The sequence below is a fragment of the Thermobia domestica genome, chromosome 17, assembly GCF_964235325.1.
Source record: "Thermobia domestica chromosome 17, izTheDome1.hap1.1, whole genome shotgun sequence".
In the NCBI taxonomy this organism is placed as follows: domain Eukaryota; kingdom Metazoa; phylum Arthropoda; class Insecta; order Zygentoma; family Lepismatidae; genus Thermobia; species Thermobia domestica.
Window position 1 is genome coordinate 110,583,408 of NC_137470.1, and position 69,466 is coordinate 110,652,873.

Consider the following 69,466-nt stretch of genomic DNA (forward strand, 5'->3'; position numbering starts at 1 on the left):
CTTGGGTTGACGAATTATGTGAGAAAGTTTTGTAAAAACTATGCTGAAATTGCTGTTGTGTTTTCGCCGTTGTTGAAGAAAGGTCACAAGTTTGTGTGGAAAGAAGAACACCAGGAAGGTTTTGTGAAGCTGAAACAGGCGCTGCTTGAGGCACCACTTTTGGTACCATTTCGTGAAGAGTTGGAGACACGGGTGTACATAGATGTTTCGATGAACTCTATTGCAGCGGTATTAATGCAAAAACAGAAAAGTTTAGAGTGGACCCCGGTAGCATATTACAGCAGAGTTTTGAGGCAACAGGAAAAGAAGAAACACATCGTTGAATTGGAAATCCTTGCGGTAGTGGACTCGTTTCGAGAATTTAACTAATACTTATTTAATAAAGAGTTCGAACTTTGGACGGACTGCCGTTGTTTGAAGTATTTGCAAACCACACCAAAATTATCTCCAAAATTGTTGCGTTTAAGTCTTGAACTAGCCCAATATAATTACACGCCAATCTATTGTCCGGGTGAAAAGAACCCAAGTGATGAATTGTCGCGTAATAAGACAAACCAACTGAGGATGGCATAGAAGTAGACGCATTGCAGATTCAGCAGGACGATCTTCAAGTGAACTTGACGTTTGACGATAACATAAATTTGGGAGAACTACAGCGGGAAGATGCATTTTTCGGCCCGATTATGAAAGCGATTGAAGATCCGGATGGAACTGACGTGAAAGCTGAAAAACAATCTAGATGGTATACGATAAACGATGGTAAACTTTATCGAACCCAGAAGATGGCATGTGGTATGAAGTTATTATTGTGTATCCCGTTTTCGCTTAGGGAACAAGTATTCAAGAATATTCAATGTTCCGTATACGGCGGAGGTCACTTTTACTATGGCAAATGTTATAAGAGAGCATTAAGATCTGTTTATTTCCCCAATATGAAAAAGTTTTTTATGAAAAAGAAAAGGAATGCATTAGCTGTTAGGTTCAGAAGAGGAAGTCGGGAAGGACTGAGTTTCGTGCGCAGACCTATCCTAATTATGCACCATTTCAATTTGTAACCCTTGACGAAATTCGGCCATTTAAAAGATCGAAAAATTATCGGAATAAGTATGTTTTGGTATTTGTAGGCAATGCAACACGATACGTAATAGCATAAGCTGTTCCGGCAATCACTGCAGAAATTATTGCACAAGTCATATTTGAAGAGATGATTACAAACATGGAATTCCGGAAGTTCTTAATGTCGACAGATTGTCCAGCCACCGGAGTAAAATAATGGAGGAGATGGCTGAGAGATTCGGAATGAATCTTCATTTTGCTAATACTGATGAATATTATTCCGTGAGGGCAGCGGAAAGACCAATTGGAACCATCCGACAAATGATGAAGCATTACATTAATAAAGAGTATACGAATTGGGATGAGGTCCTACCCAGTATAATTTTTACCATGAATACTCAGATACATGATGGAACAGGGTAATCACCGTATTATCTGTTGACTGGAAAGGAACTTTGGACATTTTTGGAACAAGATTTGGATATACCGTGTGAAAATGTGCATAATGAGACTAGGATACAAGCCGTTAGAGAAGCAAGAAAGTTGGCATATCGGAATTTACAAAGGAAGTTTAAACCACAGAAAAAACAGATCGAGAAAAAGTATGACCACCCAAGTTTTGAGATCGGTGACCAAATTCTGATCAGAAATGCCACGAGCTGGGATTCCTAGCTGTTTTGGTGAAAGATACAATACAAGAGGCACTATACTAGAGAAAGTTAATAATAACTCATATAGAGTTAAATATGAAACATCGAAAGGTGAGGAAAAGTAGATATTAGGCGAATTAAACCATTTATAAGTTCAAAGGAAGAAAAGGAAAATGAAGAAGAGGAAGACTATGATTCGGATAGGGATGATTAGAAATGGAAGTAGGATATGGAGAAGAATGGAATTTCGAATTTTTTAAACTAGGAAATATTAGTAGAAAATAAAAATAATCTGTGCACAATACGTGTTTATAGGTGACCAGTCAGTAAGGCTGCTGGTACTCAACCAAAGCCTTATCAAGATCTGAGGAATTGCAGATATTTTAACATTCTGAACCGATAAACATGTATTGGTCACAGAAATTAGTGAATTTTTTTAATTAGAGTATATGAATAATTAGAGAATTTTATATTTTAAAGAGTTTAGCAAAGACTAGTCCTCAGGAGTAGCTAGGTAAAGAAATAAATAAACAGTAAAATAAACTCTAAAAATAAATTAATAAATTGAATAAATAAATAAATAAATTGAATAAATAAATAAATTGATAATATAAATAAACAGGAATCAAAATAGTAATTCGATAATTTTAATTAATTTCAGAGTTTATTTGGAAGTCGAATGAGTGAAAATAATACGATGTCCAGAATTATTTGGTACGGGATTTTATTTATGTTGGTGAAAGCAGAAGATGTAGACCAACATCAACAGATAACGTTGCCGGAAATTGGATTAGCTTTGGTGCAGGATGTGTTTGCTGTGCACGCATCTAATGTAGTGTATACGACCATACGTATGCATTTGAATTTTCGTCAAGCTGTACCACTACACGAAGTTTGTTCTGAGACATGAAATTTTAAACGAATATGCTGTAAAATAAAAAGAATTTCGGTCTAATATTATAAATTCCATCCCTTGTAATTTTTTTTAATCAAAATGGTAGTGTTATGTCTAAACAAGGAAACAGGAATAAGCGTTCTATTTTTTGTTTTCTTTTTGGACTTTCATCGTTAGGACTTTCAACTATAATTTTCTACATACACAGCAATTGGCATCTTCGATTAAAAAATTAACGGAACATGAGAAAGTGTTAACGACTGAAGTCACAAATTTAAAAGAATCATTTAACTCTGAAATAACAGTACTTCATGGAATTATAATAAAAATTGAACAAGTGTTACAAGGTGTTAAATATAAATTACAGGAAATGTATTGTTACCTACATCAGGCTCAACGAAAGATTTTAGCTAATTTATTTTCACACTTGGTGCAGGAAAGAGTAAACAAAATTATGAGCGATATACTAAGTAATAAATTGTCGTATCATATTTTAACGAATGAAGATGTAAAGATATTTGTAAACATGCACGATATTTTGAAACACTCTATATATAGATCAGATGTAGGGATGTTTTATAGAATGTCGACTATCTATTTAATGCGGTATAACTATGAGAATGATAATCTTGATTTGTTGTTACAGACTCCTGTAATTTATGAGAACAGTTTTTCAGTAAGGTACAAAGTTATGTCTATGGGTTATTTGAAACAAAATTTTCGAATATTTTATAAATTACCGAAGGTAGTGTATTTAGCTAATGGAAAATATCACACGCTAGACAGATCAAAGTGTGAATTTAAGAGCTTTTTGCATTTTTATGAAGGTATTACACTCGATGACGATGCTAAATTTTTAAACAATATAGTATCTAACAAGTCATTAGCAAATTGTCAACAAAATTTAGAGAAATATTTAGGAGAAATTTTATTTGAATATACACACGCTGGAGTTATATATTTATCATTAAAAGAAGGATATCGAACTAAATTAGAAAATCATCAGGGAATAACATCAACTAAATTGGAATATGGTAATAACAGATCCTATTTTGTAAATTATGAGGATTTTGATCGTATAATTATCGGTGAGTTGGCAATACCTACTAAACAAATCATTAACGCAAAAGATAAGAAGGTAAATTTAATGGGGAATTGGTCAGAGAAACAGTTACATTTTTCATTACAAACAAAAGAGCTTCATACACTAACCGAAAATTTGATAAAATTAAAAGTCGAGACTGCTGTGCCACAACTTGTTACAACAGAGTATATTACGTATGTAATCATTGAAATAATAAGTGTATTAATACTGATGATAATAGCATTAATAGTGTTGTACTGTAGACTATATAAAGCAATTAGGAACTATAAAATGAAAAAAGAGGATGCATAAGACATAAAAGAACAATAATAATAATAATAATAATAATAATAATAATAATAATAATAATAATAATAATAATAATAATAATAACATAAAATGCACCTGAAGGATTAAATTAGTTAATATTTCGCTAAAAAATAAAAAAAATGATTAGAAAAGTAAAATAGAACATATCCAGGTACTTACCTAGCAGCTACGGACAGGTTGACTAGGGGGGTACCTATCCTAGAACCGTAAGTCAAGGAGCGTAACCGGTTGAGAAATGAACGGAAGAGAATCGGAGACCGATTGTTGGAAATTAAGGATGAGTCAAAGAATATAGTTAAGCATGGTTAAAAATAGATAATAGATAAGTATAACTAGGATAGACAACAAAGAAACACGATACGAATAGACAGAGAATAGGGAAACTAGGAAAATAAAAGATCAAAAGAGGAAAAATGAGAAAAAATATCTAGATCTATGATTTATAATTTTAAATACATAGAAATAGATAACGAAATAGATACTATAGAATATTAGTAATGAAGACTGAATAGTATAGATTCAGTGATAGGATATTTAAATAAATGTTAGTAAACATTGTGTTCACGAGAAAATAATTTTAATTAATTTTGTACTAGCTAGTTTCATAGTATTACAGTATTATAGTAATATATAGAGAGAAAGTAGAGACCGAAAAGCATAATAGAAGAATAGGATTGTAGATTTTAAACTACGTATATTCTAGGTTAGTATAAAAAGTCATTTAATTTTAATGAAAATTATATAATATAGGAATTTAGGACGTTTTAAAAGCATTTGAATGTTGACTGCATGTATTGTTTCGAACGCATCTCGCTGGATGCGAAAGCGAGGGGATTATCGAGCTAAGTCGCTGGAAGACGCGGATGAGTGGCTTGGTGCGGACCCGGTGACGTACTCGCTGACGTAATCACGCTAATCACACCTACCATGAATGACAGAAGATGCGTCCAGAACGATGATGCTTAGGAAGGATGCATGTGTTACATGTAATATTAAAATTAAAAGACACGATTAAAATAATCTACAATAATACCAAATGGATAATTATAGTTAAGATATAGTGTTAGATACCTAAATACATGTTTAAATAAAGAATATTTAGGATATAATAACAGCAATTTAGTGTTATGAGAAGGTTGAAAAACGACGGCGGATAGAAAAACAGGAAAATAAATATTTAATTCAAGGGACTATTATAGTACTATTAGAGATTACATATAACAGATGAACGATAGACAAACCATTGCATCTACGAAGCATACTTATGCGTAAGAAAATGCAATGAGAAATTAAGAACATATGTGCCTACCATACGAATAACGGGATTGTAAAATAAATCAAAAATTTATTAAAATTGGTTAAAAATAAAGACAAAAGGGTGTAACAGAATTAAAGACAAGAAATTGCAAAATTTAAAATTAAGTAAAAGAAAGGCATTAGTAAGACATTTCAAAATTATGATGAGATTGTAATGTTGTCCAAGTTATTGTTTTTGTTTTATGTAAGCTGTAAACACAGACATGTGGATTTGTAATGTTATGATGACGAAGGACAACAAATTAGCAGGTTGAAGAGTAAGAACTATTGTAAGAGTTATTGTAAAATTTATTTATTAACATCAACACAATTTTGGGATGTGACAAAACTGTCAGATTACGGAGATAGACGTCTGGAGATTTTGTCTATTTGATGATCGTTGCAGAAATGTGAATTTCGGCAATGAGATAAGCAAACACGTGGAGTGACGTGAATCAAGGTAGCAGTTTAGAAATCGACGTGTTCCAAATAAATACTCTACCAAGAATGGAACTAGATCATTCGAAGAAGATCATTCTAAGGTCATGAATTCAGAGTCATTCATTCAGAGAGGATTGGAGAAAGTCAGCGGACAACGAGAATATTAGACAGCGAATAGTTACTAGTCATGGTGGGCTATTATTCATTATAACTTCTACCATCGTTTAAAGTTCTATAGTCTTGGTAGTCACATCGTTCCAAGTTATTGGAGTTTGTTAAGCTGCACCTTCTTTCCAGAGTACAACCAACTACATCTATTCGAGAGGTATGTGTTTGCTATCTGATCATCAAAATCTAAACTGGGTGGTCCTATGGACGTCTGGGTAGGGACTATGGTCCCTGGACGAAGGACCAGGATCGCAAAATTGTGATAGGGTGCCGCAATTTCTACTCTAAACAAAAGAAGTTTTACCTCAACCTGAAGAAGATGATGGTGATGACCTTTACTGTATTTCCATTAGGGGAGGTTGCTTTAATTTTTGTTATTATAGGAATCGATATTATTTAGCTTTGCCTTGGTGCGAAAGCTTGCGTTTTTCCTGCCATTTCTAGCCTTCTTTGTGCAGTTTTACTATACGGATACATAGTATAAGTAGTAGGAGGAGGAGGAGTAGGAACGGGTTAGAAGCCCCGTGGGGATTGCTTGGGTTTTGATCTCGACATAAAATGCACAAATTAAAGACTTTCCCAAAATTTTCTCTAAGTTTTACAATGTGTTGATCCGTATAGTAAAACTGCACCGTTTTCTTCGCTCGTACATCTCGTAAAACTGCTATTCCCTTAACTTTCCTAGTTTTTCCCTTCCCACCTTTGATCTTTCTTCGTTTTGTGGTCATCTTAGTAAATCGCTGAAAGCTCTTGTTTTCGTGTTGATGTCGCACCCACTCCAGTTCGCCTTAATCGCATCCATCAACATCCCTCACTCCGGTGTGATTGTGGTACGGATCCTGGTACAGTTATTTTTTTCATGTCCTCTCTACTCTATCATTCCCAGTTCCACTCTCTCTTGTAGGAAACTTATGGCTCTGGACCTTTCAACTTGGATTCCATTTCTCTCTTCAATTTTTTCTACTTTATCTTTCTACAAATTGCATGTTTCCCTGCGGTTCATTGTCTTGTTTTTTGTCTGATGATTTTTTTAATTTTCTCAGATTTTATCTCCTACCCAATTTGATCTTTGTTCCATTTGTTGTTACCTATGTAAATTGCCGATAGGTCTTTTGAAGACAGTGGCATACTCCTGCTTTTTTTCCTACGCAGCAGCATTGAAGTGAATTGAAAGCTCTTGTTGTTTTAGTTGGCAGGTTTGGATTACTCATATGCACTTATTGCATTGCCAATGTTTTATTATTGTGTATTTTTTTAATCTGTGTGCTTCGACTGAGTGTACTCCTGTGCTAGGTCTACAGCCGATTTCGAGTGCTAATTAGTTTCGTTGTTCTCGCATTATAGTGTACTTGACTTCTGTAGTGTTCTCTTCCTTTTATTTACTAAGTGTGTGGTGCATTAGTGCAAGGTTTTTAAATTTTTTCTCTTTCGTCGCTGCCAAATATGGAAGCCTCCTCAGACGGACACGTGCTCCAATCCACTAATATGGATACTTCATCGTCTACTAATTCCAATTCTTATGTATCAAATGTGCCCTATGCATATACTACCAATAGCAGCTATAAAAATCACCATCTAGGACTTTATGTCGTCCACGTGTCCTTCACGTCTGCTTTGAGCAAACAACATCCTATGAAACTAGGTCGACTCTTATATAATAACAATCTCACAGATGTAACCGATATTCGCACTCTTGGCCCTCAGGGTTTAAAGGTCTTTTTTCGTACTGGCAAAGCAGCCAATGATTTCCTATAACATCCTTTATTGGCGGCACATAATTGGCGTGCTTACATTCCGAATTACGCCGTTTCATGTCAGGGTATCTTACGAGGAGTCGATCCGTCCTTAACGGATGATGAACTCATCACTGCGTTACGCAGTAGCGCTCCAATCTTACATGTTCGCCGTATGTTTCGTAAACGTTCTTCGTCTGATGCTTCTACAGTCCCCCTACCTCTGACTCTTCTTTACCACCAACCTCCCATTCTCCACCTTCTGTTAAAGATTCTTCCATCCCCACCGGAACAATCGTAGTCACTTTTGATGCCAACACTCTCCCCTCACATTGCAACCTTTTCTATTTTCACCTTCACGTTCACACATATATTCCGAGACTAAAGCAGTGTACTAACTGCCATTTTTACGGCCATTTTAAGCAGGCCTGCCGTCGTAAACAATCTTGTGTTAGGTGCGGCCTACCCGACCACCCCTCTTCCTCCTGCTCTGCACCTCCCAAATGCAAGCACTGTGCTGGTGACCACGTGGCTACCTTCCCTCAGTGTCCTGAACGCCTTATACAAATTCAAATTAATACTCTGATGGGTACAGAACATCTATCCTATACCTATGCCAAACGACGCTATTTAACCACGACCCCTGCACAACGCTCCTTAAAGGGAGATCCACTTCCCCATTCTACTTCGTCCTCTCTTGCCAATTCTAGCTTTACTCCATCCTCTATCCCTACCTCCGCTTCCTTTTCCTATTCAGCTGTTATTTCTCGGCCTTCCACTTCTCATTCTCCTTCCTCTCCTTCCGGTGTTAGAAAAAAAAGCGCTCTCTTAGTCCTCACTCTTCGCCTTCTTTTTCTGCCCGTCCCCCACCTCTTCCAACTGACCGATACCCTTTAGCATTTTCTCCCCTTCCCAGCACTGTCACAGCTTTTCAGAATCCGTCAAATGCGGCAGATCCTATACCTTCTTTTTCCTCCGCTGTTTCTTCTATCCTTTCTATTTTAGAAAAATCGCAACATAAATTTTCTCCTCCCAACTATAAATCTAGTATCACCATACTCAAGCTATTACAATCACATCCACTATAAAATCATCTGGTTCCTGCTTTTCTACTCTCTTACAATGGAACATGAGGAGTTCTCGCAGTAAAATGTATGCCTTACATCACCTCATCTCTCTATTCCATCTGTCTTTTCTCTTACTCCAAAAAACCTGGCTTACAGATTCCTACCGTTTTAACACCCCTTCCTACAATTGGCTTCATGATGTTCGCCCAGACGGTCGAGGGGGACTCTCAGCATTCATAATTCTTTACCTTACGTTCTACACCCTCCTCCCATCCAATACCCAGAAGTTCAATGTCAAATGGTCAACGTTCACTCTCTCACCCTGGTTAACCTCTACATTCCTCCTCACGTTCACCTTCCTGATCATCTCTGCCTCTATCTTTTTAATTTCCTTACCCCTCCCTGGATTGTCGGTGGTGACGTAAATTGTAATCACCCGTTCTGGGGGGCCCTTTTCCAACCCCGCTGGCTCTGCCCTGTATCGCCTACTTCCCACCTTACTCTGTACTCTTCTGAATACTGGCACTCCTACGCGTCTTCCCCGTCCCCGTGAACTTCCTACCGCACATGAGCTCACTTTTTGTTCTCCAGCTTACTCTAGCCACCTTACATGGACTGCTTCTTCCGACCCCTACGGCAGTGATCACTTCCCCATCATTTTACATAACTCTACTTCTCCTCCCTTTCCATCCTCCTCCTTTATAGGTCGCCCATATTCTACTAACCTCGATTGATCCCTTTATTCTTCCTGATTTGACCATTTCTCTCCCCCTCCCTCGTCTAGTGATCCTCTCCATCTTCACACTGCTTTCTGTTCTCGCCTTTCCCAGGCAGTATCACACTCCCACCCTGATCCCTCTCCCTCCATTCGTTCCTCTATTGTCCATTCTCCTTATCCTAAATGGTGGAATAGGGAATGTCAGCAATGGATCTTCCGACGCCGTCAAGCCCTTAAAACATACCTCGCCACTCGCTCCTATTCAAATTTCCTGGTATATCAACAAACCCAAGCCACTACGACCCGTTTTCTTCAACAAACCCGTCGTTATGCCTGGCGCCAATTTTGTTCCAACCTACGTTATGGTTCCTCTTTATCCTCCATTTGGAAAATTTACCGGTCCCTTCGTAACAAGACATGTCGTCCTCCCTCTAGTGAATCTATTTCCTCTCCCTGGCTAGATCAATTCCATTCCCAGTTAGCACCATCCACATGTATCTTCCCTCCTCTCTGGCTTTCTCCTCTATATTCTCCAGAACCATCAACCCCTATCCATCTTCATTTCACTATATCTGAACTTTCTCCCATCTTATCCCGTCTACCCAACTCTTCATCTGGCAAAGACGGCATACATTACCGCCACCTACAACATCTTTCTCCACTGTACCAGAACTTCCTACTCACCTTATATAACACTGTATGGTTTTCTGAACGCATTCCCCCTCCGTGGAAAGATTATGTTATTATTCCCATCCTCAAACCCACAAAACAGCCAGGTATCGCTGAACATTATCGCCCTATGGCCCGTTTCTCATGTCTTTTAAAGGTCTTCGAACATCTCCTGAAACCACGCCTCCAATGGTTCTGTGAACACCACCTTTTATTTTACAAACAACAATACGGTTGTCGACTTGGTTCCAGTGTTTCTGACTGTCTGTCTGCTCTTATCTCTCATATTTGGCTTGCTTTTTCCCGTACCCAGTTTGTTTTTGCCGTATTTATTGACCTTTCTCAGTCCTATGACTCTGTTCCCCTTTATGATCTCATAGATATACTTTGGCAAAGAGGTATCCCTTCGAAATATCTCCGCATCATTTACAACCTTCTGGTCCATCTTCGCCATTTCTTGTATCTTCGCCTCGGTTCCCAACTCTCTGAAGGTCGCACCACTTCCCAAGGTCTTCCTCAAGGTTCTGTATTATCTGCTCTTTTGTTCAATCTCTTTCTGGCCCCGATTCTTCGCCAAACCAGTAACACTGTACGGGTTCTTTCCTATTGTGTTGGTTTAGCCTTTTATATTACTTCTCCCTCCCCTCAACTAGCTATACCTCAACTCATTTCAGCTCTCACCACTTTCTCTACCTAGTGTTCTACACATGGCTTAAGAATAAACTAGAACAAAACTTCATTTCTAGTCTTTACTCGCAAACGCTCTCCCGCCCTACCCTCCCTTACTTTCACCGGTGTCATTCTTCCTCGCCGTCCTTCTGTTAAATACCTTCGAATCGTCTTAGACTCTTCTTTACGTTGGACTCCCATTATCATCTTCTACATAAAAAACATCATCCTTCTTACGTTTAATTCGTTCTATTTCCACTTCTACTTGGTCTACAGATTTTCGTGTTCTCCTCCTGTTATATAAACAGGTTTACTTACCTATTTTAACGTATGGTGGTTTCTTTCTATCTCCATCTCCTTCTAGAGTCTTTCAAAAATTCCAATCCCTTCAATATACTACTCTCTGCCGTACTCTTAGCCTCCCTTCCACCACTGCTGCCACTGCGCTTTATTCTGAGACCCGAGTTCCACCTTTAGCAATTCACTTGAAACACCTCTCACCAGGGATGATATCGAAACTGCACCTTGAATTGGGAGACATTCTATTTCTTTCCTCATAGGACTTCTCGAGCAAGTTCCAAAACAGGTGTTCGTTTCTTGCCTGGAAGTGACCCCGCCTTTGCTGGGGCTAAAATATATAGAACATTTTGACCTATTTTCTATAGCAGGTGAGTAGCCTTGGTGTAAAATGTAACCAAAAGAAGGGGGTAATTACAATAGCAACCCCTTGTAACCGTAACATATGCTCTTTGTAACAGTGTCACGTAATTTCATCATTTTGTCATTTAAAGAAAGAAGAAAGTGGCATATAGATGTGTGAAAATAGTCTAACCATGGGAGGTGAGAAAGACATGTGAAATAACTTTTAGAAACATGGGAAACACAATAAGAAAGGATAGAATTTGAAATTGAGAAGCTTTTTGTAACACTATCATAATTTGAACCTTCTGTCATTAAAAGAAAGAAGATATTGTCATTTAAAAAGTGAGATATGGGTGTCGGATAATACTTTAACTGTTGGAAGCCTGAAAAGAGTGTTTTAAACATGTCAAATAATTTAGTTTGAAAATGTAAGCTAAGAGTCAAAAGAGGTCGAGAATTTTTTGATGGGGGGAGTAAAGAAAGAAACATAGACGCAGCTGTGTTGTAATTTTGTGTGGTCCAGAGTGATGGAGGGGCGAACTCTAATGTTGATTTTTGAGTAAAAGACCTTGTTTAAATTGGGCTGAGAATTGCACCCTAAGGAGAAATAGCAGTCATTATTCTGAGGACAGAGATTTTAAGAAAGAGATAGTTAAATGTTACGTGTTACTTTCTAAAAGTTAATGTATTGCCCCATACTAAGAGACCGCACATAAGATTGCATGGGAACTGTACTCTCCTTTTGAGCAAAGGGTTGGTTTTAATTGGCGTGCGAGTTGTTACGCATTTTGTTAAGACCTTGGTACGTAGAGGGAAAATTACTGCAATAGAAAGCGAAACATTTTTTGTGTGGATGAGAAAACGTCATGTTGCTTGCGACCCCCCTGTATGTGTAACCCTTTTGAGTTGTTAGAATGTAGATGTCACTTGTGAAAGTTATTTGAGAAAATGTATGTGACATTTATTGTTGACGGTTGAGACCCCCTGTAATTTTGAGTTGAATGTAACCCTTTTAGAAAAAAAGATTTTTTTTGACTTGTTAAACAGAAAAATGTTCCATTTAGCATGTTTTCTACCCTAATAGAATGAAAAAGAAAAAGCCTTTTCTGGAAAAGATTCTTGTTAACTTTAAAGAATAGCTATTGTACGTGTTTTTGTGAAAAACGGATGGGTGAAAACAGTTGTGTTTGTATGCCCATGAAAGCAGACAGGTTAACCAATATATATAAGGACGTTTGAAATGAGAGCAAATTATATAGTGTGCTTTGGGCGTTGTGGAAACTTGGCTTGTGTATTTTTCTGTGAGTGTGTTGTTTGGAGAATAATTTTGGAATTACTGGAAGGAAAGGTAAGTTAAAATTTACCATTTATATAAATAAATATGATAAAAAATATTGAACTTGGATTTTAAATGTATTTACATGAATTAAAATGACTTGTGTTTGCTTTTATTTATTGGACAAATGTAGGATATAACCGTTGTTATGATTGAAAAAGACATTGAGATTTCCTTACGGCAAATTTGAGATTGAAATACGCAAACCAGAAATGCTGTGTATTTCCTGAATAGTTTTATGAAGGTTGAAAAAAAATGGTTTAGCTACAATTTGAAACGCCAAGAAGCGCATAGGGGACAGACAGGTTACCTACCATTGGAAACAACTATGGAACGCGTAAGAAAGCGAAAGCGAAAGCGAGAGAGCGAGACAGAGAGGAAGAAAAAAAGAAAAAAGTTTGCTTGAGTGCAGGCTACAGTAGGGGTTGATAGAAGGGAGCGGGGGAGTTTGTGTTTGTACTTTGACGAAAAGAGCGCGAGCGAGAGGCGGGGAAAAAGAATGTATTTTTGTATTGGTGTGTGTGTGTGTGTTTCTGTGAGAGAGAGAGAGAGAATGTCTGCAAGGATGTATAAACGCGTTGGTGTGTGTGTGTGTGTGTGCGTGTGTGTGTGTGAGAGAGAGAGAGAGAGAGAGAGAGAGAATGCGGGAAGCACGCATAAATGCGTTGGTGTGCGTAAGAGAGGGGCGAGGGTATACAAGCTTAACGTGAATGGCGCTTGATGCGCTTTTTATTGCTAGCTGAATGGAATGGAATTTACGACCTTTGAAAGGAAGGGAGAAAGCTTGTTTTTTGAAGAGCAAAACTGCAAGTTCTTGTAACCCAAGAGAAAACGAATAGTAAATGATTGAATTAAATTAACGAAAATGAATAATTTGTTTGTTGATAACAGTGGCGTATGCCGAATATGAATATGCGCGCGGCTTATTGAGATTGTAAGTGAATATGTAAATGCTTTAGAGTGACTATTTTTTTCTTTAAAGATGTGTGTGCCATTTGAAACATTACAAATGGATTTATCAGATATGTCTATGTAAAGCTATATTATAATGTATTGGAAAGCACATGGACATTATAGAAATGTTAAAATGTTTATACTTACCTAAGACAAAATGTTTTCTTTGATGTTTGAAGCACATACGGGAACTGTATACGAACAACTAAAATATGGCGCGAAAAAACACGGGAAGCGACAAAATATTTTTGTCGGTAAGCGTATAAGCATTGCCGTTTGTACAAATAAGGTCAACCCGATAAGTTTTGCTGTCAACTGCACAAAAGCCTGCATGGTACTAACATGCGTTGCTATATAGATGGCGTTGATGCAAAAAGACTAAGATTTTTCCGTATAATAACTTTAAATGAACATAAATCGTAAACTATTGATCGTAGGACAAAATGGACAACAGAAATCGATTTGTCAGGTCAAAAACTATATAGAAAGATACCCGACATGATAAACTTGAACAACTTTTATTTTTTTCGAATTTATACGAGGCTTGTTCAAAAAGTACATTTTTATTTTTCTCTTTTTACGGCCAACCATTGGTCGTAGAAAGTAAAAAAAGGTATTTTCTTAAACCTTAGGACCTAAGGAACACTACGATATCAGTTAGAATATTGTAACTTTAAAATAATTTTAAATTATCATATTTCGTAAACTATTGATCGTAGGACAAAATGGACTACAGAAATCGATTTGTCAGGTCCAAAACTATATACAAAGACACCCTACATGATAAACTTGAACAATTTTTATTTTTTTGAATTTATACGAGGCTTGTTCAAAAAGTACGTTTTTTATTTTTGGCTTTTACGGCCAACTATTGGTCGTAGAAACAAAAGAAAGGTATTTTCTTGAAGGTTAGGACCAAAGAAACACTACTATATAGGTCAGAACATTGTAAATTGAAAATAAAAATTAATGAATTTGCATAAACAATATAGCGTCGATTTTTTTGAAACATTGGAAATATGCTTATTACAGGATATATTTTTATGAATAGGTAAAATAAATGATATTACTAAAATAAATACCATTTTCGCGCGTTTTTACCGCGACCGGTGCGCGCCGCGTGGTATTTGCGCCCGGAAAAAGGTTTTCGCGACGCGGGACGCGTAAAATATTGGCGCCCGGAAACTGCGCGGGGTATTGCCGGTTGTAAAAACAAACAACACTCGGTAACTTGCTATGGTACATGTACCAACACGCACAGTCTTATACACACTAATATCAATGTTATGTGTACAGATGACGATGTTTAAAAGAAACAAACATGGCGGTTGGATTTTAATGTGTTTTCTTTGCATTAATAATATGTAGTATATGTAATAAGATTATAATATTTGTATAACTTTGAAAATATTTACAATGAATGTAGTAAACGTTATTTTTAAAATATTGTATTATCTTATTATAAAACATCAATAATTGGAAATTTGAACAAGTTAACACGAACTTTCCCGAAGTTTTACGAAAATTGACGAACTTAACCGAACTCTACGAAGTTTTCCGAACATTGCCGAAGTTAACCGAAGATGAACATGAGAGTTCATCCACAATTCCCGTACATGTTGGTTAATGTACCACACGAATGGTTCCGAAAATTGCTGAACTTAACCGAAGATGGACATAAGAATTTATCAACAATTTCTGTACATGTTGCTAATGTACCACACGTATGATTTCGAACATTGCAGAACATAAACATAAGAATGTATCAACAATTCCCGTACAGGTTTAGTATACGTATACCTTGCATTAAATATAATTTTATAACGAAAATAATTATAATATTAACAGAGAGTATAACAGTACTAGTTGTATAGGATGTAACACAGTTTGTTACGTAAAATTTAATCTCGTATCCAAACGCACTTAGTTTTGTAATTTCGTACCCAAACGCACTTAGTTTTGTAGTCTCGTACGCAGGTGCTTTAACATATTTTAAATTAGTAACAGTAATATTACATAATGTGATGTAATTTGTAAATGTTGTATTATTTTTTATTAATTCGTTTGCTGTGCAAACTCCTTATTTATTTAACCTTACGTAATAAATTACTCGAACATTTTGTGTGAGCATACCATAGATGATCACTGTTCCCTTATGATACTGTGTTTAAAAATTCCTTTGTTAGTAATGCTAAGAATTTCTTTTGTTTGCTTTGCTGCAGGTGTTTAAACCGGTTTAAACTAGTTTTATTGTTTTCTTTGTTAGGCATTGTGTATATATACCCCCGTTGCTAAGGAAATATTATCATATTATTGCTGGTAACCATACCTTGAACACGATATTTACTTAGTGAATAAATTTATACAAACATATATTAAAAGAAATACTAAAATATTATATTTAGAAAAGAGTATTAATGTTAACTGTATTGTTACAGTTGTTGAAATTCAAAACAACATAAGAAGAAAAAAACAAAAGAAGAAAGGAAAGAAGGAAGAAATCCTGATTTTTATCAAGTTTAGAATACATAGCAGATTTACTTAGAAGATCATCGTAAGTATATTTATATATTATACATATTTGAATGATAATGTTTTTATACTTTAATTAAATATACCTATATAAAGCATTATTTTTTAAATTGTAAAGTTATAAATATTTACAGTAATATTCCCATTTTGAAAGAAACGAAATTTGTTTTATCATTGCACAAAACGTGTTTCTTAATAGAATCACACTTTATTTTAAGAACAAAGTTGTTGCAGAATTTAAATACGATCACATTGTATTTTAACATTGAAGTTCTTGTAGAATTTTAAAAATGTTTACACTGTATTTTAACAACGAAGTTCTTGCAGAATTCTAAAATGATCACACTCCATTTTAAGAACGAAGTGAAGGAGAATGGTATGTTGCCTTAACACAACTTAATGTTCCTTTTAGTTTTTATAATGTGGGTAAAAATGAAAAAATTGTAATTGAAACCATCGTTAATGATGAACTTGAAATTGCAGATGTTGATATTACACCAGGATACTATACTTCTATTCCATCCATTTTAGAAATGATTCCTGAAGAATTACGCATGTAAAAATATTATAAAAATAAAAATCAAGTTGGAATTAGACATTCTTTAAAACTGAAAGATTTTTGTCTTATTGCAATGACAGGTGGATTGCAACATTTACTTGGATTTATAAATGAAAATACAACAGAGTTTACAGATGCTGTCTTTGTAAAACCAGTTAATGAAGATGTTCCAACCGTAACACGTGCAAAATTTCCATGCAATTTAGAATATAATATACCAAACGTTTTTAATGTTTGTGCTGATATTGTAAAACAACAAGAAAATATTGGACCACTACTTCGTAAAGTTAGTGCCTATAATATTGAGCATGGAGATGTAAAATGTTTTCTATTTCACACACCACAATATGTTAAAGTTGTAAAATCTTATTTTAACACGATTGAAGTAAACTTAAAAGATGAGCACGGTTTAAAATTGCCATTTGAATTTGGAACTTCAAACTTAACACTTCACTTTAAACGAAAATGATTTCTGAAAGTATTGATGATAGTTTTTACATTACACTTGTATCAAACGCAAGTACTGATGTATATCCTACAAATAGTCCAACACATTTTATTAATCAACTAAAAAATAATATTCAATTATCAGAAACCGATTATTATGTAGGATTAAGTGAATTACATATTCCTTTAACATGTTATAATGTTAACGATGGGGAAAATGTTATGTGGTATAAAATAAAAAATGAAGAAGCACAAAAAGGTAAAATTATAAGTGGATATTATCACTCGGCACATCATATCATTCGTTCGATAAATATTCTACAGCAAAAGTTCCAATATCATGATGAAATAAACATTGATGTTCAAGATGCAGCAAGCATTGTTCACAAGAAATATTATTATTAAAACGTAAGTATGCACTTATAGTTTTTAAAACACAAACTTCACTAATATGTTCTTCACTACATGATACAGAAAAATTATTTTCGAAATACATTATGTACACTACGTTTTCTTAACACACTTCACTATAATCGTTCGATCTGTCTTTTTCAAGAAAAATACTTAAAAGTTCTTTTCGTACATTCACATCCACTGATAGTTCACCAAATGTAATATTAAAATAATCTCTTGTTAATGCTGTAATAACTGTATGTGTTTCTGCATAAATCTCAAATAATTCCTCCTGTACACGAGGATTCACTAACACAGACCAAACACGAATGTCTAAAACGTCTTCATTACAATAAAAACATCATGAGACCATTCACATGTATCATGCCAATAACATGCATAGTATATTAAATAATCATTTTGTTTCCATTTCACAATACAATCTCTTAGGCCGCGCCTCCATTGCATCCGAATGCGACTGCGAACGCGAATGCGAATGCGAACTGCGAATTCATGAGCCTCTACTACATCCGAAGTTTTGTGAATGGGAATCAAGTTGTAATATCTCTTTCAAACCTTCAATGTGAAATATTTTTGCTTGAAAATTCATATCTTAAAGTTTTCAGAGCAATAATAATAATAATAATAATAATAATAATAATAATAATAATAGTGTATTAATTTCCTTTGTGCGCAAAATAGAGTGAATGTCGCAAATGTAACTCCTGTTATTATTATGCTTCTGTGGTAACCGCTATGTTCACTTTAAAATAAATAAACTAAATAAAATTAGAGATTGCAAAACCAACCAACTTTCTAAGAAAATTTTCTCCATGAGTAAAAAACCCGTTTTTGCTATTTCAAACATATTAGTCAACAATTATATGTATTCGTAAAATCATTATTTGAGGAACAAAGAGGAAATATAAATTGAATAAAAAGTTGCGGTTCGTGTATTAATCAGCTCTTCATATTTTAAAGAGAAAAGAAATAAAATTATAAATATCTTCCACTCCAAGTTCTTTACTTACATCTGCCCATAATTTGTTCTCGACGTGTCGTTTGTGGTAATCTGGATGACCTTGGATCCACAATGGAACTTTATAAAAAACACAATTTATTAAAACATCAACATCTATTTCCATTATTATTTTCATTTTTATCTCCGCACCTCGCACCGTCGACTACTTTCACGCAAAAAGAACTTTCTTCTCTCACGTAGCGCTCAATTTCTCAGCAGACGACGCTCCATTCGCATCAGTTTGGACGAACAATCCCAGCATGTTGGGATCGTTCGCATTCGCATCTTTTCGTCGGTTTTCGCAATTCGCAGGTCGGAACTAGTCGAGGCACTCCAATTCATTTACACGTGCTGGGAAATTCGCATTCGCATTCGCAATCGCATTCGGATGCAATGGAGGCGCGGCCTTACACAGTTCACATCCACATAGTTAACACCACATTCACAGTTCCAACTTAATTCTGATAAAGCAGGTGAACATGGCGGCGTATCCACATTTGATACCACTTCGTCATTTGATTCCGCCTCAAAATCTGAGTTATCCTCCGAAAATTCATACACTTCATTATCTATTCCCGCCTCACTATCACTTGCATAAACTTTTATATTATCGCTTTCATATCTTTCTAATTCATTTTCATCAAATGTACAATCTGGAGAATCTAGATATTCATTCTCAGCGTCTAACTTATGCTTCACATCAACGTCTTCTACAAACTGACGGTTCTCCATCGCTAACAAAACTATACATGCCTATTTTTTAAAACCAATATTTAAATAAAAATTTCAAATGACGTCACGCGCTCGCGCCCGCGCACGCGGGTATATTCCGTTCGCGCCCCGCGCCGCGTCTGCGTTTTCGCCGCCGGTTTAAAAAGTCTTTTATTTTTCTTTATAACAATCAGCTATTGTTCATCACCTAAATTATTATTCTTTAACGCATACAGCTGCAAGGTTTCTCTTTTATTATTTTAAAGCATACACCTGCAAAGTATTCTATAGCTCTATTATTTCTTTATAACAATTTACCCTTGTTCAATGATTTTCCAAGATTTCTCTTTTATTATTCTCTTTTATGTCAGTCCTATACATACAATACTACAATACCCATTATCTGTCATCATATGTAATTTAAACAATAGAGTATTTCTATACAACTATACTCTCTACCCATTGTCTGCGGTGCACCCGCTGGTGTTTCTCTATTACGAATACAAAAGGTTCCTATTGTAATTATCCCCCTTCGTTTGGTTACATTTTACACCAAGACTACTCAGGTGTACATAAAGTACGTTGCTACCCCTAAAAGTTGAAACCTATGCCAAAACGCCAAAACACCTGTTTCATCATTGTAAAAGCATAATTTAACGAAGTGAAAATATTTGCCCCAGGGTCCCCGCAGGGTCCCAGGTGGGGTCCAATTCAAAATTTGCAATTGAAAAGAGGGGCAAGTAGTATATCGTTTGAAAGCTAGTGTTAAAAGAAAAACGATAACAGAAGTCTCACAGCTCTAATTAAACTCTGTGCGAAATGGCGGAAGATTCAAAATTTACAACAGTGCATGGACACCACTAGAATTCCAAAACAGTGATACAGGTGTCAAAATTCTAAAACACGTGTTTCATTATTTGAAAAGTGCTATTTATCGAAATGATAATGTTTACCCCAGGGTCCCAGGTGGGGTCCAACTCAAAATTTGCAATTAAAAGAGGGGCAAGTAGCATATTGTTTGAAAGCTACTGTTAAAAGAAAACGATAACAGAAGTCTCACAACTCAAATCAAACTCTGTGCGAAATGGCGGAAGATTCAAAATTTGTTAACAGTCTGCAGCTAACAGAGCATGGGCACCACTAGAATTCCAAAACTGTGATACAGGTGTCAAAATTCTAAAACACGTGTTTCATTATTTGAAAAGTGCTATTTATCGAAATGACAATGTTTACCCCAGGGTCCCCGCAGGTTCCCAGATGGGGTCCAACTCAAAATTGGCAATTGAAAAGAGGCACGTAGCATATCGTTTGAAAGCTATCCCGCTACAACTTACCGACAGCCCGTCTGGTAGAATCGTTCTAGAAATCTCTAGACCACGTGACTGTTTTGCATTTACAAGTGTCGTTTTGATGTGAAGAACCACATAGTTCGACATTTGTTTCAAAGCTTTAGGTGTAAGAGGTGGTCATGAACTTTAAGATTCAGCATGTAGACGTAGTGTAAACACCCCAACATTTTGCACAGGATTGGTGTAGAGACGAAAGATTGGTTCCATACGTTGTCTGTTTTGAGGAACTTTGAAAGAAAATACTACTTAACCCATTTGAAAATGTGTAGTTTGACCGCTGACCGCATATAGGGACTCCAGGACATATGTTTTCATTTCTATACATTGAACGTTTGCAATGAAGAATTTAGAAAGCCAGCAACCCTGACTTATAGCTTGTGATTAGCTTGAATGAAAAGTTGTGTAAGTCAATTTGCAATAACGTTGACTTACATCTAGAAAATTGATTCCCTAGATTGCAAAGAGGGTTCACAAGCTCATCAAGTTGATGGTGACAAACTCTGTTCTCCAGGACATTACAAAGACCGTAGACAATTATGTTACGTTCGAAGATAATACTCAATTCCAGCCCTTGGAAACGACATCAAGTCAACAATTAATTGCTTCGGGTACCGGAGGCGATCCTGATTACTACTACCTGGACCCAAATTCTTCTCAGGAAACCGCATTTTGGAGATCATGGAGTGAAACGAAATTAAGGGATATTGTAGCAGCTTATAACAACGCATCCAGTGGTCGCAAACTCAAGTATGCGAAACGTGTAGCAAGAGTTGACATCTGTACAAGTGACATCATTCGGATGAAACTATTCCTGGACAAGGCATCCAAGCGGACCAAGCTAGCAGAACTCCGAGAATCTGTCAAAGCATGGTGCAAAAATCAACGCGCTGCTTCGATTTTTTTCAGGATCACTGAAGACGGCATTACCGTGGAAGCCTTGGAATAATCGCGGAAGTTAGGGGTTACTGGTTTCAAGGCATCCCGATTCTGGATCCGCCGACTATTGAGAGAAATGAACTGGGGTTCCAGGAAAATCACAGAAGTCATGACAATGGCAGGCAGAACGAAAGCACTGCAAATTTCAAACGAATACGACAGCTACATTCAACAAATCAGGTGGGAGATTGAAGAGAATAACTACAACCTTGATCAAATTGTGAATCTTGATCAAAGTGGATTCAATTATGAATTACTAACACCACGAACTCTAACTCAACTTGGAGCAAAAAATGTCTAAACTCATGTAAGATGCGAATCAAAAGTGACACATTTTTACACAGTCCAGGAAGCGATTTCGGCACCAGGAAAACTCGTGAGCACGACTGTCATTGTGCTCCGCGAACCATCCGGGAAATTTGGATCAAGAGTCCAATGTAAAATCCCTCAGATCCCTGGAGTCATAATCAGAGCCAACAAGTCAGGAATTATGACAAAAACAATATTCAAGGAATACCTGCCACATCTTGTTCGAGACGTTGGAACTCCGTGTCTTTTGTTGAAGGACGACGCAGCCATCATGAGAGATCCGGACTTGTATCAAGAGTGTCCTGACTTACATCCAGGAACAATCACTTCAGGCTGTACTTCCTATGGACAGCCATTCGATGTGGGATATATTCTTTACAGAAAAATGATGGTGAAGCGTGCCCACAAGCATGTTGGGAATGAAGGACTTGGAGACAAGCTAGATATGACAAATCGGTATTCAAGTGCTCACTTGATTGGGGTAACACGAAATCAGTTGGAATCACACAGATTCCAAGATATGATCAAGTACGCTTTTGGCAAATGTGGATACATCGACCTTCCTGACGATTTTAGTTACCAGTCAGTGGAGACTTGTCTTTCAGTTTCCACACAAAGGATCCAGCTTTCTCGACATGTTCGATTTCGGACGACGAACACTGTATGGAGAAGAGTTTTATTCAGTGCAGTTGATGTCCCCAACCACTGTGCATTTATCACTTCTTCATGAACAATAGCATGGCCGCACACCTCCACGAGACACTCAAGCCTCATTATCACGCCGTAGAGTGATCGTCATGCAAATGGCCCTCATACCTGCATAACAAAGATACAGTCCTGGCTGCTACCACGTTGCTACGACCGTGGCGTGTGAATTACGTGGCTCTCACACATAGGCCATAACAGAAGCCAAGCTTCAGCAAACAACATTCGACGCAGCCGTGTCTTCTAGACTGCTTCTACCAGACGGGTCGTCGGAAAGTTGAAGAACGATAGCTTATGAACGATATATTTTTTGAAGCCTTTCCAAATGAAAACATCGAGGTAGACTCCGCGTGCTACCCTACGAGGGCCCTGGGGCAAACATTTTCATTTAAATAAATTGCACGTTTTAAATACTGTAACACATGTTTTAGAATTTTGACACCTGTATCACAGTTTTGGAATTCTAGTGGTGCCCATGCTCTGTTAGCTGCAGACTGTTTTCAAATTTTGAATCTTCCGCCATTTCGCACAAAGTTTGATTAGAGCTGTGAGATTTCTGTTATCGTTTTTCTTTTAACACTAGCTTTCAAACGATATACTACTTGTCCCTCTTTTCAATTGCAAGTTTTGAGTTGGACCCCACCTGGGACCCTGCGGGGACCCTGGGGCAAATATTTTCACTTCGTTAAATTATGCTTTTACAATGATGAAACAGGTGTTTTGGCGTTTTGGCATAGGTTTCAACTTTTAGGGGTAGCAACGTACTTTATGTACACCTGCTATAGAAAATAGGTCAAAATGTTCTATATATTTTAGCCCCTGCAAAGGCGGGGTCACTTCCAGGCAAGAAACGAACACCTGTTTTGGAACTTGCTCGAGAAGTCCTATGAGGAAATAAATAGAATGTCTCCCAATTCAAGGTGCAGTTTCGATATCATCCCTGGTCAGACAAATTCTGTCTTCAACGTTTCCAATTTACACGATCCTCTCTCCTCCCTAAACTCACTCTGCTTCGACACCTTCATACAGGCCCCAAACGTTCTCCATATCTCGCATATCTCCCTTTCATATACTTCAGTTACCTAGATCTTGCACCACATCTATTACCCATCCAGCGTACGTATACTCTCCCTTGCTACTTGCATGACTATCCAGTTTTTTTCCCAATCTTTTTCTATCATTTTTCCCCAATACCCTTCCACCCATCTTTTCCCTCCCGCATCTTACGAACATTGCTTTTCCTCATCCATTCCTCCTCTCCCTCCGGACACTGTTCATTTCTACTGCGATGATTCTGGCCAGGGCGTGCATTTGAGATCATCCTTCTATGATTCCTCTATTCAACAATGTTTCAGCTTTCAACTGCCCCATTATGTCTCTACCTTTCTCACTGAAGCTTATACCTTGTTTGCGACTCTTCTTCATTCTCTTCAGCATCAGTATACATCTATCTGTATCGCCACTGATTCTAAATCTCTCCTCCAAGCCTTACAATCTGTGACATGCAGGGTTCGATTCTCGTTGGTCCCTGTTCGGGATAAGCCATTATTGTGACCCGCGTGGGTCCGTATCTTGTCCGGTACGCCATTTATTGTGATAGTACTGGGTTCGATCCTAATGTGTGCATTCTCAGAGTAAAGTCTTTTAATACAATACATTGATCCCACAGCTCAATGTATGGGCTCGGACATCTATCATAGTCCGGGATTCGATCCTTTTCTACTAAGATATCTCCTCAAATATGTAATAACAATTTGGACCATTCATTTTAGCCTGACATATAGCCACTGGACACACAACTTAAGAATTCGAACCAGAACGTTTTAGAAAACCGACATAAAATAAATTCTAATTGTACATTTAGCGCTGATGCAATTTATTAATACACGTATTATTAAGTTGCATGGGCGCTAATCACTCGTGCTGTAAAAGAAGAATAAATTACATTATTTCTTAAAATTAATATACGTAAATTTAGATTAAATTTGTTATTTTGAAAGGATACTCAACTTTTGGATTTTTGCTTTTAATTAACACTAAAACTTCATGAATAAAAATTACATAAACGGTAGCACTTCACTTTAAATAACCAATAATATAAGCCCATTTAATACGAAAGACGCGGATGTCGCGGTTGACACGAATTATTGTTAGGTTTCGTCACATTGCTAATTATTTCACTTTCACAGGCACTGTTCACTTACTTCGACACTAGAAGGGGAACTGTATTGGATATTCAGGGGTGATGTCCTGTAAGTTGCGGGTTGCTCTCCTGTCATCTTCCTTGAAGCGAATTGAGTTGCATGCCGATCTCCAGCTCCTTGTCGGAAGAACTTTGATTTACACTTTTAAACAAACGTTTTAAAACATTTCAAATCTTCATAACAATAGCACTTGTTCGATATTATTACATTTTGAATTTATTACGTTTCACACTTGACAAAATTCAATGTTGTTTAAGTTATTTCTTCATTTCAGTTATGCACACCATACTCAACGTGGTTGCTTCTTCCTAAGTGTAAGTCAGACTACTGCACCTTTTCTTTCCGTCTCGTCTGGTTGCTAGGCAAAAGAATCGGTTCGCTACGCAGTTTGGTGATGTCAAGAGCTAAAAATAGCTATGACAGCCCATAGACAGGAATGTTTTGAGATGACGTTTGTCCATTGTGCTGAATTTTAGCTCCTTATATGGGAAGGAGAGAGGAAGTCTGCGATCTCCGTGGCAATTGAGACGCACAAACATATATGCACATTCGTTTGTTGGCTGAGAGAAAAATTCTTGGAAGCACTTTTATGCGAGGTTCATTTAAAAAGTTAAAAATTTCTTCTTAAAAATTGACTGAGCTGAACTGTATGGTTACAAATCTTCCCCCTGGACTTCAAAATCCTCCTGGATTCTTTATGAAATCCGTTTTCTTTTATACCGTTGGACTTCCCTCAACTATACTACTTGCTTAATTTGGTCCAAAGGTCATGTAAACATCCTGGGGAATTCCTTTGCCGAAGCCGCAGCCCGTTTCGGAGCCCTGCACAACACTCCCATAGATCTTTCAGTCTCGCCTATTGACCTTTTTCCACGACTTATTACACTTCATTATCAACGCTGGACTGCTTATAATGCCTCCTGTAAAAAGGCACGTTGGTACTGGTACCATCCTTGCTTTCTCCGCTCTCCATCTTGGTTCATTCAATATCCTTTCTCTCCCTTCTACCTCCATTTTCTGCTCCGTAACAGACTTCACATTCTGTATACTCCCCAACGCTTATATCTGCTCCGAAAACGTACTACTCCACTTTGTAACTGTGGTCTCGATACTGGCTCTATCAATCATCTCATTTTCTCTTGCCCTCTCTATCAACAATATCGCCCGTCATTTCTCTATATTCTTCATAAATTTCACGGTTCTGACCCTTTTAATGTAGATTCGTTCATTTTCACCTTATCCCCACCTGTTCTTACTGCCTATTATCTTTATTTACAAAGATCTAAGTTATTTAGCATCTTATAAGTATCTCTAAAGATTCATCTCAATTCCTCACCTTTTTCTTTTAACCATACCGTCTATAATTGCCGGGATAGCGATCTTCGCTAAGCCAAGTTGTAACCGCAGAAGAAGAAGAAGAAGAAAAGCTCTTGTTCAGGACAGTTGTAACATTTCCTCTTTGTTTTCGTATCTTAGAAGAAGAAGAAGAAAAAGAAGTAATTGTAACGAAGGAAGGAGTACGATATATGAAATAATGCACCTATTTCTTGAGTAACGAATATATTTTATTGAACTGTCCAGAAGGCTTCGCGTCAGGGCAAAACAGTTCACAAGAAGAACGAATATATTTCCAGCAGTGTCGCACAGAGATCTTGAAGTGAGCAGTATTGGTGTTAGAGAAAATTAAGATGCCGAAAGTAGTGTCCCGTAGTATCGTGTGTTCTGATACGAAAGATCAAGAAGAATATAGTGAAGAGAAACCATTACATATATATTACTGTTTATGTGGTCAAATGACATTAATATTAGGTACGTAGCTTTATTCTGCGTAGTTCGCCTAAATTTGAGCTTCGAATCAGGGGAGTAATGACAGGGGTATATATGTATTGTAGATGTCTGTTAACTAATGCATCTTTACGGTTGCCTGATTTTTCAGATAAAAAAAAAAAAAAAAAAAAAAGATTGGATATAGTATACGTAAAGCCGCGTCAGTTCCCGAAGGACCTGGACGCTCATACTTTTAGGGATTATTCATTGACTATCTACGAACTTACCAAGGGGGTAACAAAGCGACTTTGATTTACTTATCGACTGATACGAAAATAAAAAAAAAACGTACCTGTACTCTATATCTGCATGTGTAGTGCCCTTGTACTTCATCTATGACTATGTGTGTGTGTGGGGGGGGGGGATTTAACGCATATCGCATGTCTTGTGCACATGGATACTTCTTACTATTGCACTACGTAGAAAATTTATGGTATTTCATGTAGAAGTGGTAATAGAACACAGAAGAAACGCAGATCACGGCGTTCTCATGTATACTATTACCAAAAGATTAATCGCGATATGTCATATTCTTACCTGGTCTCAAAGTGAACAGAAATAGCTGATCAAAAAATACAAACCGTACTGTTCACCTGTACTAGGTTGCCATACAAGGGAATTCGTATCTAGACCGTACGGTTGGAATACTGTGCACCGAAGGCCTCGGGCGGAGCTAGGTGTTGGCGGGGTTAGTGCCCAAGGCATTGTCAGATTTGGCTACATAAATCTGAATACTGATAAATTACCCGACATCGACGACGACATAAACTCTTTATTTTCTCAATATAGTTCCTCCGCAATGGTGTTAACTTTGCCGCTACGGTGCTTCTCGGAATTTAACCCGATCAAGGTCAGATACATACTCAGAATCGTGCAGGTTGAGTTTAGGTACACCACTCAAAAGAATTGTTAAATTATAATTTTTAGGTGCTGGTGTGGTTTTGGCGCACCACATTTTGGGAGATCTAGTATATGTAAAATTCAATGCTTTCCATGAAGGGGTATGTTTATTAGGAATAAATATCTGTAGGCGACACTTAAAAAGGAAGCAATTTTTTTTTTCGTTTACGACTGTAGGGTTGCTAGTGTCAAATCATTACAAGTACTTTACGACGGATAAAGCAAGTGAGTGCATATGAAAGATGACACTATTAGATGTTATTTTCCATCAGCGGTATGTTTCTACACAGTGTGCAGAACCTGTATCTTATGTTTACCAGTGGAGCGTTAGTAGTAGGATACCATTCAAGTCCTATTGAAACACATGTCATTTTCAAAACCCAATTCTTTTCACTACCTTCGCGGACGCACCCCCGCGCTATCGTACCGCCCCACCAACTCTACCCTGCACTATATCTTTAATGTCACGCATCCGGAAGTCGTATTTAGACGCAAATCAATAAAGAATTGTAAATTTTGAACAATTATTTCTTGGAGTCCCCTTAAATTTTATCTATGCCAAGAGAAGTATTTTCATCTTGCTCACCAGACACATTGAGAGGGAAATTAGTGCAATAATTATAATTTTTCAACCGTTCTTTGTAATGGTGTGCCAAAAGTAAACCGGTTTGAATTCTGTTTCCAGGTTAGGGTTTTTTTCTTTCTTTTCTATAATACTTGTGCTGGGCAAGATGACAATAAAAAAAAAATCGGTAAAAAAGCAGAAAATAGGTCTGATCTTCCGCAGATGACGGCCCCGGATTAGGCACGTATTAACCTGTGTTCAAGGTTGTATTGCTATTTATTTGTTATTAATTTGGTTGTTATTACTCCTTTTTTATTTTCTTCGTTTATTCTTAACTGTTAGTTACAGATATTTTATTTTCATGCTTTCTTTGCTCTTCGCTAGATACGTATTCGTCTGTATTGTATTACTTTGCAAAATTAATATCTTCCATTTGTTTGGTGTTGCAAACTATAACTACTCAGAAATAACGAAAACAATGAATCTTCGTTTCGAACCAGCGCTATAAACTATGCCTTACAGTAGTATTATGTAAATACAGGAGGGAATCAGGGGCTTAGCCTCCTATCATTATATACGTGGAATATGAACGTACGGGAAGGTTTTCTAGAATGCTGGTTCGCACATATGGGTGAAGCTGATTTATTAGTCAGGTTGCTTCCTTTCTTTATAAAAGCTCAATGCTCAATTTACATAGTAATGCCGAGCGAGAGATTGCGAGTGAAGGCGGGTTAGTAGCCAGGTTGATTGTTTATTTATTAGTATTCAATTGGATTAGGAACCAGTGTTCTAGAATCGTACCTCAACTTACCTTAGAGCGAAATGCACTCTTACTCCCTTAGAAAGTGCTTCTTAAGGGAGAAGTTGGATTAATAGGTGCAGATTGTCTTCAGGGGGACTGAGTATAACTACAGCGTTTGTACAAACTGCAGTGAATAAGTCATGAATTAACTTAAAAACACAAACCAACTTGTGCTAGATACCTAGTAAGAAGCACGAGTGCTGTCTAACCGAATCAGCTCAGAAGCGCAGCAGAGGGGCCCTATCGGCAGTGATTTGTATCCGTAGAGAGCAAGTGCGTCAGCGACGGTGAGTAAACACGTGTAAGAGGATAGTGGAAAAACACTTTGTATGGCATAAAACACACGTTTTTAAACTTGACCTACACTCTTGCAGCTAACGAAATAATTGTTGTAAAGTTATACTTCTTTCTTTAATTTTCCTATTATCATCCAAAATGTTTACACTTGGCGACATGACAATACCCCACTTTGCATAGATTAAATTCAAGGGGGTAACCAGTAGTAATTTTTGAAAAGTTGGGATTCTTCTATAATTTGCTTATAAATGCAGCATCCGGAAATATGCCATAAAAACTACAGGAAAGAAAGAAATAGCCTGGGCTAAGTGGCCACTAAAGTGCACGAATGGTATCTAACCGAGTTAGGATAACAAGAAGCTAGTGGGCGCTCGCGAGGGTGCGTCCGTAGAGAGTAGGCGCTTTAGCGACAGAGAGTATGTGGATAAGCGAGGATAGTTGAAACACACTGTGTTCCTTATGTTAACTAGATCCCTTACCTGTTGAACCACTTTATCATTACGGATCATAGAGTAGAGTAGGTTAGGTTAAGTTAGTCTTCGTGTGTTGGATTTACAAGTATCATAATGTTGGCTTTTTTGCTTTCATACGAATTCCTATAGCACATGTAATTATATTACAATAATAACGCTACACTTGTAAGGTAAGTTACAGCTTTTGTACCCTGTGCAGAAATATTACACCGGGGTAAATTCATATTAATACACCCTTCTGTCATATGAACTTATTTATATTAACAGTTATATAGCACTTGTAATGATTTTTACACTTGTAAACATAAAATACGGTTATATTACTTACCATTTAACTGAGCTGGCTTCAGAAATATAAACGTTTCTTTACATGGAGTGTGTTGATTTTTATCTAAATATTGCAAAATGTGACGTCTTTAACTTGACCATCACCCTAAAAAAGGACCCCAAAACGTAGACCTTAGAATCACGAAATTTTATGTCTTCCACTTACTTCTCTTTTAGTTGTTAATCATAAAATCCATGGATGATAAGCTTTACCCTTTGAGCCTTTCATTTCAGACGGATTTTTGCAAGAAATGTAGGCTTCCGCTGCGGAAGTATATGTACTATAGCAAATTTGATTGAGCGGGAAAAAAAGTTTTGTATCTGCTACAGGCTAACTGAGGTTAGATTCGCTATTGTATTCCAGTAATTATCATACGTAATGTTTTTTTTTTTCATCTGCGAAAACATTTCCGAAATTAGATTCCTCATCGATTAGCTAAACTAAATTCTAGTTCCTTCCACCATATAGGTTATGATTACCGGAACGTATACTATAACATATATATCGTTAAATACCTAAAAAAAAAAATGATAAATTTGCAGTTTTAGAAAATTGTGCATATTTACTTGTCGATTTGGAATTTTGCATTAAAAATACTGTCAGATATTTTTATCTTCGGTTCTGTTTGGTAAATGAGAATGCATTTTTAAAAGATCAGATTATTAATTAGCTCATGGTACGTTACTAGTTTATCATTCTTCTTTTGATTCGGTTGGGAATAGCTTTGCTAGTATAGCTATGTGGTTTCTGATATTTGCTGACAAATGTATGAAGTGCTTTATACTTATACTGAAGATACTATTCTGCCGTCCAAAGACAAAAATTGAAATTAAATCTTTGAGATTTACGTTTCACGGTTATGCCGGCTAGGCTAAAGTAGACGGTGATGTTGAGAAATAAATGAAATTGTGGAATGAAGAAAGTGGGAGGAAACAGGAGAACCCCGAGAAAACCCACGCACACCAATGATGATATAAAAGAGAGGATCTGCCTTTATAACAAAATCTTGAAGCTATATGTCACAGTTTCGACACACCTACTCCGCCCAATATGATCGTAATATTTTTGACATTTTTGACGCACACGGTATTTGTTCACCAGAAAGCTTACTTGGAGCGAGCTGGGATTGAACCAAGGACCCTATGCACCAGAGGTGAACTCTCTACCACTTAGTCCAGTGGCTCCGTCCAAAGGCAAAGGGCTATCAGCCGGAAAACAGTTTGAGAAAATGACTATTTTCTGTTTAGAAGATTTTACTTACGGGTGCGGTAAGGCTAATGTCACCAATATTATAAAAAGTGGCGTTTTTACCACAAGGCTACCATAGGTACGGGCGCAAGGCTCTAGGTGGTGCTAAGCTGTAGAGAAAAATGTGGCAGTGTCAGGTGTACACGACGTGAATGAAATAGTTTGTAGGTGTGATTTTTCTCAATTGCTGTTGAAACGAGAAGTGATAGTAGGTTTGTACCACTACCGATTTTAGTAGAGAGATTAAAGTGGGAATGAAATATATTCTTGGGACACTTAATTGTTTACAAAAAAGTTACTGTTTACACTCCATAAGAATAACTGATAAAAGCGAAAGTGGTTGATTTCTATCGCTTCTGGTTTCAATAGCGGGTTAAGAGAGAAGATGGTACCTATGTTAGAACGTTAAAACAATTCTATAAAACTGCTTTTCGCTATCTCGTAGCGCTTTTGTTCAATGTAGATCAAAATTGAGTCGTTGATTTCTGGCGTTTCTGGTTTTAGTAGAGACTGAAGGATCGAAATGAAATGTTTTGCAGACGCTTAATCGAAAGCACTCCTCTTTTATCTATTACCGTTTCTACTCCATAGCAATCAACATTAAAACAGTAAGTGCTTGGTTTTCTACAACTTTCGGTTTTAGAGAGACTAGAATAAAGATTGAATATATTCCTGGAACCTTTATCAAGAATTATTGCAGAACACTCCGTCTCGCTATCTGTTACCGTTTTCAATCTATAACGATCAAAGTTAAACCGGAAGAGATTGATTTTAGATACTTCCGGTTTTAATAGAAATATTACAGTGAAGATAGAAGATATTCTTGAGATTAATTGATTTCAGGAAGTTCCTTCTTGCTTATCTACTACAGGTTTTTATTCTAAGGTGATCAACGTTAAAACTGGAAGTCGTTGATTTCTGCCACCTCCTGTTTGAATAGAGGGTTGAGAGAGGAAATTGTACGTATTCTTAGAACGCTGAATCAATTCCAAAAAGTCGCTTTCGCTATCTGTTATTGTTTTTATTGTATGCAGATCAATGTTTAAATCGTGGATACCAAAGAGTTAGCACCTTGGAATATGCCATTTGCGAATGACGTACTGCTGAGTGAGACCAAGGCAGCTCTATAAGAGAAACTAGATGCTTGGAGAGGAGTATTGGAGAGCAAAGTGGGGGCCGCGGTGGCTCAGTGGTAGAGCGTTCACCTCTGGTGCTTGGGGTCCCGGGTTCAATCCCAGCCCCCGCCAAGTGAACTTTGTGGTGGACAAACACCGTGTGCGTGGGTTTTCTCTGGGTTCTCCCGTTTCCTCCCACTTTCTTCATTCTACCATTTCATTCATTACTCATCATCACCGTCTCCTTTAGCCTAACCGGCATATCCGTGGGACGTAAAACTCAAAGATTTCATTTCAATTTTGGAGAGTAAAGTATTTAGAAATAGTAAAATTAAGATATAATATTTACATTGTCCTTCAGAAAAAAATGTAATAGAAAATACGATAATCCGACTTGACGAAATACAGGTGGTAAGAACGAAGAAATTCAGGTACGTGGGATCAATATTGCAGGAATAAAAGATGATGTAAACAGCAGAATTAGTAGCTGTTTGTAACGTTATATTTATGTTACATTCCAGCCAACAGTTCCCGTAATTTTTAGCTATATCAACACGTTCAAATTGCATTAAATAAGACGCACCACATAGAATCACTATTACCTTTTATTATCCTCAAAACTCCTTTAATAATACTTTGCATTTTCGGTGGTTGTCATAGCAATATTTAAATAAACGGCTATCTGCTATGCGGTAACTAAGATCATCGATTATACACATAAAATCAACATATATCTTGAGCTACTAAGATTAAATCTTATTCCTTTCTATTTAGAATCAACAACATTATACTATTTTCTTCTTCTTCTACACAACAGATTATGTACTTTCATGCACCGTTGCCCAAAACCAAGATATAAAAATAGAAGAAATTCACAAAATAGATATACAATATCGTTGTATGTTGGATAAAGTGGAGAGAAGTGGCAGGAGTCGTGTGTTACCGGAGGGTACCACTGCGCCTTAAAGGAAAAGTTTACAAAACAGTAGTGAGACCTGCCTTATTATACGGAGCGGAATGTTGGACGACAAAAATGAGAGAGGAATAGAAGTTGCATGTTGCGTACATGAAGATGCTGCTGTGGATGTGTGGATTGACGTTGAAAGACAAAATTAAGAATGAAATGAACCGGAGAACAGAAAAGATGAGACCAGTAGAAGAAAGACTGTCAGAAAGTAGACTGAGATAAAAAGCATGTAAGAAGACCTTTGAAATATCCAGCTCACCGAGTAGATTCTATAGAAGTGAGTGGGAGACAAGCCTGAGGCCGGTCAAACAGAGAAATGGGGACAATGTGTTAAGAATGAAATAGTGCAGTGTAATGTGACAGCGGATATGACAAGAAATAGAAACAAGTGGAGGACAGTGGTCCGAACAACCAACCCCCAGCTAACTGGAAAAAGGGCTTAGAAGAAGAAAAAAATCAATATTAAAAGCTGAAGTTGTTGTGGATTTCTGCTACTTTTGTTTTTTAGTAGAGACTTAAGGATGGAGATTTATATATTCTTGGGACTCTTGACCGATTGCAGAAAACCACACGTCTCTATTCTGCCGTGCTAAGCGAAAAGGCCTTAACTCCATTTCACATACTTTCGAGAAAATAAGCAAAACGCGTTTTAGCTTAAGCTGTACGTTCAAATTTGTTGTATTTCAGTAGAACTTTATTAAATATATTTGCACGATCTAAAATTTGTGTGGTAATACGGTTAAATATCTTTGCTTATGAATTGCCACTTAAGGTCTTTTTGCTTACTTTCAGTTACAGTTTTGAACATAAGGTAAACACTCATGACGTCATTACCCCCTACCTATTGGTCAAACCACGTCAGTTTTACTTTAGATAAATGCAGAATTGTACTATGAACATTCCCATACCAATATCTCGATTTTAGAAAAATGTGGAGTTAAGGTCTTTTCGCTTAGGACGGCAGTATTACAGGGCGCAAAATTTCCGATCGCTAGGTCGCCATTAGCGACTAGAAATTTAGAACTGGCGACCAGTGTTCAGTAGGAATGGTTTTTGCCTAAACTCAGTTTCTGTTTCGCACGAAAGCAACTGTCACTGAGTGGGAGAAAACACGGAATGTGAAGTCTTTACAACGGACATGGAAAGTGAAGTCATCACAATATTGTAATTTTCCCCTCCTTTTCCACCTTCAATCGAAAACTTCATTACGAAGTTCCCAAATTTGCTTTCAATTGTTACATTTTGTACAGTTTTACGTGTGAGTACTGCTTCATTTGTGAGAGGCTTCAGCAGTCTCAACAGAGTTAAGACTTCCAACAGGAATTCACTGAAAACTGAAACACTGGATGGTTTGCTGACAATTTCCATCAATGGCCCTAAGGACTTTGATCCGAAAACTGCAGTCGACAGCTGGTACTTCAGTGCAGAAAGAGAGAGCGTTACCCAAACGTGAAGTCTTATGGTAAAATATTTTTTTAACATGTATATGAATTGCCCAGTTCAAAGTGATTAATCTCAATCTAATTGTCTGGTTTTGAAATTTTATTCTCTTTCTTTGTCAAACCGAAGGCCGTGTGTGTGTGGGTGGCGGGGAGGGGGAGAAGAGGCCTCTCATAATCTGTACATGAGAGATACTGGCGACCATCATGTTTGGATTAGCGAGTGCGTCTGGCTTTGAAATTTTGTACCCTTCTTTATTACCCTTTTTGCTGTACAGCGATCACCGTTAAAACCGCAAATGGTTAATTTCTACCATTTCTGGTTTCAATATCGGCTCCAAAAAAGAACTCTGTTCCTAATTTTTGATCCTCTACATTTCCACCAAATTTGGTGATATGGTCAAGTGGTTCTTGAGATTTTTGTCTCCGGGATGGACGGACAAGTTTTATATATAAGGAAGTTTTCCTAAATGATTCTCCTTAAATCTTAAATTTATAATTGAAAAATAAATATTTTTTTCAATCATAATGTTTTATTTGGTTTTATTTTTGTTCACTGGTAACCATTTGTGCACATGTCAGGTAAACCATGAAAGCTATGCAGGGTGTCTACTGGTCATGAAAGTCATGAAAAAGTCATATATTTTGCTTAGTGGTCATGAAAGCCATGAAAAAGTCCTTTATTTACCCAACTGGTCATGAAAATCTGAAATCTCAGAGTATATTTTTATACTTCATATTTTTATACCTCATACTGCATGTACTGAAACAGTTGTATCAGGTCAGTAATTGTGAGAATTTCCCCCACCAGTTAGTGCTGGCTAACTGGTACTTTAATGTCTTCCTAGCTGCTCTCCATTTCATCTTCTAGTCTCTGTAATATAGTAACAACTTTTTCTGTTCAACTTTCTGATCTGCTATTTCTTTACTTCTAAGAAATGTAAATTGTGTATTTTTGGGCCTTTAGACTTATACAAATAATATTATTCGTTTGAGTTTGCAGATTTTAAATTTGATGATCTATTTTTTTAAAACGAATTTCTTTTATAATTTGTTTTGTCTTTGAGGAGTTCTCCGAGTGCTTAATTTCAGACAAATTTCTGCTAGATGGATAATTATACTCAGAATTAAAACTTCAAATACAGTACAGAGTGATTCACTGGTAAGAGCAGGCCCGTATTTAGGTAAGTGCTATTCTGTGCTCGAGCACAAGGCGGCAGAATTTTAGATTCTTTCTTTAAGATTCACAATAAGTGATATTTAAGACTAGCAACCCGCATAGTTCCGATGCACCACTGACGGTAGGGGTTTATTATTACTAATGGTAAATTTTTATCGCCATGGTCATGAAAATGTGAACAAAAAGGTCATGAAAAGTCATGAAAAAGTCATGAATTTACTTTCTGGTATTCCAGTAGACACCCTGCTATGGTGGTTCTCTGAGACTTGATGGGCACCCAGAGCTCATGCTTGTAAGATTCTCACTTAGGGTTGCCAACTGGCCGGTTTTTCACCGGCCAGACCGGAAATATTGCTGTTATTTTGATTAAAGCCAGTGACCGGTACAGACTTCTTACCAATCCCTTATTGGCAGTTTTTTTTCCAAATATGTATCTAGTTCGAAGTATAGATTTAAAAAGCAACCTTCATTCTGTAAATCCAAAACTGTCACCTTTCACCATCTGTCAACGATTAATATAATTTATTCATCAGTTTAGATAATTTTAAAGAGATGACAGGAACTGTATCAGGGGAAATTGAAAATTTACTTGTAAGGAATTTTATACATTTATTGAGAGTGAAAAATGAGTTCTTAAAGTAATTTTTTGTACTTGAGGTATAAGTTTAAAGAATAAATTTCATTTTTCAAATCCAAAATTGTCACGTAAAGATTAATATACTTTTGTTCATCTGTTTCAATAATTTTAAAGAAGTGACAGTTACTGGCAAATACAATAAAATGACCAATACCGACTACAGTTTCTCATTTTTAACACAATGTATATATTAAGCTTATTAGTGAATGCACTAAGGATATCCAGAATAAAGGTGCTAATGCACTTTTCTTCACGATAGTACATTTCCTTCCCACGGATGGGTCCGAACAAAAATACTTCACACTTAGATCTATATCAGGGAATTTTGAAGGGATGCCGGTTTTTTTTTTTTTTTTTTTTAATCTTCCAGAGTTGGCAACTCTATTCTCAGTGTATCTTGGAACGCAATCCTTTCTTCCTTTCTATTTCCCAAGGCCCGCATGAAATGAAATTGGTTTTATGAAAATTTGTTGAATTGTTGAAAAAATTCGTAAAGCTCTATGAATCTCTCGTTGAGCTAGCTAGTTAACACCACTATGTCTGATTTTGATATATTTGAAAGAAAGACATTGGAAATATCTCATATAAAAGTTTACAAAACGGACATTCAAAGGAAAAGAAATAAGTCCTTTTGAGACAGCGAAGTAGAAAGGAGGAAGAAGAACGAGCTAGCATGACTGAGCAAGAAATCTTTCCTGAAAATATATTTCTTGTCATCATTCAAAAGTTGGAAACAGAACTTGTACGACGCCATGCAACTTATAAAAAATATTTGAAAGGTTTGTTTTGTTTATAGAATATTCTTGAGTAGACACGGTTGTAGTAAGGCTTCAGTTACGAACATACTTGAAATACTGTCCTTTATGGATGAGTGTGTTCGTTTCCAAGCTCAACTGAAATCCCTGAATGTAAATCACGCTGGCAGTGCATATACTGTTACATGGGAAGAAAAAGTAGGAATACCTGATAAGAAAGCAGTACTTCACGTAGATAAAGAAGTGGAAGTGTAGTTTCATTAAAAATGTGCATGAGGAAAATATATTTAAAATGCTGAGGGAGAAGGGACCTGATTGTATCTATCCAAATATTGACATCGCCCATCGGATGTTCCCGTGTACGATTGCTTCAAATATGTATGGTGAACGATCTCAGCATTAAAATACATTTTGAGATCGGCGTTAACAGATGATCATTTCAACGATTTAGGGATTTCGTGCATTGAAAACGAAGTTACATCAAAATCTGACTTTAAAAATTTGATTTGTTAATTTTCGAGAAACAAGCCAAGTTGCTAGTTGTAAGATGTACACTCATGTCCAAAATTACTGTCGCATGTCTATAATTTTGTTGTTGTAGGAATATAATTTGATAACTAATTCGCCCGGTGTTTCTTAAAATGTTAGTATGTGTATAAACGGCAAAGACATGAATGTGGCAAATTTCATGCAAAAAGAGCAGTAAATAAGAACAATAAAATGAAAATAAAAATTTATTGTCCATTTAGCAACATTTTGTTTTACTCATTCAAATTTTCGTATTTATAATTCTTTTCCTATGAAATTTGCCACAAATATATATTTCCCGATTATATACATAATATCAGTATTAAAAGTACCCTGCAAAATCATTATCAAATTATATTCTTACAAGAACAGTTATTGATATGCGACAATCATTTTGGACATGAGTGTACGATATTTAAACTTTAAGACTGAGATTTGAAATATAATGATTAAAACTTAAGAATGCTAATTAAATGTAATTTTACGTTTAAAATTGAGTTATTTGTGTGTCTTTAAACCACTGCACTAGAATTAGAGGTAAATGAACCACAAATTTGATATTTATATAACAAAATGATACTGGAAAACAATTGCTTAAATTTAAAATACACGCGGCTAAGAATAAGACCCATATTCTACTTTTTTTTTTCAAGGACGTTAAATTTGTGCTTTGCTTAGAGGCGCAACTTACTTTAAAAACGCCCCTGATTGTAAATACGACTTTTTGTTTTTGTTAACGTTCGTGATCACACGGTTTGCCTGCTATTCATAATTCGATTTTCTTTAAATCTACAGATACGGCGTTTTGTGTTTAGACTGTATTATTGCATGCTGTAACGAAGATAATGATTTGACTTTTTTTAACCGCTTAGTCGTTTTCCAGACTTTCGTATTTTTAAACCTATACACTTAATTGTACCATTTTATATTATTTTTATATAATTATGCTTTAAGGCTCCTATAATTGTGTTTATTTATTCTTTTCTAGATTGTCCCATTGAGAAACTTCCACTAAGGCGTCGAGATGGTGCTCGCGTAATTGACGGGAGTTTTCATGCACATAAGATCACATGTGATCAGGACGAGACCGTCTACCTGAGAAGGCCTGAGGGAATCGAGAAACAGTATCGAATGAAGTGTAAGAGGTAGGTAGAAACAGGTGCATCAGAACGAAATTTTAGGATGAATCGAAAATATAATTTACCACTTCCGTACTTGGTTATGAACGTTGTATGTATTTCATTCTATATTGTAATGTCCCGTATGGTTGTATTTACAAACACCGAACAAATGCTTCTGTTTACAAACATCCGACATGTGCTCCTATTTACAAACAACAACCACGTGCATTTTATTACACAGTAGTATAGCTGCAGACGACGGAGGCGACAGCGACACCATTGGTCACATGACTACGAGGGAACAGCAGCGCCACCGCCCCACCTGGAGCACCAATATAACTAATAGGATTCCAAGGAAAGACATCACTTTCGGCTGGTCAAATCTCCTTTCTTGGCTTGCAGTGCAGCTTAGGAAGTACCTAAACCAAAGCCTTTAGCTTGGAATGGAGCTATCGGTTCTTTTTCCTCTGGCTTGCAGTGGAGCAGCGACAGGTTCCTAATCATAGCCCCGGCCGAGCTTGCAGCGGAGCAGTGAGTGTCCTACGCCTCTTCACGTAGCTTGCTTCATGAGGATTCCTTCCCGAGACCACCAGGTCGAGGGGACATCTAGTTAAACGAAAAACATTGGAACATTTGTATCTATTTTGTATTATAGTGGAATTTTGTAATAAAATTCGGTAGTGGGGAAAACAATTCTGGGCTATAGTAGAGCATTCACCTCCGGTGCTTGGGGTCTCTGGTTCGATCCCAGCTCGCGCCGTGTGGACTTTGTGGTGGACAACTACCGTGCTCGTGGGTTTTCTCGGGGTTCCCCCGTCTCCTCCCACTTTATTCATTCCACCATTTCACTCATCTCTCATCATCACCGTCTCGTTTAGCCTAACCGGCATAACCGTGGGACGTAAAACTTAAAGATTTCATTTCATTTTCAATTCTGAGCTATAATTTGCTCTATCAGTGCTCTACCAACGCTAGGACAAGTAGAATTTTACAATATATTAAAAATTTGGGGTAAAGTTCGTTAGTTGGTATCCCGGTAAAATAAATAAAATTTCAATTCAATCTTTCAGGTAAATTCCAGGATTATACCCTTTAGGCTAAGAGAGACGATGATTAAAGCTAGTGAATGATGATAGAAGAGTTCGTGGACAATGTTGTCCACCAAAAGGTTACTTGGTCGGGAATCGAACCAGGAACCGCACGCACCAAATGTAAGCACTCTATCACTGAGCAACTACGCCCCACAAATAAAATTTCAAGCAGTTAGCTACCGAAATAGTGAAACAGTGATGGTTTATTTATATTTCTGAAAATAAAACCACCAAAATTAAAAGTAGGAAGGAAAGAAGTATATATAAAAAAAGAGATGAACTATTTCCACGTAGCAAGTTCCACGCAAAAAGTTGTAACACGGCAATGAGGTAATCCTTCCTACTTTCATTTTTATCGTGCTTCTGCCAAAAGTACAATTAAAGTAACATTACTCCAATATCGTAAACTGAAATTCATATGAATTTTGATTACCTAGAAAATGTGAATTATTGTAATTTATTTTTTTCCCATTTTTTTTCAGAAGAAAGAAAAATAAACGGAACAGGAATAACAACCATAATTCGAGTGCATATTTCAGAAGTAATTTTAAATCTTTATATCAGTTCAACTACCGATGATTTTTTTTTCTTAAATTCGGTAATAAAATTCCTTTGCTTAGTTATTCTCCAACACCCATAAATTTTCTATTTCGCTCTTTAGAGACGCATATTCTTCACAAATTGAGGTTGAAGAATACATTATTAAGCATTATTCTTCAAACAGGAAGCCTTCAAGGTAAAGAAGGGCTCGAAATTAGAAATACGAAGCTCTAGCCCCATTACATGTTTTGCATATGAAAATTCAAGTGTGCGTCCCAAGTAAAAACTTGACCTTTACTTGTAAGTATGTACAATAACTATATAGATATCTTGTGTAGAACCTTGCTTCTAATTTATTCCTTCTATATTTGTGTAAGCTAGTTTACGTGAAAACACATGAAAAGAAATAATCGAAACTTTAAATTCAATTACAGCTCACTTAATATATATATATATATACGTATAGAACAGAACAAGAATCTTACAAACAGTAGCGTACCTCAGGCCCGTATTTAGGTAACTGCTATTCTGTGCTCGAGCAGAGGGCGGCAAAATTTTGGATTTTTTTTAAAGATTCATAATAAAGTAATATTTTAAAACTAGCAACCCGCAGAGTCCCGCGTAAGCGCGAGAAAATATGTTAATGTGTTTAATTCGCTCTAATTACAGTAGTTACTAATTAGCTAGCTTATCTGATTATTTTTAAAAAGTCATTCTCTCCCATCCCCACCCGGAGGGGTGAGGATGAACTTGAATAACATGAAAACTAATACCGTTAAACTCAGCGACCTCGAAAACTATGAATTCAACACTAATATCTGTCGTTTTCGATCACTTTCAAAATCTCGCCTCCTCTCTGTGGAGTGGAGAGTGACCTTGAAGTTGAGTTGGATTAAAACTGTCTCTATTCATCTCAGCGACTCCGAAAACTATGAATTTAACTCTAATATTGGTCGTTTTCGATTATTTTTAAAATGCCCCACGTTATTCTAATGGGAATTTCCACTCCCATATCTAAGATCAGGTGTGGCCTAGGCATCTGGAATAGGTCATTTGGATCATTCCTCTGAGAGCTCTAAAACTTGAAAATTTCATGTTTCTATTTATTATGGTTCTAGAGTTGAAAAGCGGTACATACAGACAAACAACTTATTGCATTATTACAGGCTGGCCAAAAAGTAAGTATACAGTCCCGTATAGATCAACTCGTTGCTTTTTATATCATTTCTTATTGTTATCCATCAGGTATACTTAGTTTTTTTTTATTATTTGTTCTTAATGTCTTTTTACTTATATATTAAGCTCGGAACAGCTGAAGCAAATAAACCTATATGCTAGAATGTTACACTTGATCAATGCAGGGGTGTATTCCTACTTTTGGGTCACCCTGTATATATGCTGATGCTATTAAACCATTTCTGATGTGAATAATGTAAATAATTATTTTCCTTATCTGTTATCACCAATAATTATTGGTGTCTCACAGTGACGGCCGTTAATGGTTACCTAACTTCGGGTTGAACACCACCTAATCCTCATCATTGAGAGAATTAGGCCATTTACAATTACGTTGTAATTTTTGTAACTTGTAATACCTAAACTGCTACTCAACAAGAGCTGGTATGTTTGCAAAATCACAGCTTGTTTCCTTCTTTGAGCATAAGTTAGTGCGAGGGGGTGGCAAATTATTTAGAGCACAGGGTCGCACAATATATAAATACGGGCCTGGCGTAGCTAGAAATGCTTTTAGGTAGGCGGTAAGGAGGCTGCTGAAATTTTGAAGAGACCATTTGTGTTAAAGCGCTTTTCTAAGTAATGGAGAATAATACACATACATGCACAGATTAGGGCTCCGACTATCTGAGCTAATATTTGTCTGACACTTCACGGATAATCGAGGATCGGATAATACAGACTTTCTTCAAAATGAAGAGCATTACTGCATGTACAGTAGTAAATGCGTAAGGTACATTATAATAAATGGGCATATATTAATTGCTATACAGCACGCTCGATCGTTCTAGTGTAAGTTGAAAAGTAAAATAGTAAAAAGCAGAACGTTAAAAAAGTAAAAATCGCTCAGTGCAGTATTTTTCAAAATTACATCATAAAGTAGTTCTGAAGATAAGGTGATGATTGTTGATAGTAGCAGACATGGTTGCAGAGCTATTCCATCGCTACGCGCGGGGCGTGTATGTTTATAAGGGAGAAAATTTAGAGAAGGAATTGACTTGATTCTCCAAATCAACTACGAGAGCGACTATGCTAGTGGCACCAGGGTCAGGCGTTCGAATCTTGTCCACTACTTTCGAGCTTATTTTTGTTAATTTATACCGACTATCGCATCGTTTCGGCTTCTACACTACGACGCACGCCATTTAAGACTCAAACCGTTCGCGCCGGCATTTCTTTGCTATTTTTTTCTTCTTTTTTTTGACCACCACGGTTAGTCGAGGCTCGCATAACCTGGCTCTATTGTGTATATATATATATTGAAAGGTATTGAAAATAAGCACGCACTTACAGGAAGACATATGAAGACATTAGCATATCACAATATCAGCTGCCAGTTCACTTTCAAATTCAGAAATTTTCTCTGTTAAAGAATTCTTCTTATGTTTAACAACATCAGGCGGAAACCCTGCCCCGACTTCAATAATCTATCAAGCTTTTCAACTTAACACATGGTTCCGCCTTTCACTTAACATTTTATTTTTTAAATAAAATTCTCCCTCTGGGGTGAATAAACTGACACTATTGTCAAGAGTTAGCAAATTATTTACAGTAATTCATATATAATTAATAATTCAGAGTGGCGCAGGGAAACGAAAAATTTCAATCAACATAGGGTGCACTAATCAACACAGAAAAAAAAAAAAAAACATTTACTGATAGAGATGCATGTAGAAATTATGCCATTAACAATGAACACTGAACATTAGCTGTGGCACTTACATGTCACTTTACTTCTTGAAGACTATATCGGGAAGATGTGTTCCATCACTGCGTATACATTATGGTATGGAATATTCAGTGTATTGTATCTTTCGGGTCGCCAGTGAGTTCTTCTTTAATCCTCAGTTTCAGTTCGACGATGCTTGCAGGACGTGTACTATACTCTTTGCTTTCGGGATGTCCCGATAGATTATCCAGAGAGAGAAATCGCATACACTGAGTTCAAGTTCTGCACAACTTCGATGCTTCATTATTACTTACTGGACCACCACTTGACCTAGTGGCTAGCACGCTTGCTTTTGCTATACGTGGTCTCGGGTTCGATTTCCGGTGGGATACAGTTGAACGAAAAAAGTGGTTCGGATTCCACTACAATCAGTAGGTCCATGTCTCCCTTAGCCGGGCAGGCATAATCGTGGGACGTAAAAACAAATCAAACTTCATTATTACTAAATGGCAAAGACTTCTCAGTATTATCGGTCCGAAACAAACACCAACCCCACAGTGTTGCTAATTCTAAATTCAAAATTTCCCGTTTTCCTGCGCCACACTGTATTTCGTTTGTAATTAGCTCATCACGTTTTTCTGTACTGTGCACTACTCTATAAAATATGTTAGAGGTATCCGTGCCAATCAGGGCCGTATCTAACATTTTTACGTCCGGGGCATTAAAATCGTGTCGCCGCCTGCGTCCCAAGAAAATTTTGCAACTTACCCTCTCAGTATTTGTTCGTTCTCAGTTATTGTGTAAGAAACACAAGACAAAAACCGACAAAAAACGAAGCATTATAGTTTTACACTGGCAGCCAATAAGCAATAGCCTCAGCTTCTAGCGCTGTAATGATCTTTGACCTTGATCTGCCAATAGAACACAAAAGTGTGTTCTGGTCGTTCACCCCCATCCATCAAATTTTGCCAGTGTCGTCTGTCGCGCTTTACGGAGAACATCTCCTGAAGGTACAGTCTTGTTGGATTTCGCCAAGTTTCGGTTTGTTAATATTTTATTGTTATTTTCTATTTTCCCTGCTATTTTCCCTGTTAACTTGTCTCATTAAAAATGAAATGATAGGGAAATAAAATCGTAAGTTTTACGTCCCATGGTTATGCCAGCTCGGCTAAAGTAGACGATGATGATGAAAAATGAAGGAAATGGTGGAATGAAGTGGGAGGAAACAGGAGAACCCGGAGAAACTCACGCACACGGTGTTTCTCCACCACAAAGCTGGGATCGAATCAAGGACACTTTTTATTAGAATAATTGTTACAGTTCGTGTTATAATTATTTAAAAGTTTGGCAGCATTGTTGGTATACTTCTTACCTTTGATGTTTTCTCAGGTGTGCGTTCGGCAGGCGGATAAACGAATCATACCGAAATCCTTCGATATGACGCAAAGCATTTCTGTGATTGGTGTAGAGCCCAAACTTCACGACTCGTTGCGGTCACTGTAGCAGCGTCGTAACGAGAAAACTCAGTCATACTGTGGTATGAACATTATTTTTAGTGTAGATGTTCCTTAAATTTCTCTCTCGTCGACCTCTTTTTATTTTCTTACCAAACTTCAATCTCGATTTTTATATACTGCTCCTAGAAATTTGCCGCCCTGGGCTCGAATCTCTAAATCTGTCCGCATATAAGCCTGGTGCCAGTACTGAGTGTATTTTTAATTCGTCCTGTCCCATTCCTTGTTTAGACAATTTTTTTTCCATACCTTTCTATTTCTGTGGTGTTTCTATTAGGATCACGCAAGTGAGACTTACGACATTATAATGTTAGTACGTCAGTTAGTCCACACGGTAACTCTCGAAGGAAAGGGAATTTTTATTTATTTATAGGTACCTAATACAATTATCTCTGCCGAATAGTCAATCCGGTAGCATCTTAAGGAGTAACGGCGACTTGCATTTGTCCGTTAGTCCACACGATAACTTTTGAACGAAAGCTAATTTTTGAATCCTGTTTTTTGCAGTAGATAGCTAGAGCCGATATCTGTGCCGTATTCGTTACTATACAATTCGTTAGCATCGTAACGAGTAACGGTGACTTGCGTTCATTCGTTAGGCTATACGATGACCTTTGAACGAAAGCTACTTTTTGAATTCTGTTTTTCTGCAATTAGAGAGTTAGTGATTTCACGGGCGACTTCGTTCATGGAATCAAATCTTTGACGTATACATAGGTAACGGTGATTTTAACGGTAACTGTCCATATCCCATTTTCTGTTTTTCAAACAAAAAAAGTAGTAGAAGTTACACACTTCAGCTTTAGATGGCAGTAAACATCCTCCACTGGTTCACATCTACCGGACGAAATTTATAAATTTCTGGTGCGTGATCCTTTTTACTGTCTACCAGCGTATTTCTCTTGCTCCTATTTCCATTCTCTGTGAACAAGGTTCTAGAGGAGAGCCGGAAGCTTGAACGTACAGTGATATTTTTCAGGAAGTAGCATTTGAAGTGATTTTTATAGATAACAAAATTGTAGAATCATTTTGTAAAATTCACTGAAAACTCAAACGTTTTGTAGGGGCCGCGGTGGCTCAGTGGTAGAGCGTTTACCGCTGGTGCGTGGGGTCCCTGGTTTCATCCATGGCCATGTAAAATTGTGATGGAAAACATCGTGTCCGTGGGTTATTTAGAGGTACTCCCGTTTCTTACAATCTCATTCCACCAATCCTTGCATCATTATAGCTTAAAGAGCATAAACGTGGGACGTTAAATTGAAAGATTTCAGTTTCATTTCAAATGTTTTGTAACCAATTGTTTATTTTGGTTCTTATCGTTGTAGGTGTGGTTTACTGCTTTACTACAAGCATGACTTGAAGAGTAACGTGAACTTCATTGTAAAAGGCTCTGTGAAGAGTTCAGGTGAAGGCCCCATGACCAGCATCTACAATCAGGTAGCCGTTGAGAAACCCAAGAAAATCATGGTAACAAAACACACGAAGAACATGGGGAAATTCAGCTCTGTTACAGTCTCCACTATCGACGAAGAGGAGGATGAAATTGAAGCCGTAAGTGTCACTAACAAATACTCAAAGGGCATGAGAGAAAATCACTTTGTCTACATACAACAACAAAAAGTTATATCAATCAGTATGGTTGGGACTTTGAAAGCCCATAAGTGGAGGTATCTTTTCAACTTTAGTAGGTAAACAAAAACTGTATTAACGAATTAAATTCTATTTTACTGGCTTTCCCGTTCCATTAACGATTCAATTGAAACATTTACCAAATATATCTATTATTATATCGAATTCAACACAGAAAAAGGGAATTTAAACCGAGATTGGGATAACATTCTTACAAATCTTCATTATTTTTTTTTATATATATATATATGGTGTTTCAAAACAGCATCGACAACGTTTAGGTGGTCATTTCTGACACCAAGATAAGACAAAAATTATAGACCAACTTCGGTGCACAAATGCTTCCTTTCGGAGTTACACGCTGCCGAAATCATGAAAAATTGAAATTTAAATGTCCATAGCTCCAAAACTATGGGACCTACCGTAGTCGGGGCAAGATTACATTTAGGAACTAGTATGTGCCCTATCCAAATATCCATGTTCGAGAATCCTTCGGTACTCCCGCAACATTTTTTTATAGAGGTAGTTGGTGAGTATTTCAAATTATATGCCCGTAGCCAAGATCCCTCTTTAAAAGCCTAAGTACCACAGGATTTTGAAACATGGATTTTTGGATAGGACACAGTTCCTAAATGAAATCTTGACCCGACTTCGGTAGGTCCCATACCTTTGGAGCTATGGATCTTTAAGTACAATTTTTCATGATTTCGGCAGCCTATAACTCCGAAAGGAAGCATTTGTGCACCCAAGTTGGTCTATACTTTTTGTCTAATCTTGGTGTTAGGAATCACGTCCAAAACGTTGTCGGTGTTGTTTTGAAACACCCTGTATATATTTGTGTATAATATGAACTACCGCTCAAAAGTTTTTGAACACACCTGATTTCCAAGATATAGGGAAAAAATAAGGTTACAAACGTAAGAGTGACATGAACTAAAATTTACTGCATCACAACGAGATAATACATACTAGATTTTTCTTTCTTCAAAGTAACCGCCCCGTGCTTTGATTACTGCTTCGCACATCCGGGACATTCTTTCTATTAAGTGCGCCAACGTTTCTTCGGAAATCGCTTGCCATTCCTGTTGCAAATGGCTCCACAAAGTATTCACATTCGTCAAAGGTTTTTGACTGACCATTCTAACTGATCCCACAGCATTCTATTGGATTATAGCCTGGACTTTGAGGAGGTCATATCATGGTTTTCAGGTCTTTCCACATCTCTACATATTCAAGATACGTTCTGCATAAAACAGACAAATGTTTCGGATCATTGTCCTTCTGCAAGGTGAAACCTTTGTCAATTAAACGTAATTAGAGTCCCCTCTGTTTTTATAAGATCGCCTGTACGATTGCCTCCAAAGCCACCCCACACCATCACTAAACCCCCCTCCGTATTTGACAGTCGCGGTGACGCACTAAGGTGCCATGCGTTCGCCTTTTACACAACGCACAAATTTGTGGCGTTCGTCCCAAATTCCTCAAACTTCGACTCATCCGTAAATAAGACGCTTTTCCACTTATCTGCAGTCCTATGTGCAGCGTGCTTAGCCCACTGTAGTCGTTTCTTATTGCCAGCCCACAATAGGGGCCTCTTTGCTACAATACATCCTTTAAGCTTTGCATCCTGAAGTCGTTTCTTTACTGTTGACACTCTTCCAATTACGCTGTCAGCATGAGCGCTGTTTTAAAGCGATCACGTTTACTGTTCACTATTACATATTTATCCTCCGTTTTCGACGTAACCTGAGGCCTTCCCGTGCGATACCGATCCTTGTTACTCTGAGTACATACACACCGCTCCCAAGTATAATGTACACTTCCCAAGGAAACGTGTTCTTACTTTGTTATTTCACGCATGGTGTGACGTACTCTGTATAAGCTAACTATTGCAGCCAGATTTTCTGTTGCAAGTTCTTTTCGTTTGCCTATTTCAACTGCCGCACAATTGTTTCCACCACTCAACACACTAGCACCCGTATACGTGCTTGTGTAGCACTCACTTGCCTTTCACTGCGCCCACGGACTACCAAGCATTATCCTACAAGTCAAAATGTGGCAATGTCGCAGATAAAGAACCATAAAGTAGATCTACCAATCTATCGAATAGTTTATCGGTTCTTTCCAGATGGAAGTTAGTTGATATACGTTGACACCAACACCACTTATTAGCATAACAATCGATGTAACTGCTTGATGAATTCGTCGAGCAGTGCTAATATTTTCAAGTTAATCTGCGATGTTGCCACATAGTGAAATTTTGATTCCCTATAGCGGCTGAAGGGCGCCCTGGAGGGTATATCATTATATAGCATCTTAACTTTGTTTCGACCTGAAGAATAACGCTCTGTTGTTCTTTGGCGTCATTTTTTAGAATACCCGTTATATAATCTCCCATCCCTCCGTTGAACCCACAAGTGGTACATTCTCACTTCTGGTTTCGGTACTGAATACCAATACTTTGGGACATACGTTGTATTTTTTGTAAATGGTCCATGTGTCGAACTGAACAACGTTGACCTACATAGACGTTGTAAAGTTTTAGCCCCTTACTGCATCATGTGCTGTATATGGCGTATATTTACAGTATGATTATGCCCATTGTAGTCCTTCGTTTGATTTCTCCCGAAAATAATCAACGCAAGGGCACTATCTGTCGTACGATTTCATCCGATCTATAAGTATATCGAACTTAGCATGGCGGTAGACTTTGTCGTGCTGTACAAGCTTATGAGAATATTTTGGTGTTTGGAACTTTGGTTCCTAAGTTATGTACAAAGGTCTAAATCAATAAACAGATTGCTGATCACCATATCCTGAATGATTTTTACTATAATTACCTAGTTTGTCACATTCGAGAATGTGCTACGGCTATCATACGTGAAGGAATTGGATATTATATAGTCGACAGCCGTTCGAGAAACATAGTTGGTTATAAGTTACCTTGCAACTTCAGTGACGATCCCTTCATGGTCAGGCTTGTTGTGTAGAAGTTTATCTTTCGATTCCTTGTAAATACATTGGTCTTAGTTTTGTTACAGGTGAATGGTTTATTTTCACACCAATAAAACTCATGCGGAGTCATTACCGTAGCCAGGATTTTTGTTGGGGGGGGGGGGGCTCAGTGTTGTTATATGTATGTGTTTGTCAAGGGAGACATTTAGGGTAAACTAGTAATAAAACGAAATATAATAATATAATTAATATAATAAATTTATACAAAATGTTAAACTGCATTTGACGGGTAACAGAGACAACCACGAAAGAAAATGAAATCTTTCAGTGTTACGTCCCACGGTTATGCCGGTTAGGCTGAAGGAGACGGTTATGATGAGAAATGAATGAAATGGTGGAATGAAGAAAGTGGTAGGAAACGGGAGAACCCCGAGAAAATCCAGTAGCACGCTGTTTGTCCACCACAAAGTCTATACGGCGCGAGCTGGAATTAAACCAGGGACCCCAAACACCGGAGGTGAACGCTCTAGCACTGAGCCACCGCGTCCCCAACCACGAAAGAAATCCGCAACTCTTTCTTTGATAAGTGAATTAAAACAGAATAAACAATGAGCGATAATCGAGCCTAGTATTTACATGTATTCAAAATAGGGGATGACAGGTCACGTGTTTTTATTATTTTTATCGAGGGCAATGATTTCTTGGACTCAAATATGTCCATTCTCTCTTAACCATTGAACTAACTTAAAGATTATTTTTTGAACGTCAATTTATGATATGAAAGAAACTGTTCCTTTTCAGTATTGCCAGGCTCAGTCGGCAAACTTTGGCTTTGGGTCAAAGAAGACACGTGAAAACTGTGGTCATTGCTATGTCAAAGAGTTGAACAATAACTTCAGGGTTACCATATGCATATAGGTCCTCGTCACTCTTTTTCCTTTCTTCCCTTTGAACAGCAGGGATTCTTGGAAAACTCAATTTCTATACGCCCCAAAATGCAAACTTTTTAAAATAGTAAAAACTGCGTTGGCTAACATAACTTGTCTAGGACTTGTTTAGTGATATATTTTGTTTTGAAATGGAGTACATGAAAGGGAACTATTGTTTGTTCCGAGAAAAAATTAAAAACATCAAAGTATCAAAGTACATTGTCGGAACTCTTTGGGAAACGGGGGGGGGGGGGGGGCGTTCCTACGCCACTATGTACGGCCACTAAGTTTATCGTTACCGATTTTCTACCACTATGTGTAATTTACTGGTCATTGATTTCTTTATTTGGCGTTAATCACAGTGCCAGTTATTTGGTTTTAGTTAGTATGTGGGTGGTATTTGGAAGAAAGAAATAAAAGCAAAAGAAAACTTGAACAGTTTGCTCGTTTTGCAACATTTATTATTATTATTATTATTGTTGTTATTTTTTAACAAATTGAAAGAGCGCTACGTGTAAAGTACCAATGAAGGCTTAGTTACACATAAAAATGTTTTTGCAAACAACTGTCACAAATTCAGTCTGTATTTACCATCGAGAAAAACAATTTATGTAGTAAGTGTGTTACTTTCATTGTAAGAAATACTAGCAAACAAACTATTTCGTCTGGAGCCGCCAGACATAGTTACGAGTTTAAAAAACAGCAAGAAGAGAATGGTTTAAAGAATGTGATTAGCAGTTTGTCTATAGTGCTCACACCATTCTCTACATGCCATTTTTAACCATTGCAACGTCTGGTATTTCAGACGAAATGTCAAGTTCTTATTGATTGGTGTTTTTAATGTTGGGAGTAATGAATGCAAGATTTAAATTTAACTTGATTTCCAAAAGGCTTCAGTCAGTACTAATTATAAATACAGTGTATTATTAATTATTCTGCCTGTTGGCAGGTTTTTTTAAAGGTTGGGCCTGGAAATATTTCTTCCGCGTTTCTCAGTCTTCAGCTTCCTCTTTTAACTCCCAAGATTTTCTCCTATTTTTCAAATCATCGATCAGTTGTGTTCTTCCTATTCCTCGCTGTCCTTCCATCTTTCCTTCAATGGTGGTAGAAAGAAGATAATTTCTTTGTAAGATGTGTCCAATCCATTTGGCCTTCCTACGAAGGATGCTGCCTAAAACGTTCTCCTCTCTCCTATCCGTTAAAACATCTTCGTTTGTTTCTTTCTCTGTCCATTTTATCTTCTCTATCTTCTTCCAACACCGCATTTTGAATCTCTCTAAATATTTCTTCTCTAACTTCCGTAATGTCCAAGTCTTTGACCTATACAGTCCAATGTTTCATATATAGCACTTGACCAACTTCTTCCTTAGTTCAACATTAAGCCTGCTAGTTCAGAGTGATCTTTTCCTGTTGAATGCGTCTTTGGCAATTCTTGACCTGATTTCTTTGGTGCAGTAAGCGTCTCTCGTCAAAATACTTCCCAGATACTTGAAATGATTGACCACTTCAAGTTCTCTTTGTTATACTCTGACCCGTGAGGGTGTGTTTGCACGGGATAATCTCATGACTGTCTATTTTTCAATATTGATTTCCATTCCATATAGTTTCCCAGTGTCAGCTAATTGGTCAATCATCTCCTGTAGTCCTTCTTCGGTTCTAGCTATAATAACAGTATTACTTGCATATCTGAACTTGTTAATGGTCTGCCCTCCAAAACTTGAAATCTCCAATTCCCATTAATGCTTCCTTCATTAAACATTCACTGTGAATGTTGAATAATTGGGGCGACATAGTACATCCTTGTCTGACTCCTCTTCCGATCTCCATACTATTGGTTTTCCCTTCCAGTTCAAGCGCAAGTTCACTCGTTGTCCTATGTAAAGGTTGCGAATGAGTCGTCGGTCTGTCCAGTTTACCCCGATTTCTTTAAATACTTTCAGAAGTTTATCCAATTGTCCAGGTCGAAAGCTTTTCGCCAGTCGATGAAGCACAAATACAGTGTAACAAAGAGAAGTGAAGGAAAAAAATAAATTTTATATCACACTAAATCCTCGGTAGGTGCAAATTCAAAGTCAACCGTTAGAAGTGTTCTGTAGTGTTTACAGTGGCTTATCTAGGCACAACAGGAGTTGTGTTCCAGTCCATGTGCTCGGAGTGGCTAAGCAGCGAATTTAAGAGAGATAAAATGTGTCAAAGACTGAGCAGCGCCGTGGTTAAAGCTGGAGACCCGGGTTCGAGTTCGGCGCGGTCGTGTATTCATTCATTTTTTGTATATGACACTACTAGATGAACTACTCGTTTTTCTCACGCGGAGAGTTGGCTTATGCAAAGTATTTTACCCCTTCCCTTCGTAGGATACATATATCAATGAAAGTGTAATGATAGGTCCGTAATGTTACTCCCCACCCCTTCTCAACCCCGTGGCGATGACGGCTGAACTTGGACTAAAACGACATTAGGGTGTCACTATTCGTCTTAGGAATCTTGAAAACTATGGATTGTACTCTAGTAACGATTGTTTTCGATTATTTTTACATACCACTCCCTTTTCATCCCCCTCCCTAATCCTGATAATGTTACACAAGCCTAAATTAGACCATGGTTCATTCATGTACTAAGAGTCATAAAATTCGGTGTAGCGGCCTAGCAGAATTTGGCCGCCAAACATCGTTACATCTATTTTTATTCATATAGAAAATGGGGGCGCGGTGGCTCAGTGGTAGGGCTTTCACCTCCGGTGCTTGGGGTGCCTGGTTCGATTCCAGCTCGCGCCGTGTTGACTTTGTGGTGGACAAACACCGTGCTCGTGGGTTTTCTCGGGGTTCTTCCGTTTCTTCCCACTTTTTTCATTCCACCATTTCATGCATTTCTCATTATCACCGTCTCCTTTAGCCTAACCGGCATAATCGTGGGACGTAACACTCAGATTTCATTTCATTTGATTCATATAGAAAATGTTCCTTTCACCTTAAAACGGAAATGTTCATAAGCGCTAGGATTGTCTTTTATTATTTTTAACCCTACGTACAGCAAAGGGTTACGCGTAACATTGCACATCAAGGGAGAGTTAGAAAATATCCACCAGATAAATAATTATTTTCTGTCCCAGAAAATGTAATATTCTTCTCTGTTTTGTGGCTTCACTTGCTTTAGTTTATAGTTAGTAGAAAATAGAGAAGAATATTACATTTTCTGGGATAGAAAAAGATGATTTACCTGGTGGACATTTTTTAACCCTCCCTTGGTGTACGTAGGTTTTCCACTTTTAATATCATCACTCTGAAACCAGCAGGTCTTTTCCATTTAGCTGTACGACGCCTTGCGTCAGCTGTACCCGTCAAAATCTTCAACTTTAACTGGAAATAACCTCATGCACATTATGGTAACATGTTACACCAAGAGAGAGTACTTTATGTCCACCACAAAGACTTTTTAAAATTTTGGGTTATTTTCTAGAAATTAAAAGTATTGAATGACAGTAAATGAATTGTATACTATTTTTGACACAATACCTGAGTTATGACATAATACTGAAGAAACATCATAAAAATTCTTACCCTAATAAAAGTGTGGCAATTTTTAATGGTATACGTAGGGTTTATAAAGAGTTTATACACCGAGTTTCATCTTCCTAATCTGACAAATTCGTTAGATACTGTACTTTTGGCATAAAGTTTTAAACCTCTCTATTCTTCTTAGGATAAACTCTTCTTGCCCAGGGTTCACTCATGTACCGAAAATCTACAAAATTGGTCTAGCGGTGTGGGAGGGATTAACCATCAAACATTTTTACATTTCATTTATATATTGGTGCAGCAAGGTGTTAGCATCTTTTTATTTTTGCCATGTTTGCATACGAAACGTAAAAATGCAACGAGAAATTAAACCTTAAAAGTTATGCTAATTTTTCTCTTTGTCTTAATTATTACTTGGTTGAAACTTTTCTACTTTGGTAAACAAATAACCACATTTTTCTTTTATTTACAGCGCGAAGTTGCTGACTCCTACGCTAATAATGCCCGAATTATTGAGAAACAACTGGAGCGGAAAGGGATGAACAAGCGAAAGCTTATTGAACAACAGGCACAAGCGGAACTGGAAGCCAAGCGGAACAGAGTCCGAGGAACTTTGATAGATAAGTGAAGAGAACATCTGAACTGATGCTTCGAATCATGTGATTGCCGCGGTGTTACTTTAAGGTCCATGTGCAAGATAGTGTTCAAACAACCATTCAAGTTGCAAGTTTTACGGTGCTGGTACACGTGAGAAGGATGTTGTTACCGCTGTGAACAGTAAACTATTTCTCACGTACTTAAGTCTTAATCGATATATATACTTTTCATTTATAATTTTTGCATTTTTTTTTAATGTGTCATTCTTAATTTATTGGTTTCCTCTCTAAGCAAGATACAATTACTGTGCATGACACATCATAGTTTAATGAAGAAAATTAACTTAACTTCTTGTTTAGTTATTAAAGATTCTAATTTCTTTTTTCAAATATTGCTTTGTTTTCGAGGCTCATGTGCAAAATGAAGCTAAAACATTGTTTAAAGTAACCTATTTTCCGATGCTTCAGTACCTGAGATGGATTTGTGAAGTTTCTTTGCCATCACTCGAGAGCGTAAGGTATTTGTTGGTATTTAATTGTCTTTATTAATGGATATAAAGCTTTCATCTTTCTGATTCAGTTTCTTTTTTAATATTCACAATTACCGTCCTAATTCGTTGTTTCGTTACTGAAAAACTGTAAGTCAAATCGAAAAGTTGAAATGATTCCTTGTTTAATGAATAAAATATAGCGACGGCTAAGAGTGAAAACCTCGTAAGTCATCAGTTTACATTTTTAACGACATTTACATACACAGTATTTACTAAAATCACTTATAAGTTTAAGAGATAGTACTGTTAAAATTAAAGATGTATGTGGTACCACTATATATATCGGGTGTTCTGAAAATAGCGCCCACGGACCACAGAGCACTATTCTACAAGTCAAAATAAAGCGAAAAAATATATAATATATATAATTGTATACATTTCCGGTCAGCGTCTGGAGGCTCAAATTGCGGTATGTGGTAAAGTCGCAGATATAGAATCATAGAGTAGATCTGCGAATGCATCAAATAGTCACCTCATTTCTTTCCAGATGGCAGTTAAAGTCAATACCCGTTGACACTAGCACAATTTATTAGCGCAACAATCGATGGAACCATTAGCGTTACTCTACGAATTCATCAAGAAGTTACAAATTAATCTGCAACGTTGCCACATAGTAAAATCTTGATTGCCCATGGTTGCTGAGGGAGACCCTGAAGGGTATACCACGATATAGCATTTTCGCTTTATTTTTACCGCTCTGTTCTCCATGGGCGCCATTTTTAGAAATCCGGTATATATATATATATTAAGTGGTTTTCATTCTTAGCCGATTCTAATCTGTTTCAATACCGTATTTACTCGAATATAAGCCCCCCCCCTCCCTAAATATTACGATCTGTTTTGAGAACATTTTTATTATGCAAATACAAACACCCCTCGAAGATTACTGCAGAAAATTTACGCAACTGCTAAAGCAACGGCTCATCACTGCATGTAAAACCTGTGGCTGGCTAGAAGTATCCTTCAAGATAGTTACCGGTAGTACCTCTGTCCATTTTGAAAAATATTGTTCTTGACATGCATTGTTACGATCTCAGAAAATTGAATAGTCAGCAATAGAACTTTACATTATTGTTTTCGTTTTCCTTCCTTATTTTGACGCAAGAAGATTAAAGTATGACACTATATTTTAATTTAACAATTGCGTTACGTCGTATCATTTTTATTCTCCTCCTCACCCTCTTTTGTCAGTTTTATTGCTGGACATGTAATTTGTTCGAACACTTATTATTCGATTAGAAGCGCCCCTCAAGAATTTCAGCCTTACATTTTGGAAAATAAGTGCTTATATTTGAGTAAATGTGGTACTTTATTGTTTTCTATATTAATATGCAAGATAAGGTTAAAATATTTTTCAAAGTACCCGGTTTCCCGGTGTACGAACACGTTGAGTATCACTAAACATATACTGCCTTGTCATTGCTGTACTCTATTTAATTAAGCCTTTGTTGATTAGTTTTCCATCTAAAACTGTTCCACTTTTTTTTTTAAATAATTAAGTCATTATTAATTCCTCGTTTTATTTCTAAAACATAAAAAATTCCCTGTAAGTTAATTACCTGACTTCAGTTAATTACCATTTTAGGGTCGTCACTTCATCAATAAGTTTTGGTGTTTATAACGTCCAAATTAAAATAAATGTAATTTATAGCAAAGTATGTATATTTCGGTGATAAATTATATTTATTTTGTGGACACTTACATTTATTTTCATTAATTACTAATGGATTAAGTTTTATTTTACGAAAATAATATGACATTAGTTCTTGGGAAAATATTTGTTTTTCTCTTCTGTACATTAGAAAAAAAAAGTATTTCTGTAATTTTAAAAACGTAGAAAACATACTCTTTAAGCCACATCGAAGTGTTTACATGACTTATTTAATAATCTCCAACAAACAAACAAACAAACAAAAAAAAAACTATTATTATTTAGATATTGATTTGTTTTAAGACGTCTGCTCACCACTTGGATTCAATTCTTTTTGTTTTGTTTTGGTTTGGTTTGTTTTTCTTTTAAAGAATCTTCCAGTATCAAATTTTATTGTTCAGTGTCTAAACTTAAATTAATATAATTTATCACAGTAAAGCATATATAATTTGCATTTAGCTCTTATTTCTGTGGTCGATTTTATTACTTTTTTTAATTTTCATTGATAAAGAAAAGATTTATATTACCTGTAAATTTTCATAGACATTAAGGTTTAATGTCCAAATCGTTTGATGTATACATTCTGTAAAAATTTGTTGCAATTATCGTAAATAAATTAATTTAATAAATATATACGATTTATTTTACGAAGATAATATAACATCTGTTAAGATATTTATTAAGTTTCCTTTCTGGACGCTAGTGGTCCCACATAGTATAGTCACTTTCGGTGTGGATTCTCGGTCGAAAAGATGTAACAGGTTTTTTCAGGCCAGTCATTCTGAGTGAGGATTTTTCTTTTTCTTTTTCTGATTTTTACTCATACTAGGCAAATACTGGGATGGTACCTATCATACAGGTCCCAGGCCGCTTTCTTTGTTTCCTTTCCTCCTCATCTGGATTGTGTACTCGCCGAGGGACATCATCCTTCGTACGCGACAGGCTGAGAGCCATAGATGCCGGCAATATCCTGAAATATATATAAATAAATAACCTTCTGGACAGTAGAAGAGCAACGTTTCTCTAGTTTCAAATAGTATGTGGAAATATCAAACGTATCTTTGTTCCAAATAGCAAAGTGGGTCACTTTTGGTGCAAGCCGTCCCGGGTTCGATTTCCGGAAGGGACATTTGCTCGAAAGAGTGAGAAGCTTTTTCAGGCCAGCCATCCTGGGTTTTCCTCATTCACGCCAAGCAAATGCCAGGATGGCACCTCAGATCGAGGTCTCAGGCCGCTTCCTTCCTTTCCTTTCCTCGGATAGTGTGATCGCTCAGGAACTTCTTGCTTCACACATAACTGGCTAACATGGCGATAGATGCCGAGAGCCCATAAATCTAATTCCTAATCCTAAAGCAAAGTGGTTCACCTGCCGTGTTTTCTAATTGTTGAGGTATATCTGGTCCGAATTCCACGTTATGTTATACGTCCACTGTATGAATGGGAACGTTAAGCTCTGAAACAGTCATTTCCAATTGGCCAATGTATGACATAGAATTACGGTTTTGCGATTGGAGGAAGGACAGTGAGAGGTAGATGGTAGAAAGGAGGGGAAGGGAAGGGAGATACGGAATGAGATAAAGGTGTTGCCAGAATGTGAGAAGTTATGGATCCACAAGTATCGTATCTGCAAAACTATCGACTATGCAATCTATGCTCTTGTTTGGCTGCTTTTACTACAGTTTTCGATACCAGGTTTGATGTGTACTCCTTGTTCTCTCCGTTTGTATTACTGAGAATGCGAGCAATAAACTGTAACGATACAGAACATCCAGTTGGAAATTAGTGCTCGAAATACCTGACAGTAAATGTGAGGTATGGAATTTCCTGAAATAAGTTGTAAAAAGGTTTGCTTACCTATACACTAGCAGCAGCTGTTAGGTTCAACTGAGTTTTCTTATGAAGCGACGAGTTTGCTAGACTATTTTCTTCCACTGCCGGAAATATTGCGTCTCGCAATATTATGCAGCATGTTCGTCGCCGGGTGTTAAATGTCCGAAGTGTCATCAAATCAGTGCTATCTTAAGGCTGTTTTTAATTTTTGGAAACCGTGGGGAAAAAAAAATCGCATGGTGCAAAGTTGTGGAAATAATGTGACTGCTCATGTTTCTGAATGGACTTCTGACCATAAAGTCGCGAACATGTAAGTCTTCTCCAGATTTCTGTCACTTGTATTCTCGCAACAGCGCAATGTACACACGGGCATTATACCTGGTACTACTGTATGAAGACAGAGTGATCTGGTCTGCAACCAATGTGAGCGCATGTTCGAACATATCAGAACACGCGAATGAACTGGAGTTTAGTGTCCTGTTGAGCACCGAGGCTGTATGAGACGAGGACCTACAGCACAATGTGGAGTCAACCATATGAATTCCTGTCAGGAATCAAACCTGGATCTTCCACGCCCAAGATACAAATGAACTTGTCTGCGGCCAATTCAAGAGCATGTTTGAACATGTCAGAATACACATTAGTGAAAATGGCTATGATTTACCACTATGGTGTTTCGCCGCGCCTATTGCAAGATTTAAATTATCGTACCTCGTAAGTGTCTGGAAGGCTGAAAGAAAATTAATGTAATTGATTTTCAATACGCATATTTTAAAATGAGATTGGAAAAAATAGTAGTTGTCAACAGTGTTGCATCCTTTATTTCAAATATTGAGTACTCCAATGAGAGCGGAAATAGCATAATTTATTCAGAGAGCAAATTTTTTCAGCATAATTTTATCAAGTACACAAAATTTCGATTAAATATGAAATATAATATCTGACAAGTATCCCCAATGTTCTTCGCTTCAGTATGTAACAAAATTTTGGATTCTCTTTTGCGGTTCAACCTCTTGCTTTGGCTGAATGTGTTTGTTTTTGTTTGTTTTTCATCTCTCTCCCTCTTGCTTGCTTAAACGTGAGACTTCGCAACCTGAAAGAAAGATGTTTCACAATGTCATACAGTACGTCCTCCAAGTAGATTCTAGCGATCTCAATTGCTCGACAATTTAGGTCCATTTGCTTGCAGTTATAATCTCTTTATGCATACAAGCATAATGAACAATATTTCACTTTCTTCTGAATTTGATATTTGAACTTGGTATATCTAAATTCAAACTTTAAATATATATATATATATATATATATATATATATATATATATATATATATATATATATATATATATATATATATATTGTATTATAATACGTATCACAGAGAAAACTGCCTTGTAAGTTGAGGACGATATAACTAAACCAACCCTTTAAAAATATCGTATGGATTGTGTTACTTTTATTCGAAATTAGTTTGACTAAAACTGCTTATGCATAACTAGCTTGTTTTGTTCCTTCAATAACTCTCGACAAGGGTGGTTTTGCCACGTCGTGAAGTTCACCTGTGCCTAATTCATTGGGCTAAAATCTAAAAATTAAATTTAAAATAAATAAATAAATAAAATTAGTAAACAAGGGCTACTTCTATTGTTATGTGTTCAATTTAAACTTTATTATTATTATTATTATTATTATTATTATTATTATTATTATTATTATTATTATTATTATTGCTATTAATTTATCTGGAAAATGATTTTAATACACTAATCTTCGAGTATTTTACTATGAATTAGTAACTCGCGTAATGTTTCCAACATAATCTTTGCCGGGTTCTTGAGCATTCTTTGGTGATACATTTCTGGGAAATAGCCAGTGGATATGAAATATGAGCAGCAGTTATTAATACGTGTCATAACATTCAGGACTTAATTATTTGTTTAGCATGAAAATATGAAGCATGATTTCAACATCGATATTGTTGTATGTTGTAGATGTACAAGGTCCGGAATGGGACTGACAATTTTTAAAAATTCATGGTTTAATTCTTAATATGGTAAGACATAGAGAAAAGAGAAAACATACATTTTGAAGGAAAACACAAAAAGTTTCTTCGGTGTTGCTTACAAGTCATTGTAACTCAATATAACTTAACATGTGCTCCACTTGTCACTCGGACAATATGCAGCATAAACTTAATCTTTGCCCACGTACTCTGTAGTATCTGAGGTGTGACAGGGCCAACAGTATTCTGAATACGGTTCATCAGTTTATGAATATTACGAGCCTTTTCATCAGAATACACAATGTCTTTCATATATTTTCACACAGGAAAAAAGTCCAGAGGGGTTAAATTAGCTGAGCATGGTGGTCAAGGAATTAGTCCACAACAGTTTATCCAACGTCCAGCAAATCCTATACGAAGATATTCCCTTACTCGTAGGCTCTATGATGGGGCACCATCCAATCCGAATATCACTTGAGGTTGCAAATGGTGTAATTGGGGAATTGAAAAGTTGTGAAGCGTATCTAGGATTGCATTTCCTGATGTGATTTGTTTCATTAAAAATAATAATAATAATAATCGTATAATTCCATTATGTGTTAAAGCTCAGTAAACATTCAATTTGGGACTGTTTCGGGAATGTTCCACTACACATGCGGATTCAGATCCCAATATCCTAACATTCTGTAGGATAACAGCCAAACAAATGAAAAGTGGCTTCGTCTGAGGAAACCATGTTCGATAGAAAATTGTGGTCATCAATCTTGTGTGAAATTTCATTGGCAAGTGCAAGTCTTTTGGCTGAATATCTTCCAATTGCACCTTATATGCTCGCAAACGTAATCGTTTATGTGCTCATCATACACAGTTGACCTTGGAATTCCCAGCTGCATGCTCATAACGCGAATTGACTTACTTGGGCTACGTGTAAAACGTACTCTTATTCTCACCTGTTCGTCTGATACACGAGATTTATCATTACTGTCATGTTTCACTACACTCCCTGAACAAAAATTGTTCTTTCTACACCTGGATTCTGTTGCGTGACGTAGGATCCTTGTGATAAACAGTGAAATTTTCCTTACACTTGAACAACACTTTTTGTCTCTGCAAACCATCACACGCATTGCACCTTTTCGAGTGCCGACGTTATTTTTTTGTTTCGGTGATACTAGCGGTGTCATCGGTGATCGTACATGAAAATTTGCTGAAAAAAAGTGTTTTCCTCAAAATGATATGTTTTCTTTTTTCTTTATCTCTTACCACATTAAAACTACACACTTCTAAAAGCCGTTAACCAAGAAGAACGTCAGAACTATAAAATGTGGTAAATGAATGAAAACTACAAGTGATAATGAATTATTATTAAAATAATTCGATGGAAGTATGTTTTGAAGAAAATGTCATTCAAATGTCCTCTGCTTCGTTGGATGGAATTTATTCTGAAGGTCTAATTTTGCACACACACACACATTGTGTGGTAAATTCTCAATGGTGCGTTTAATATTTCTTTTCAGTACACGAGTTATTCGTGGATTATTCTCGTTGACCTGAGGTTTGAGATAACCTCATAGAAAATAATTCGGAGGTAGAGATCCCATGATCTGGAAGTACAGAACGCGTCCGCGGAACTTTTCGTGTAATAAGTTGGAAGTTATCCATTCCATCCACCAAACAGGACGATATTATCTTCAATACATAATGTTATGGATTGCTTTTTACAATAATAATAATAATAAATCATTACAACTTGTAGTTTCCATTCTATCTTATTTTAAAGTTCTGAGATTTTATTGGCAATGGGTATAAAAAATGAAGTTATGGCAGAACAAAAATTTGAGAAAAGTGAACCGACACAATAGTAAAAGTTGAAGATAAATCTAAAGAACTTTAAATCTAGCTTAGCAAGCTATAAGAAATTCTAGTAACATTATTCGTACAATAGAGGCAATCCAAACGCACTACTATTAAGTGCTGTGGGTAATGCTGCGTTTTCAAGCAGGTGTACACATTTTATTTTCAAATCGCACTATTTCATATTATTACATATATAAGACGATTACATACTGGTGAACAAAAATATATGTCTAATACGTAACAGTGTTGGAAACTTTAAGAGTTATTAAAGGAGGTTTGCGTAATCTCTTGCCCCAACATTCGTCATTACATTTCTCAAAGTTGCTAGAGTTATCTCGTGGATCTCCACGGAGATGTTTTCCTTGAGCTGCTATATTGTTTAGGTTTATTGACATATACCCATTATTCGGGGTGGCCAAGCAATGTCTGCGTTTCGTGAAATAATTCGATGTCCAAAAATGGTTTGCAGATGTGCGATTGTATTCCTGGATGTGTGCGATGTGGTGCCATTTTACTGGAACCAAACATTTGGCATCTTCTACAGTGCAGGGCGCGAAACTTCTTGAATCATCGCTTGGTATCGAGCACCGGTGATGGTCACTCTATTGCCATTGCCATCTTCGAAGAAGTAAGACCCAATGATTCTCTGGGATTGAACACCACACCATACCGTACACTTCACAGAGTGTGGTGGATAACTTGAGCCTATATACCTCGGGAACAGTGAGAGTTATCGTGAAAGTAACCTCATTACGAGTAGGGATGGCTGGAACCAGTTTTCGGCTTTGAACGGATCCGGTTCCGGAACAGGTCTGGAACCGGATTTTCGGATCCAGCTTTGGAACCGGTTCCGGAACCGGGTTTTCGGATCCAGGTCTGGAACCGGATCTCCAAGAACCGGTTTCGCCGGAACCGGGACTTTGTGGCCATCCCTAATTACGAGCCCTCTGGGTGCCAAACCTACCTCAAAACATATGTGAGCCAACTTGAACCTCTTACTTCCCAACCCGGAAAAGGAAAGGTATCGTGAAGACAACTTTAATACAAGCCCTTTGGATGTCAAACCTCCCTTAAAACAAACCTATTTATCTGTCTATATCTAGACATATAGATATAAATATATATATATATATATATATATATATATATATATATATATATTATGGATGACACTTTATATATTAGAATCACAAAAATTGTTTTAGTAATGTGAATAGCTAAATGTGAATAATCTCTTTACTAGAGAAACACTTTTTAGTTCTTGTAATAAAATAGCTATATTTTAGAAATACAATAGGCTCTGATTATCCGACCGCTGCTCTGAAACACACAGGAACAATCAATATGCGCGAATATGTGGATTCATATTAAGTCTGTGTAATCTACGATGCTGTAAAAATCGTAAATTAGAAACAGTATCTACTGTGTCAACGAAGAATTTCAAGTACTGTATGTATCACACCTTTGATTGTCCAAACTATTCTTGATTTCTCACAATGTTTTGTTTTATAGGTAGTACATAACTTTATATTTTAAAAGTGATTGTTCTCTTTATCTATTCTTTGCCAATAGCAACTGTATGAATTTATATTACAAAAAGGTATACAGAAGAATATAGCATTTAAAAAATATGCATAATGTGATGTTTCGCAAGGCGCACTGTACCTTTTACAGATTCTTTACCAACAGCCACTAGCTATATGAATTTATTACACAAAACTGGTGTACAGAAGAACAACTAAAACCACTTATCTATGATGTGATGTTTCGCAGGGCGCTTTATGTAAAACGCACACTGTACCTTCACGGAATCTTTACCGAAAGTAACTTATGTATACAAACTACTGTATGGTACAGAGAATACGTAAAACCGTTTATCTTTGATTTGGTTTCGCATGGGCGCCGTATGTAAAGGGCTTACTGTACCTTTCACGAGTTCTTTACCAATACCGACTGAAAAAAATATTTTAAAAAAGTGTACCTTTATTTATATGATGATGTTTCGGAGGGCGTGGGTTTCTTGGTGTCCCAGTCTATGCCTGCTGCAGGCTAACATGGGATCCAAATACCATGTGCTCCCACTGGAAACCAAACTCTGGCCTCCCGCGAAAAAGACGCGTACGTTATCCATACAGCCACGAGAATTCACTAAAGTATATCATGTGAGTGGGATTTTTTTTTTTTTTTCCCTCGTTCCTCCTTCAAACTAATTGATTTTTTGATTTGTATTTAACTCTAGCAGTGAGCAGAGATGCTATATAGAACGAGACCTACAGTTTAAGGATTGATCTGAAACAGTGTAATGCGTTTAACGCTCTCCCACCGAGGACTGAGCTTTCTCGTGGCTAGATGGTTAGTGTACGCGCCTTCGTTGCTAAGACTCGGGTTCAAATCCCGGCGAGGGTTCATGTGCTTAGGGACCCAAGTCACCTACATCCTTGCTTTTGAAAGGAACTTCAACCACCGGATTAAACACAAAACGTAGTTCACTGAGGATACGCGCATTTTATCCCTTATGCGGGCAAGCGGGGCCTCCCAGGCCCAGTAGCTTCATATATATATATATATATATATATATATATATATATTTTCGAATTTCTCAATTACCATAAGTATTTCGATGACATAAAATTCTGAATTCTGCTATCTTTAGTCGAAGTTAAAGTCATGAACATATCGAGTTGGTAAGGTGCCAGTTGCCGTCTACGTTACAAAAATAGCTTGCCCGGATAAGGGTTAAGCAAAAACTGAGACACTAAATATACCGGCCTTTTCTTTTTTCTTGCTTTATTTTAAAAGTTTTTTTTTTTCTCATATTTTCTTCTATTGCATACACTTACTTACTTTTGTTCTACTTTATCATACGCAAACGACCGGGACTCTCATAGAAATACAGAGGACAATTTACAAAAATACACATTCTTTTTAGTGGAACTCGAGCTGAGGATAAAGTCCGCCTTGTAATCTGCAGCTGAACGCTACAGACCACTCATCTATGGATACCAGCGGTAAAATCAACGAGAAGCAGTTTTCAATTTTATCATATTCGTTACTTTTAAAAGTTGAATAATATCGGTGGATTTTGAATTTCCTTGAATTTAAAGTTTTGTAGCATATTATATATCCGATTACATTGTTTTAATCTACAAATAATAATAATAAGCATTGATTAATGAAATGATAGCTACTGAATGTTCTTTTCCATTATTAGTAAAACAACAAAGAACACTACGTTACTACTCCATGTCGAATTTGAAGTCAAAATCTATTTTATCTTTACAAGTATTTAAGAGATGGCAAGTAACGCCAACGTTTCATTAATAAACGTAAATGACAAGTTTTGTAGTGCTAAAGTAACCTACAATATAGATGTAATTTAGTGATTATTAATTACATAATGAAATACTGAATAAGCAGTTTCTTTGGTTAACATCTTTTCATATTGTTTTCTGTTCAACAATATATCATATATTTGGGGGAAAAAGGAAGATAAAAAGGGGAAAAAATGAACGCTTAGAAATTCCTAAAAAATATTAGAGACTATGTATTGAATCAGTACTATTTCCTAATAACACTGTGCAACAATGAAAATTGCCGCAAAACAAACACCTGTGATTCCTATGAAGTTTAATGTCCTGATGATGATAGTAAAAACTGTTTGTCCCTATCACGTAAACTTTTCTCGGGAAACGCAAGTTCATCAGCATAAACTGTATGCTTTTTGTGTTTTGTAGGGCGCGGCGCTTATCAGCCAGGTGAGAACATAATATGCGCTCAAAATATACTAGGGTGTTTGTTGGTGACATTGCATGGAGGGAGGGATGGGTGAGGGAAGGGGTAGGTACCAGATAGTCACTTGGTAAAGGTGTGGTGGAATTGCAGTGATTTGCATCAGTCAGTTGCCTATGGAATCATTCTGTCTGTGTATATGCCTATAGTGTGTAGTCTATATTCCCGACCTTGAAACTACTGTTTATATATGGGTGCGTGTTTCTTGCGTTTAGGGATGTCTAGAAAGTGTGTTCATTCACCGAACACTTTTTGTTTGTGTGGTGAGTTTGCGACAAAGCTCCAACAACATCTCACTTCTCAGCTCGTCAAAAAGGCGTACGACTTGTATTTTGAATCAAAGGTAGATGAAGGTAAGTGCTGGGCACCACAGAACTATTGCTCACGTTGCTCCCGCTATTTAAGAGACTGATTGCAGGGAACCCACCCATCCATGCCATTTGCTGTACCACAGTTGTGGAAGAAATAGAAAGATCACGTAACGGATTGCTACTTTTGTTTAACAAAACACAAAAGTAAATCAAAACAAAGAGTTCCATATCCAAATTTGGAATCAGCAATGCGCCCAGTTTCACATTCTGATTCTCTTCCAGTTCCAAAACCTCCAGCGACATGGACACTTGAAGATCAAACAGACGATGGAAGTGACAGACAGACAGATCACGAAGATCCTACATACCATCTACATCACAGTCCCAACCCCATTCACTGTCGCAAGCACAATTGACTAAGATATCATTCCGTAAACGACCGCTTGATCTTGCCACCTTTTTCGCAATGAGCGAGAATCTGGTATATCGTAAAGACATAAATGGGCTCTTTGCAGAATTTGGATTAATTCACTATCCAGACGAATGGCGCCTATTCATAGACCCCTTAAAAACTAGTCTCAAAACTGTGTTCTTGCATGACGGAAACGAGAAACCTTCGATACCAGTGGCCTATTCCGTTCAGTTGAAAGAAACCAACAACATAAAACTACTTTTAAAACTATATTGGCTATTCGAATTACAAATGGAAAATTTGTGGTGATCTCAAAGTTCTGGGACTTGTGGTGATGGGAATGCAGACTGCTTACTTTTTTTTATTATTATTATTTTTATTTTTGTCACTGGGACAGCAGAGCAAAGAAACACCATTACATATTCAAACATTGACCTGAAAGAGAACGCTTCAATCCTGGCGAAAAAAAAAAAAAATGTGGCGCATGATGAACCCCTTGTTGACAAAGTCAGTGTGCTGTTACCGCCGTCATGTCTGAAATTGAACTTCATGAAGAGTTTTGTGAAAGACGGCAGAGGTTTTCAATTTCTAATGTCCAAATTTCCTGCGATTAGTGCTGCAAAAATTAAAAGTATTTTCATTGGGCCTCAGATTCGTGAGCTGGTGTCACACAGTACCTTTGAAGGGTTGCTGAGAAATACTGACAAGGCAGCTTGACTTGCCTTCAAAGATGTGTGCAAAAATTTCTTGGACAATGTCAAGGTCTGAAAACTACAGAGAACTGACAGAACACATCCTGGATTGAACAAATGTATGGGGTGCAACATGTCCCTGAAAATACATTTCCTACATTCGCGTTCGAGTTTTTCTCACCTTATCTCGATGTCAGTGATGACCATAGTGAGCGATTTCAACAAGATATCTGTGAACATGGAAAGACGATATAAGTTAAGATAGTCACCGAAACTTTTGGCAGATAACTGCTGGACTCTCCTACAAGAAGTTTTACCATCCATTAACAAATGAAAAGTTTCCAGGAAAAATTTCTAGCTTATTTCTTCTAGTACATTTTACCCTGTTTTGTAGATTTCATGTTCATTTTTTCGTAATGTTTTGTAACAGCAAATGAATTGTTGTACATGATCTGTACTTTATCCATGTATATGTTCCTTCTGTACTACAATGAAGTCTTTTTTTACGTGTAGAACACGTTGCTACTTTATATATATATATATGAATTGCAATGTAACGCTCACTGTATGCAATATAGGCTAAGTGGCATATCTTATCCAGGAAAATTGGTACCTGATGAAACATTTCTGATTTCTTTTCGTAATCAGCATATGTAAATTAGTAAACACCTTCTATTTATCTTCCGGCAAGAAATAAAGTTCTCATTTGTTGTACTGTGTAATTAATGTAGACCAAACTACCTATAAGCACACCGAACAAAAAATAATGACACCTGTAGAACTTACCTATATCGAGTAACACTATCTCTGGCCTCGATTCTGTTCGGAAGTGACTTCAACGTGTTGCAGGTATGTCACATCAATGTGCATTGAACTGCCTTGTGGCTATATGGTTGGTGCGATCGATTTCCGGTGGAAGCTCATGCAGTTCGTATCCCATGTTAGGTTGTAGGTCCACATCTCTTAATGCTGAACGGGTCAGTAAACTCCTATCAATCAATGTGAATCCAGTTGCTAATCAGTAGATCCTGCAAAGTACGGGGATACTTATCTCTGAGTTTCATCTGTTTACATAATCCAGCCAGTTTCCCCTTGGACTTAAATCTTGAGACTTTGCAAGCCAGACCAGGTGTGACAGGGTGCCTGAGTTTTAATCAAACTACAGGTAGTGGACATTGAAACTGAAACACCTCGTATAATTTGTATTTAATAAGGTGTTGGGGCCAGTACAGCAGCAACACGACTTGGGAAGGATTGATAGAAGTCCTGCACCGTTTGCAGAAGGATTTCCAGCCATTCTTCGTGAAGCGCATGGCAAGTTCAGCACGTGCAGGTGGTGGAGAGAAAAGTTTCCTCACTCGATCCTCTAGCATACCCCATACAGGCTTAATAATATTGAGATCCGGCAATTGAGCGAGCAATAGCCGATGTTCAGCTTCATTGTGTCATTCGAACCACTCTGTGACAAATTTATTAGTGCGAATGGAGAAGTTGTTATCCTAGAATACTGCACAAGTATCGGAGAGAAGCGTTGGAACCAATGATTGTAAATGGCCCTCCAGAATGATCCTATAGTCCGTAAGAGTGACACAACCCTCTAGAACAATTAAGGGACCCAAACCATCACTAATCTGCCTCCATGTTT

The 69,466-nt window shown here is 37.0% G+C and overlaps 1 protein-coding gene across 1 annotated transcript; it reads left to right on the forward strand.

Annotated features, from left to right (window-relative positions):
• The first annotated feature begins 26,339 nt into the window (after positions 1-26,339).
• Positions 26,340-57,562, forward strand: LOC145674286 (STING ER exit protein). Its single transcript, XM_081744140.1, has 4 exons — positions 26,340-26,683; positions 38,924-39,080; positions 46,429-46,654; positions 54,604-57,562. The coding sequence occupies exons 1-4, from the start codon at positions 26,563-26,565 to the stop codon at positions 54,757-54,759; spliced, it is 660 nt and encodes a 219-aa protein (XP_081600266.1). The 5' UTR covers positions 26,340-26,562; the 3' UTR covers positions 54,760-57,562.
• Positions 57,563-69,466: the final 11,904 nt, after the last annotated feature.

Coding starts and splice junctions, on each gene's coding strand:
- LOC145674286 (XM_081744140.1), top strand. CDS start 26,563: ATGCCGAAAGTAGTGTCCCGTAGTATCGTGTGTTCTGATACGAAAGAT. Junction 26,684..38,923: donor TCAAATGACATTAATATTAG/GTACGTAGCTTT, acceptor ATTCTTTTCTAG/ATTGTCCCATTGAGAAACTT. Junction 46,655..54,603: donor AGGAGGATGAAATTGAAGCC/GTAAGTGTCACT, acceptor TTTTATTTACAG/CGCGAAGTTGCTGACTCCTA.